This window comes from Peromyscus leucopus, unplaced genomic scaffold, assembly GCF_004664715.2.
Source record: "Peromyscus leucopus breed LL Stock unplaced genomic scaffold, UCI_PerLeu_2.1 scaffold_805, whole genome shotgun sequence".
In the NCBI taxonomy this organism is placed as follows: domain Eukaryota; kingdom Metazoa; phylum Chordata; class Mammalia; order Rodentia; family Cricetidae; genus Peromyscus; species Peromyscus leucopus.
Window position 1 is genome coordinate 75406 of NW_023505734.1, and position 68962 is coordinate 144367.

The 68962-nt window shown below is 40.0% G+C and overlaps 1 long non-coding RNA gene and 1 pseudogene across 1 annotated transcript; one reads left to right on the forward strand and one right to left on the reverse strand.

Annotated features, from left to right (window-relative positions):
- The first annotated feature begins 4838 nt into the window (after positions 1–4838).
- On the forward strand, positions 4839–5606 carry LOC114709923 (annotated as a pseudogene).
- Positions 5607–49369: 43763 nt separating this feature from the next.
- On the reverse strand, positions 49370–58751 carry LOC119087272. The gene is made up of 2 exons (XR_005090695.1): positions 57824–58751; positions 49370–49702 (listed from the first exon to the last, which is right to left on the reverse strand). It is a non-coding gene; the product is annotated as an uncharacterized LOC119087272 (long non-coding RNA).
- Positions 58752–68962: the final 10211 nt, after the last annotated feature.

Genomic DNA, 68962 nt, shown 5'->3' on the forward strand with positions numbered 1-68962 from the left:
TGATACTTTATTAAATCTCCATGCAGCATAATTAAGCCTCACCACCCTGCTTTTAATTGAGGGGAAGAAAATCTGAACTGTACTGCCAACAGCAGCATCCACTTCCTGAAAATGTTGAGACAGTTAGCAAGGCCCAAACAGGTATAGATTACTGTTATGTAAATTGTAAATTTGTGTGTGTGTGTGTGTGTGTGAAGCACCAAACCCTGTTAGTATTTCCATCCTTGACTTGTTTACTCTTCCAGGCTATCAGCTCCTTTGACTTCAGAAATCTAGCCTTGTCTGTACTTCAAGTAACAATTTTTCCTTGTGTTTAAAGTCAAAAGGTTGCAAAACCTGATACACAAAGATAGCCCATCAGTAATAGTCACCACTAAGTGTAACCACTAGAAAGGAGGTGAGCTCCCGAAAGTCCCCCTCCCCCTTCCCCTCCAGTCTTCTCACACACTTGCTTGGGACATCCCTGTCATTCAGCTGCAGACTCACTCAAGGCTTGGTCACTGATTCCATCAGCAGAGCCTTGTCTTCAGGACCTCATCTACCTCCCAGACCTGAGGGATGCACATTTCTCCCTTTGCTTCATTTTTTCTGTCTGCCCGGACACCTGCAACCTGGCACTAAATAAATGCACCATATTAGCTACATGCTTTAATTGCTTATTTAAAGTCATTGTGTTGCTCAAACTCCAGGAAATCCCAGAAACATTGGTGCTGCCATCTCCATGTCCAGATGATTAACCATATGGTTAATATTTACCCGATATCACAGTGTACTGTGCAAAGTGAGGAGGTGTATTCACATCAGGATGGATCCCCGTCTTGTACGAGATTCAAAGGCTGATTTCTGATATTGAATTGTTTTCATATACATTTGTCTGTTTGTATGTCATCTATTTAAGTCTAGGACACCCCCCCCCCCACACTCCCACCCCCCATACAGCTTTTGAGCCACATCTTTTCCTATTGAGCCTTTGGGAACTCTTTCCAAATCCCAGATATCAGTTCCCCCTGTGAGGTTTAATTTACATAATTGTGTTCCCTAGGTAGTCTCTTTACTAGGTAATTGTTTCAGTTGCTGAAACATTTTACTGTGAGGTACACATATTTTTTACTTTTCCTTTGTTTTTTTCTGTGCCTTTGGAATTTACACACACACACACACACACACACACACACACACACACACGAAATCTTTGCCCCATCCCATGTCTTGAAGCATTTCCCCTATGTTTTATTCTGGCAGTTTTTTAATTTTAGATCTTACATTTAAGTATTAATTCATATTGAGTTTATTTTTTTATTTATATGACAAGAAGAGGATTTCTATTTTCACTTTTCTGAATGTATATCCATCTTTCCCACAGCAGTCATGGAGAAGACCTCTCTTCCTCTAGTACATGGTTTCAGTGCCTTCTCTGAAGATCAGGTGGCTGTAAATACATGGACTTACTTCCTGCTCCTCTGCTCAGTTACTTCAGTCTATGCATCTTGTTTCTATGCTTATGCCATGCTGTTTTTGGTTACTACAGCTTTGTAGTATATTTAGAAATCAGCAGTATAATTCTTAGTTTGTTCTCCTACTTAAATGATGTTAATTATTTGGTTTTGATTTTATGATTCCATATAAATTTAATTTTTTTTAGTTCTTTGAAGAATTTCAGTAATATTTGATAAATTATTCAATTGCATTGAACCTTGATTCTTTTGACTAATGTGGATATTTTAGTAGTTTTTATTCTTCTGATTTCCATGAATATTAGATGTCTTTTCATTTATGGTGTCTTCTTCAAATTCTTTTTATCAATATTTTATGACTTCACTAGAGACATATTTCATATTTTTGTTTACTTTAGCCCTGTGCCTTTTACTTTTGGAATTACTGTAAGTAGGGCTGCTCTCTTGTCTCGTATTTCAGTTCCTTAATGGCCCATAACAATGCTGCTGATAATTGTGTATTGACTTTACATCTAACAACTTGACTGAATTCGCACATTCTGAATTTTTTTGGTAGACTATTATTTTAAAAAAATTACTATGTGAAGATAATGTCATCTTCAAATTAATGACAATTTTGCCTTTTTGTCCAATTTGGATGCCCTGAATTCCTTTCTCTTTTTTTGTTTGCTCTGTAGTGCTAACAAGACAATGCTAGTTGTCTGTTACAAGCTCCTTTAACTCTGTTGATGCACATTGCTTCTCTACTTAATTTCACCATCATTTTTATTAGAAAGCAATGTTGACTAACAAAACGTCTTTTCTGAATCTGTTGAGACGATCCTGCCATTCTTGTGCTTCAATCTATTGATGTGATGTCACTGTCTTATGGTTTCTTCTAGTGCTGTGAAGAGATACCATGACCATGGCAACTCTTTTTTTTTTTTTTTTTTTTTTTTGGTTTTTCGAGACAGGGTTTTTCTGTGTAGCTGTGGGCCTTTCCTGGAACTCGCTTTGGAGACCAGGCTGGCCTCCAACTCACAGAGATCCACCTGGCTCTGCCTCCCGAGTGCTGGGATTAAAGGCGGTACCAACACCGCCCGGCTTCCACGGCAACTCTTACAAGGAAACATTTAATTGGGGGTGGCTTACAGTTACACTTACAGTTCAGCGGTTCAGTCCATTATCATGATGGGGAACATGGTGGCATGCAGGCAGATGTAGTGCAGGACGTTGACTGAGGGAAAGTTGAGTAAAAGAGACCCTAAAGCCTGCCCCAACAGTAACACACTTCTTTCCAACAAGGCCATTCCTCCTAATAGTGCCACTCCCTTTGGGGGGCATTTTCTTTCAAATCATCAGTCACCTTTATTGATTTGCATATATTGAAGCATCTTTACATCCTTGAAATGAATTAATCAATCATCAGGAAAATGCAGACATAATCTATAGTAAGATATCTTCTTACTTTGGGAAGAATATCATAACACTGACTAAAGGTAAACATTAGGACAATGATGTGGACAAAGGGAACCATTTATAGCAATGGTTGGACTTAAAATTAGGATAATCATTGCAGAGAATTGTATGGAGTCTTTAAAAAAAATAGAAATACCATTTGATCCAGATATCACACTACTAGGAACATATCCAAAGAAAATGAAATCAGAAACATCAAAGAAACATCTGCACTCCTGTGTTACTGCTGCACTATTCACAAAGGCCAAGAAATAGAACCAGTGTAGTATCTATTAATGAACATGGGGTTTTAATACACAGTGAAATACTATTCAGCCATTAAAAGAAAAATTTTTGTTATTTGTGATTACATGGATGGAATTGGAGATTACATTTGTGAAATAAACTAAGTGTGAAAGACAAATATCACACAATATCTCTCCTGTGTAGAGTCTAGAAGTTAATAGCATGGATATTCAGCATGGAATGGTGCTTGCCAGATCCTGGAGAGAACATGGGACTGACTGGGATGGGGACAGTTCAATGTGGCTTTCACTTGACAAAACAAACAAGTAACAAAATTTGTAGGGTGTTTACTCAAAGATGGGCTGATGTTCCTTTGTAGCCAGTTTGAAGGTGTGCTGGGTCCTTCTTATCCCTGTGACCACCAAATAATTTCTTTCCCAGAGAGCTAGTGTACTGGGTCTAGATATCTGAGTCCTTCTTTCTTTTCTTCCTCCCTTCCTTCCCTTCCTCTCCCCTTCCTCTCTCCCTTCCTTCCTTTTCTTATTAAACTAATGTTCTAATGTTAGGTTCTGTGCTCAGAAAACATATGCCTCATAGCATCTAAAGTTTTCTCTCTCTCATGGATTAGCTAGGTCTCTAGTGCTATCAACATATTGTGCAAAGTTGTTCTTCAGTTGGTGAAACAAATGAAATGATTACTATTTATTGATATACAATTTATTAAAATTGAAATTTTAATTGAGATGCATATAGATGCACATGTAGTTGTAAGAAATAATTTTGGAGAAATCACTTTGTGCCCCTTGTCAAGTTCCCTCAGCAACAGATTTTGTAAAAGCCGAGTATAAGACCACAATCAGAATATTGACAACAATACAATCTAAAATTCTTATATAGATCTCCTGTTTTACATATCTGTTTGCATGTATATCGTTTTTATTCATTTTGTCACTTATATTGGCTTGTATATCCACCACAATCACCAAGATATTGACAAGTTCTAACCCAACAAGATCCCTGTTATAACTGTATCCAAATCTTTCTTTCTATCTCCTGACCTATCCCTTGCTGTGGAATAATCCTCTTGTAACAAATGTAAAGATTTGTCCTTAAACTGGTTTAATAAAATGTTGATTGGCTGGTAGCTGGGCAGGAAGTTAGGTGGGAAAACCAAACTGAGAATTATGGGAAAAAAGTAGGGCAGTGTGAGGAGTCGCCAGCCAGATACTGAGGAAGCAAGATGAGAATATCATACTGAGAAAAGATAATAAGCCAGGTGGCTAAACATAGATAAGAATTATGGGTTAATTTAAGTGTAAGAGCTAGTTAGTAAGAAGCCTAAGCTACTGTCTGAGTATTTATAAGTAATATTAAGTCAATTATTTGGGAAGTGGCTGCTGGGTATTTGGGAGTTGCTGGTGGGACAGAAACCTCTGTTTACATAAGGCACCCAAACATGGGCTAAGAATTTCCACATAAAACCTGAGAAAGCTTTAAAAAAGGGATTCTAAGTACATATAAAAAAAAAAAAAAAAAAAAAAAAAAAAAAACAGAGTCAAGCATGCTTCTTGTAGGAGCATTTTCTTGTGGGCTCTGTTTGCTGGCGGTGAGCAGAGACACAGCTCCTTTAAGAGATGGCTTCCAAGTTAGCGTCTCCTGGGTGAAGCGGCTTGGGCTGCGAGGCAGGGCTGGCCCAGGTTTCATCCCCCTGTAGCCATGGGACGAAGGAAGTCTAAACAGAAGCCACCTTCCAAGAAGAAGATGACAGGTACCCCTGGAGACCCAGTTCACTTGCCCCTTCTGCAACCATGAGAAGTCCTGTGACGTGAAAATGGACCGAGCTCGCAACACTGGCGTGATCTCCTGTACCGTGTACCTAGAGGAATTCCAGACGCCCATCACATATCTGTCAGAGCCAGTGGATGTGTACAGCGATTGGATAGATGCTGCGAGGCAGCCAATCAGTAGCAATATCAAGGACCTGCCCCCTCAGCAGTCCCCGACTTGGGTACCAATCCAGAGACATTCCAGGGCTCCAGGGTGTAGGTCCAGGACTGTGACAGCCCTCCCTCTGTGTGTGGAGTGGATGTGAATGAGGAGACGTGCGTGTGGCTGCAGACGTGGCTGTAATGGTGGCTGTGACTGCTTGTAGGTTGGGCGGAGGTGAGGGGTTGCTGGTCTCACCATGCTGCCCAGGGTGGCCTCAAACTTGAGAACCTGTGCCTCAAATGACTCCGAAAGCCTTTGAGTTGCCCTTCTTCAGCCCACACCCCGGCCCCAAGCTTTAGGTTCCTGGCTCCTCTGGTGACAGTTTCCTGACATCTCAGGCAAGGAATAGCTGTGGGACCTCCAGTCTCCTCAGCCACCTCACCAGCGCCTTGCCCAGGGGAACTGGACTTCTTCCCATCCTTCCCAGCCTGTGGCCTGGGAGTCAAGGCTACAGACCAACCAGGTCCTGCGGCTGGTCTTTGCCGGGAGCCCGTTTTCCTGCTCATTTGCTCTTGTAGAAAAGGTAGGGGCTGGTTCGGGACAGCTGTCACTCACAAGCCTGTCAATAAAGCAGCTGGTGTGGAAAAAAAAAAAAAAAAAGAGAGAGAGATGGCTTCCTGGTTTATGCTGGCAACATGGATGGCTCTTTTGGGAGGTCCTGCTACTGAGCAGTTAAATGGAGTTTATGAGCAGCTAGTGGGGCTCTACTTGGTGACAGCAGGTCCAAAATCTCCCCAAAGTTGAGGTGGTAAGCGTGGCTCTCACCAGTAATTGTGTCATGAAGCTAAGCTCTCACAGACCAAGGAACTGGGTGGAACCAGCCACCAAAGCCTCAGCTTTGGTTCTAGTCACATCACTTAGCAGTTTAAATGCTAATGTGGTCAAAAAAGACAGAGATATACAGTAAAAACAGATTCAGACCAAAAAAAAAAAAAAAAAAAAAAAAAAAAGACTTCTATGCAGGCTACAGTGTGTTTAAAAATATACGTAGGCTTGGAGAGAAGAAAGAAAAAGGGTAGGGAAAGTCTCTTTTTAAAAAAAGAAATAGAGTAATGAAAAAATATAGTAAGTCATATAAAGGTGGAAAATACACAGAGAATCGGATACTGTATGCTATTGTGTTGTCTTTAAATTTTTTGATGGCTAATGAACAAATGATAACTGCTGAGAGACATTTGATTATGAAAGCTGCTAGATTAGACCAACCTAATATAGTTCAAAAATATCTTGACTTCAAAATTTAAGTCAAAAGATATTTTACTTTGGGAAAGAGGTTCTTTTATTTCCTTAGGAAATGAGAGGTTCTGGATTCATTCTGGGTTAAGAAAAATCATGTTTGATCAAGGAAGACTGCTCTGAAAAACTTCCAATGGCAATGGATGGCCCAGATGACCCAACATTTCATAGCACTTCTGTTGCAGTATCCTCAGAGTTCTGCATTCAGAACAAGCTTCAAGATTACTGGCTGAGATGATACAGCCTCAAAGTATACTACAGTCAGGACTTGACTACAGTTCTAAATTTTCTCATGTCCATCAAAGATTACCAGCACCAACAGGAAGTAGTCTAGAGAACTTCACCCACATTCCCAAAACTAAATTATGAATGTTTGTCATCGTTTGTGAGGTTGGTTACAAGTTGTTATGGATTATAGTCAGGAAAAAGCTGAACAAAGGAGATTAGATTCAGGGACCTTGTTCTGAAAAAGAAAAGGGGTGATATAGAAATGATATGATAAAAGGGTAGATTATTAAATCTACTTTAATCCAAAAAAAAACAACTATTAATCTTATATGTTTTATATTAGTAATAGGTTTTGGTTTATTGATACAAGTTTAAAGTTAATTTTGTTATACTATATATATATTTCTTCTCTTTGTTTTAAGGTATTGTGGTTTTGTAGCTAATTTAAAAATGCAATGTATAATTAAGAAATACAGATTAATAGTCGTCTATAAGAGTTAAATTTATACTCATGTTAGTTAGGTTTTCTAGGTATACAAAAACATATTTCAGATAGACAGACAATTTTCAAACACTTCAAAGATCTACAGAATATGGCATTTAAGATGTTTTAAAAATATACTATAAGGTTCTTTTTTTTAATGACAATGAGACATATGTGCTCCTGGCAGCCCCAATCTACTTCAGAGAAGATAATTGGCATTGAAGAAACACCAACGTGAAATTTACTTTATTCATGTTCAAGTTAGCCACTGGGCAAACTGTCCTTGCCTAGACTACTGGCATATGTTGTCCAAATTGGACAAGCAGGACAGAAAAGAAAGTGACTGCCGAACTTTGCCAAGAAAAGATGGGACAGTTCTTCAAAAATCCTGGCTTCACAGATAACTCTGTCATATATGCTAGGCCTGTAGGCTGAAGATGGATGCCCTTCAGTTGAATGCAATGCCAATACTGGAAAGGAACCTTGGATGATTGTCCAGACAGCCAGCTGTTTCTGTCATTCCTTAATTTTTGGAAGCTGTTTGCCTTGCCCTTCCTGTTACTCAGCATTATATTATATTCTTCTTAGGTCTCTGATGGAGTTGATGACTAAATAGTTATAATTATACTTTTACTTAGTTATAATAAAAAGTAAATTAGACACAAATTTTAGACTTGCCAAGACAAGATAAACAATTCTTTCTCTAATTTTACCAAATGTAAATGGATTAGATAGTGTTACTATAATTCTTATTTAATAATTGTTTTTTGTTGTATATAATCTTACTATGTTAAAGTTAAAACCTTCCTTTTCAATTAGACAAAAAAAAAAAGGAAATGCTATGGAATTAATCCTCTTGTACACTGTAAAGATTTGTCACTTGAATTTGTTTAATAAAATGCTGATTGGCTGATAGGTGGGCAGGAAGTTAGGTGGGAAAGCCAAACTGAGAATGATGGAAAAAAGGAGGGAAGAGTCAGAAGTTGACAGCCAGATGTAGAGGAAGCAAGATGAGAACATTATACTGAGAAAAGATACCAAGCCAGTTGGCTAACATAGAGAAGAATTATAGGTTAAATATAAGACCTTGTTAGTAATAAGCCTGAGCTACTGGCTGAGCATTTATAAGTAATATTAAGCTTACAAGTAAATTATTTGAGAAATGGCTGCTGGGTATTTGGAAGTTGCTGATGGGACAGAAACCTCCATTTACAATCCTGTCTTCTATTCATAAAGTTTCCCATTTCAAAAGCAGAATGTTACCTTTGGGGGCCTACCTACTCCTCTTTTTGGCCCTCTACTTAGATTCGTCTATGTTGCTGTGTGTCAAGAATTCTATCCTCTATTTTTTCAACAGTATCCCATAGCTTGCTTCTACAACAATTTGTTTTACTATTAACTTTTTAAGGGACTATCTGAGATTATTGTCTATTGGGCTATTAAATAAAGTTGCCATAAAATACATGAAAATTTTCTGGGAACCTGTTTTTCTCAGGGAATAAAAGTCCAGTAGGGATCTGGAGAGATGGCGCAGCAGGTGAGATCCCTTTCTGTGCTTCCAGAAAGGATTGGGTTTATTTCCTAGCACCCATTTCAGGTGGCTCACAACCACCTATAACTCCAGTTTGGCCTCTGCATGCACACCCCACACATTGGCATACATTCACAAAAACACATAGACACAAAACTAAATAAAAATAAACCTTTAAAAAAACAGCAAAAGGCTATTTGTAAGGTCAATGTGCATTTATTTTTCATGGGCAGTGCCAAGCTGCTTCCTACAGAGTGTTAACAGTTATGTTAGCAGCAGCATGAAAAGGATCCACTTCTGGTCTCTCCATAGCTTTATCTGCATTTGGTTTTGGCTGACTACTTGTTATTTCAGCTATTCTGACAGCTATATAGTGATATCTCACTGCAGTATTCATCTGGCTTTCCAAGGGAGTCATGATTCTGATGTTTTTTCCTATGATGGATTGCTATCCATGCCCTTGACAGCAGAAGTCTGTTTGTGACCTTTACCCATTTTCTGATTGGATTGCTCATAGTTTTACTGTTGAGTTGTGAGGCTTTTTTTATATGTCCCAGATGCTAGTCATTTGTCAAATAAATTGTCTTCAAATATTTTCTTCTAGTCTGTCTTTCCTTCCCAAGTGGTCTCTTATGGGGAAAATTATTTGACTTTCTGGACAATATTGTGATATTGCCACTAGTGAGGACCAAGAGGAAACATTTGTGTCTGTTGTTTAAAGGTGATCATCACCGGGCGATGGTGGCGCACGCCTTTAATCCCAGCACTCGGGAGGCAGAGCCAGGCGGATCTCTGCGAGTTCAAGGCCAGCCTGGGCTACCAAGTGAGCTCCAGGAAAGGCACAAAGCTACACAGAGAAATCCTGTCTCAAAAACAAACAAACAAACCAAAAAAACAAAAAATAAAAATAAAGATGATCATCAATTTGATTTTACACATGCATTAAATATGTGCTAAGTCACCATTACCTATCTACAAATATGTACAAATACTGTGTGTTAATAAAAACTCAGAAAATTTAAATTATATGGGATAAACTTGAGATCCTGTCATTTTTTGTTTTATTTTGTGTGTGCACATGTGTGTACATGTATGTTTGTGCACATGTATACATAACCATGTGGATGCCAGGGGTCAATGTCAAATGTATTCCTCAATTGCTTTCCATCTTATTGTTATTATTTTGGAGACAATTTGTTCCTGAACCAGAGTTCACAGAGTCAGCTAGACTATGTGGCCAACAAACCTTCATTACCCCCCCTCTACCCCACCCCAGTGCTAGGATTGGGGTCACATACTTCCATGCCTCATTTTTGTGTGGGTACTAAAGATCATGGCTGAAATGGTCATGCATGTGCAGCAAGCATGTTCTCGGTCACAAATTAAAAGGGCTTATTAGCCTTTTTAATAATGTAAGTATTATTGAAGTGCTTAAGTTGAAAATTAAAGCTGTAAATAATAAGTTTGGAACTTTAACATCATCATGCCTCACACTAATGGCTTCAAATATTAATACTGGATTGGATGGAAATTATTGATTTTATCTGGTTCCTAGTTGCCATGCTTTTTCATTGCCAAATAGAATTCTATAATATGATTTCTGTCATAACTGGCTTGTCTATTTTCCTATAGATTATTTTGAGTTGTTTCTGGTTTTTTTTGCCTATTACAAACAAAGCTTGTTTAATACCTAAGAAAACGGTGGAATTAAGCTGTGAATCCTATAGATAGTTTAGTCGGTAAGTTTAGGTTTGTGTATAGATGATAACACAAGTAATAACAGCTGGTGGCAAAGGAAGATATTTGTACGCATACTATCATAAATGTCCTTTATGAATATCATTATTCTCCAATGAACAACTATTGAGTGACTTCTCTGTCAGACCCTGAACCTATGACACAGTGATGATTTAAAGCAGAAGAATTTGTAATTAATGTAATAAATGTAACTAATGTAATAAACTCTGTTGAGATGCAAAGATGGAGGAAAGGAGAGGTTACAGGGCGGCTGTGGGCTCACAGGAGACTGTGCTTTCCAGGTGAATGTGAATGGCTTTCTGTGGAAGACTTTTCAACAATGCATACGGAGACAGTAAGGTCGAAATTTGGACTACATTTGTGGATGGTAGAGTCTGGTGGAATTGGGGCATCTAGCAATAGGAATGCCAAAGACAGCTTCTTCTGTGAGAAAGCTAGGCTGTGTTGAGGCTGAGCCAAAGGCTCCCACTCCACTATTGAGTTGAAATACCCTCTGTTCTGATGAATTTGTGGAAGATCCCTTCAGTCATGCTTAAGCCATTTTCAGATCTAGGATCACTGATAGATAAGAAGTGGTACATCAGGGTCCACATGTCCTGAGTACTTCTCAGCCTTGGGTATAAGAAAGGTAATATAGTAAAAATGGGGAACAAAGATGAGAAATCGGAAGAAAGTCAGAGGAAAGAGGTGGTATAAAGTCTCTGACCAGTAGAAATGAAGAAAGAAGGTGTGTGGGGCAGGGCATGCGATCCTTCCTCAGTAATGATCTCATGGTGGAGGAAGTCTGCAAGTAAACAGCTCCCATCATGAGCGAAAACATGGCTGCTATCTAACGGCAGAGCCCAGCAGCTGAGAGAGCAAAGCCAGAGGCCTGTACGGAGGAGCCTCAGAAGCAAGTTACTCGGGATGCTTATCATCCAGGCCACTGGAGGATCACGTAGGAGTGAGGACCGACACATTGTGTGTGAACTTCCTTCACACACCGTCAGCAAGGATGGAACTCTAAATTCCAAATCAGGGTTTGAGTCTGTCTGAAACGTTGTGTTCAGTGCAATGGTTGCAGATCGCAACCTCTTCTCTGTGTGTTCCTTAAAGCCTTTGAAGACAGAAAGAAAACAGTTCTGAATCTTTTGATGGCCATTAGGTTTTACAAAATCTGTTCGCATCATGCAAATGTAAATAATGCCAGTAATTAAAAAAAATAAGTAGAATTTCTCAAAAAATTTAAACAAGTGGGGCTAAAAAAAAAAAGCAAATGTGTGAGGAGCGTAAACATGGTTTTGATCAGATGTTTCAAAATTTCCAATTACTATCCAGAAGGTCCTGAGTCAGGACTGAAGAGAGAAATGAAATCGGATTTGCTTTTGATACATATTAATAAACAGGCATCGGAGAGAACACCTCAGTTGCAGCATTCTCAGACATGGGCTTGCTCTCCTTCAACAGAACAGGCTGCCGATTGGGCAGGCTTCGGAGAATCACTTGTGATGATGGACATCAGGAAATTGACTATTCCTGCTGTTGTGTTCAGATCCTTGCTCTAGCATGTAGGAAGAACGACAGGGAATTTGCGCCCTGGGGCAGTAGATGCAACTTACCAAGAAACAATGTGGAATGCTCATCTAAGACATCATTGTGATGGGTTGGAAATGGCTCAGCCCTGAAGAGAACTTGTTGCAGAGTACTTGGGTTCTTTCCTGCAGATCTAGGCTCAGTTGCAGGCGCCATTGTCGGGCAGCTCATCACTGATTGTGGCTCCAGTTTCAGCAGAGTTCACAGTCTTCAGACCTACTCAAACACTGAACACATGTGGAGCATTTAAATATACTTGCATTTAAATACACACACACACACATACACACACACGTGAACACATGCACATAAAGAATAATAAGTCTTTTTTTAAAAAGCTCTTGTGGCCATAAAAGCCTGCCTGAGACAGTATCCAGGTTTGCTCTGTTAGCCTGAGTCCTTTCTTAGGCTTGGAAATTCAGGAAGGTGCTTACTTTCCATCTGGCCTTATTTTACAAAACTCCCCCTTTGCACACAATAAGGCAGAACTTGTCAAAAATCTAGGCCTCACAAGTTGTCATGGACTGGTGTTGGCTGAGTGATGATATACACACTATATTTGTATTGATACATATCTATATCTATATCACATCTACGTCTACATTGTATCTGTATCTACGTAGACATCTGTATCTGGCTGGAGACTCCACCCCTTCTTTGTCTAGTCTTACTTCTTTTACTCTCCCAGGCATATCACTTCAGGCTTCGTACATGTAAATTTCTACCCCTCCTAAGTCACCTTCCCAGGACATGGATCAACCTTTCTCAAACTAAAAGAACTATGGTTCTTTCCTTCCTCAAAATAAAAGAACTATAGGATTTGTTTAGCAAAATATACTTTAGATAGGTCAACTCATGCAAGACTTAAAAAAAAAAAATCTAAAGATTGCCTTGACTTGGTGAAAGTGGTTAAGAAATAAATGAATGAGATCATTCTTTTTGTCTGTTCTCAGCTTGGCCCCTGCCAGAGTCAACATCAGAAGGTCCAAGGGATGCAGGTACACTCAATTGGAGAAGCATTGTATGCCTGAGTTGCATTGCTGGTCACTTCAGATCTTCCTTAAGCTTCACACCAAGCAGAAAGAAGCTTGCTTGTTTTTTCCATGACATAGCTCTATTCAAATCCCTAACTATTGAATGAATGACTTTTCCTCCTTCTCTACAGTAATTTTAAATATTTATTCTTGTGCTATTGTATCAGGACCTTCCTCACACCTTATTTTGTTATTTTTGAAAAGGACTTTTGTTTTAAATTTGAGGCTTGAAGTTGGCTTTTATTCCTTCCTTTTAGAAGTTACCCCGTTTCCTTTCTGTTTCTTTGATAAAACTCTCTGACCAAGAGCAGCTTAGAAGAGGAAAAAGTTTATTTGTTTCATACTTCCAATTCACAGTCCATTACTGTGGAAGTCAGGACAGTAATTCAAGGAATGTAAAACAGGAACCATGAAAGAATGCTGCTAGCTTACTAGTAGGCTTGCTTAGCTGGCTTTCTTGTACATACTAGGGCCACCTGCCTAGGGATTATTCTAACCACAGGACCCTCCATCAATTAACGATAAAGTCAATCCAGTTCAGACATGCTCATGAAAGGCTGATCTAAGTTCATTGAGAGTCGCTTCTCAAGTGAGTCTAGGCTGGATTTTAGAATCTCTGTTTTGGGTACAAAACACAGATAAATAGGAAAAGACTTTACTGGGAAACCTCCATTTCACTTGGCTAATCCATATGTGTTATTTTATTTACTCTTTAGAAAATTATGAATTTTTATTATTCCTTCCTTGCACAAAAATTTTGGAGGTAAAAATGACTAAATCACACTGCAAATAAGCTTGTTCATTATGATGAAGGCCATTTTGTTGAACGGTATAAAGTGTTGTGAATCAGAAACTGTTGTGTTCATTCTAGACTGTGATTTTGCAGAGAATTAGACTCTGTAGATGTAACCAACTGTCTTATTAAATAAGAAACACAGAACAACGTAAAAGAGAAAGCCAAGAGGTCAGAGCTCAGAGCTAAAATCTCACCCTTCCTCCTGCTGTCCCAGCTTCGCGAAAAGAGACTACTTCCTGTCGGTTCATTTTTTTATAGTGTGTTGTTCTGCCTTCTCATTGGTTGTAAACCCAAACACATGACTGCCTCGTCACTGTCTGAATGTACAGCCCCCTAGGTCTTAAAGGTATATGTCTCTCAATGCTGACTGTATCCCTGAACACACAGAGATCTTATGGGATTAAAGGCGTGTGCCACCACCGCCACACTGTCTATGGCTCTAATAGCTCTGACCCCCGGACAACTTTATTTATTAACATACAATCAAAATAATAATTCTGTACAATTAGATTACCACCACAAGACTCTTTTGAACTTATATTTCATTTCTCAAAATTGATTGACATTTGTGGGGTGGTCTAGAAGCAGTAGATTGTCTGAATGATCAGCCTCTAATGAGGGTCTTTTTTCTGTCTTTAAAATTTTTTCTCGGATTTTACTTGTTTTTATTTGATGTATGAGTGTTTGCTTGAATGTATGTCTGTACCATGAGTATGCAGTACCCACAGAGACCATAAAAGGAGTGGGTCCCCTGGGGCTGAAGTTACGGATTGAGAGCCACCATATGGGTACTGGGATTGATCCCAAGTCTTCCTTAAGAGCAGAGAGTGCTGTTAACCATTGACATAGCTCTCCAGAACTGAAGTTCACTTTCACTATTTGCTTTGTATTTGCAAAAGTATTCTCATTTGTATAGAGTGAGAATTTGCTTTTAAAATGTAATTTGTGTGTGTATGTGTGTGCACGTGCATGCATTCATATGTTTAATATGAACGGCATCCATTATTGCCTCCTGACACTTCCATTAATAGACCATTAGAGTGATTTGGAAATATCTAATGTGTTTGGAAGTGGTTCTCTGCCTACCTCTCCTTGTAAAGGACACAAAGCAAACGTATAGTTTCCCTAAATAGATGTGAATCCCACAGGTTATAAGACAAAGACAGTGCGGGTCAAGGGCAGCATCATCTGCTTCCTCTGCTTTTCTATGTGCTGGTTGTAGCTGATGGCCAGGTGAGCAGCAACTAGAATAACTTTAAGATATAAACCCTTTAGTCTTATCACTTCAGTTAAAAGAATCTTTTCTTGTAGAAGAAATTAATTGCACACTTCCTGCAGTAGAAAATAATAGCAGACAGTAGAGGTTTTCTTTTCTTTTTGAGACAAGGTCTTGCTATGGGGCTCTGACTGATATCAAATTCATAATCCTTCTGCTTCCATGTCCCAAGAGCTGAGCTTCTTACAATCATAGCCAGCAGGAACATTTTTTTTAATAAAATAAATACCTGGAAGGAGATTAGTAATTCTAGAAAGTACACAAAAGGCAATTGTCTAAACACATTGTGAAAGTCAAGCTCAGGATTTTGCAAGCAATGTAATTTTGGTTTTCTTTTCACTCTAGGGGATAACATAGAGCACAACACGTGTCCACATCCATAAATACAAAGCAACTCTAATTGGTTAGTTGGCTGGTGCAATTACACTGTTGTCCATCACATCTCATTGTAATGATCTTTAGTATGCACAGTCAACGTGTGCTTATGTATGATACAAGCATGAGATGCACTGTGTATATGTATGCAGAGGCCAGAGCAGGATGTCAGGTGTTTAACTTTATCACTCTTGCACACCTAGATTCATCTCCTACTTCCCTCTTTCTTCCTGTAAGTCCTGCCTATATCTCCCGCCTAGCTATTTGGTCGTTCCACTTCTTATTACACCAATCATAGCAATACATTTTCACACAGCGTACAAATATCCCACATCTATCTCTGAACCAGAAGCTTACTGTTTCAGCTAGACTGATTGATCAGTCAACTCTGAGGATATGCTCGTCTCCTTATGCAATATTGCAGTTACAGGTATGCACAATAGTGCCCAGATTTTTACATGGGTAGTGGGGATACGAACTCAGGTTCCAGTGGTTAAAAATCAAGGCTCTTATCCCACTGAGCAATCTCTCCAGCCCCAGTGTGTTTTTATGTGGTAAAATTCTGGGCTTTGAGTAGAGTCTATTTTGAGGAAAGGTTAGGAAGTAGAGAAAAGTAGAGTTAAGCGCTGATCCTAAAAGTTAACACAAGAGTCTGACTTGGTGCCCTAACAATGGTTAATCTTGCATAACATGGCAAGAGCTCTGTAAGTGCACAACCTTTGTTTGGTTCAGTTAGTACAGTAAGCACTGTGTATTTTATCTGAGAGCCTGATCTCCTACAGTTAAACTATTGATGTGATAAGAATTCATTCTTGTGTGTTTACTTTCTAATTTCTAAAGTGTTCTGTTCATTCACTGTCTTGAATATTTAATATGACTAATTGCTTCTTGCTCTGGAAATGAGTATGTTCTTTGATAAATTGTTCAAGTGTGCAGGCATATAAATTGAAAAGATTTAGATTCCTGACTCTATGTGCAGCACAAAAGTTGATGAAGGGGATCTCAATGTCACACGTCAAACAGATTCTTCAACGCTGCTTGTTTGTGTAGTAAAAATTGGTGAAAATTAGTACAGACTTTGTAAGGCTAATCTCTTCTAATTTCAAGGTTTGTTGAAAGGTTGTTTGCTGGAAACATTTGAGCCATCATTGAATAGATGAAAGACATCATAAAGAATACATTTCCACATGCACACACAGGCAAATAACTTTTGAATCATATAAGTCTTCTGAAACACTCACAGAAATGAATAGAAAATATTGACATGACCCTAGATGATGGTGGGGGTGTGTGTATGACAGAGTAATACTGCTACCAATTATCCATAGCAGCCAGATCACCAATTATTTAATTCATAGGGATATATAGATATATCTCTACAGATTATCTTGGTTTATCTATAGAGACAGATGTTATCATTTGAGTCGAAGCAAGTACATCATACATTCATAAAAGCCAGATGGATGACACTGCTTTGGGGGAAGTTTAGTGCCTGTCTATAAAGACCAGATGGGTGCCGCTCTCAGAAAGGTTTATAGTGGCTAGCTATGACTATGCTGCCGAGTGTAATGAAATGTTCTCAGTTCTCCAGAGAATTTCTCCATTCTTTATCTGCAGTTGTAATTATCTGCAGAAACTTTCAGGCTAGACTTCCCATTGGCCTTTCAATAGCTTTCCCTATCTGACATCTAAAGATAATGTTTTGTGGTGATATGTAATGAAGATAAGTCAAAGAAATAAATGAGCCAGCTTTTATGGTGACTTCACAATGTCCTTTTCACTCTGTTAGAAACAGTTTTATGCCCTTTAGATTTAGCTAAAAACAGGTCAAAATGTATAAGAATCTTCTTTGATGAAAAGCACCCAAATCTATTTTCCTATGTTAACATGTAAGATTCTAAAACCTTATGGTAAGAAGAAACAAGCCAATGTTAGTGGAGACTGAATTTATATTCCATCTCTATGTGATTCCTCACAAAATATTTATGTTTGTAACTTGTTCTTTGCTCAATAAATTGGTTATGCTTGGTCTTTTGTTTTTGGGCTCATAAATAGTCTGCTTGTGGTATAATATTATGATTATTACAACATTTTAGAATCACAACTGAGTTTTTAAATTCAAGAATAAGACAGCTCAAGCCTTTGAAAATATTCAAAGTCATGATCATCGTGTGAAACCAACTCAGTCACCATGAAATTCAGGTGTTAGGATCCACAGCTTTCTTCCAGTCCCTCACATTTTTTTAAGTTCACCTTGCAGTACTTGCAACCTCTTTTCTTTGGAGGACTGATTTTTTGTTCCAGAGGAAAACAAAATATGTCTTTCCTCAAAAGCTTATTTACTGTGTAGAAAGGAGAGAATACTAGATCCAAGTTCAACTTCCATGCTAAGGTCAAAGGTTTCAAGCATGGGATGTGACCACTACATCCTCCTTCAAGATCATCTACTAATGAAACCACAAACTCTCAGAGGACATCATTGTGTCTAATTTAACACACCTTCACATGATAAATTATTTCTGCTTTTGCAGTTCCCTAGGTTTTTCTTCTAGATAAACAGAGAAAAGGAGCCTTTTTGTTAGTCAGAGCAAAGGCATGGGTATTACCTCATCGTTGATTCATGATTTCCCTCACTTTCTTTAGATATTTCAGTATGGTTTCTTTCCCACTAGAGTTATAGCCAGACTCTTGCAGGGGCCCCAGTTCAGTTCCTAGTACCTGTATTGAATGGCTTACAATGGCCTGTTACTCCAGATTTGGAGGGATTAAACATATCTGTCTTTCGAGGATACCTGCACTCATGTGTATTTATCCACATTCACACAGAATTAAAAATAAAATTAAATTAAAAATATATAGCTTCTATTTACTCCAAGTTTGAAAAACTCTGAGCTAAACAACCATTCAAAATCCCATGAGATGTCATGACTCTAGGGATACAACTTCAAAGGGGATACCATCTGAATTGTTCAATGAGAAAGAACAATGAAAAGACAAGCGATGGACAACAAAATCACACTGTTCATTGACCAAGAAACAAAAGGCTAGTTGACTTTGTCCAGTTCTTGGCTCTTCTACTTTTCAGGGAAGGTCTCTATGAAGGTTGAAATGCAGGGTATAAGTGTTGCTGAGACTTGAACATGGCTCTATTGCTATGCCTCAAGGAAACAAATTTTGGGCCATAGTTACACTGTGTCAATATTCCTGAAATATTGGGATAGAGTATAAATGATACAAGACTTGAGTTCCAAAATTGCCTTACTGACAAGACATGAAGAATATCACTGTGCTTACAAATAAACAGGTATACTCTGATCTTACAATTATGGGAAACTGGTCCCTCCTAAGGTCTTTAACAGAAAATGAAACATTGAGGAAGATTAGAAATTTCTATGGTCTTGTTAATAGGGACTTCTTCTCCATTATAAGAGTCAGATTGTAGATAAGTAATAGTTTTTAAGATCTCTTGGCAAGTGTTTATAATAGTGCATCTATAGTTATTATAATCTTCTTGTTTGGGTAAATTTTGTGCTAATAGCAATCTTTAATTATGATGACAGATTTTTTCCTGTTGCATGTGATGCTGATTTTAATGAGTGTATTATTTATCAAGCTTACAACAGAGTTGGTATATGTGAATTATGAAATATGCAAGGAAGGAGTATACTTCTTCCACTAGGAGGAAGTATAATGATTTTTGTATGTTTTGTTTTAGTTTGGCTAGGTAAGTCTGTGATTGTATTAATACTCATTGTTCAGATAACTAGGAAAAGTTGACTTTGCTTCACAACTACCAGTATATTTTGTCTGAAATAATTTAGATACTAGGTCCTGAAGTAGATCTCTAGAAGATAATTCTTCAGTTCAAGACATAGAGGGTAATATTGTATACACAAGGTTAAGACAGGCTTGGTTTTTATTGCTTGATTGCAGGGTTTTTATTTGTGTATCCTGACATTAACAGAGGAAAGACATTTTTCTCCACATCTTAGTTGACTTTCCTAAATTTTAATCATACAGTCAGAGAAATTTAATCACATTTTAAGGTTACATTTGGCTCCAAGTGCATTGCACATTTCAGAGTTTATTTTGAGACTATAAGTAATTATTGGTAGTTTTTCTTTTGTAACCGGGCAGATGAATACATTGCATGTTTTAATTTATTAAGATGTTTATGACTTCTTTAAGGCCAATGCTCAATGAAAGCCAAGGCTGATCTGTGAAGTAGTTACTGTTAGTAAAGGTAGAGTTCTGTCACTATTTAATCAGTATTTAACTGAAAGAGAAAAATTCTCAGGCTAAGTCAAAAGACTATAACATATTTGTGAGGGTTAGATTTCTTTTCCTTTTCTAAAGTTGCAAATGGATGTCTATGCACTCGAAGGAGGAAGACAACAAGGCAAAGGACCATGTCATGGTTTGCTTGACATGGGCACAGTTCATCTAATTCTGTTTCTAAGACTGATCATCATTTTTTGTGGTCATCTACAACTAAAACCATTGGACACTTAACAAGAAATGCTTCTCAAAGAGCTGGATGGCAGATAATTCATATTGATTCAAGAGACTCATGGGTAACTTGAGAAAACAAGGGTGGGTCTTTTTTCCTCACAGTTTTGTTCCAAAAAGATATATGAAGACTGAATTGTCTGAGAAGCCCATGTTATTTTTGGCACATTGTAAGATGGATGATGGGCCTGAAAAGGTCAATCGCGTCAACACTCATTCCTGACAAGATCTGATTGCCTTAATCAGAGGTACATGGAGGAGATGAAAGAAGCCAGGTTGACTTCTCTGGTATACTTAAAGGGATTTCTTTCCCTTGATTTGATTTTCAGGACTCTGAAAGCCTAACCAAATAAAAATGGGTGTTAACTTTGGATATTCTTCCACAAGAGATGTTCTAGTAAATCAGGGAGTCGAGAAGACTTACAATGTGATTCTTATGTTCTCCTTGCTCTAGTAGGCAGCACCTTCCACTCAGCCATATCCCATTCTACATATATTTATAAAAGGCCTTGGATATTCTTGCTTTCTGTAGTGCCTGTTTCTTACTAGTCTCAATGCTAATGTTTTTCTTTAGATTGAAAACGAAGAGTTTTCTTCTAAGAATATAGGTTATATTCTTTACAACTAGCAGGAGGAATCTAATAGATAAGAACAAAGGAGTTTGTAAAGTGATTAGATTGGTTTATTTAGGAACAAATATAAAAAAGACAAGATGACTTTGTACTATGAAATGTGAAAGTTGTGTCAGTAATGTTCACATGGAAAACAAGTCATTCCAATTTTGTGCTACCAAGGACAATGGTGCTTTAATTAGGAGGAATTAGATGGAAAAATCACTCCTAGTGATACAAAGATAGCGTTATGAAGGAAGAGTTGCTGTGGATATTTAAACAAGACTGGACTAACAGAGTAAACTGGTCTGAATTTCAGGATCTTACTAGAATGCCTCTTGTTATGGTACAATGACTTTGTATGAGTTTCTGGATAATGCTATAGCACAGCATGATCCTAAACGTTTTGATTGCTTATTTACTTATGAAAAATAATACATATACAAGAACAAATGCATGATATATGTCTTAGATTTTGCAGCTGTCTTTATACTTGGTTTCTAGAAATAGAATCTGTGAAAAACTTAATTCCTCAGGCTTTGTTGGTAGACATAGTCTCAGAATAGAGGAGAGAGGCAAAGAGGAAATCCAAGGCACCAAAGATACAATACAAATACAAATGGGTTCAGAAACAAGCTGACTACAGTTTCTCAAGAAACATAGCTGACAGCTTAGTTCCACACAGTGTTTTCTGGACCAGTACAGCCTCAGAATAGTCCTTAGGGCAGGAGTTGGCAAATGCTTTCAGTTAGCTTTCAAGGAACACACAGTCTCTGTAACAATTACTCAACTCTACTCTGGTAACATAGAATCTGCCATAGACAATATGGAAATGAATGTACACACTTACATTTCAATAAAGCTTTATTTATAAAAGTAGGAAGTGAGTTATGTTGACCTTGGTGCCTTTGAACTAAAACACAGTCTGCTTGCCATTTCCTGTTTCCCCTCTCTCTACCCATAATTTACTTCATGAGGCACGATCATTTCTGGATACTCCTTCCTGCTCCCTATAACTGCAGCTGATCACTGAAGAAACTGATCCAGACAACTGAACAACTTACCATTTGAACTTGAACACTCTAGAGGTCCATTCAATTTAGTTCAATTTCCAAGGGCATTTCCAAATTCCATCATAGTAACAGAGGTTGAGATGTAGATGCTGTGGGGGAAGAAGACAGTGGTAGCAGCTTGGGATGTTCACCTGAATGAGCAACCGTAACTGGAGATTTGGACAATGGTGAACTGAGGCCATTAGAACTGCCTACCTTGCTTCAGTTCTGTATCCAATTCAAGTAAGTGCTATAACATTCCATACAGGAAATCTAAATAAAAAGAGCTGATTGAAATGTAGTTGAGTGTGCTTCCCTTTAAATCTTGTTAAATTGCAACCAGTGCAGTAATGTAAAGACTATAAAGAACATTTTCTAGAATGTTGATGAAGTCATTTTGTTCTATTTTCTTAATGCTTGATCCTTAAATGGCTACTGAGAAAACTGGGATGTCAAGACATTAAAGGAGTATGTGTGAGAAGCCCATTCTCTCCATGTATCTCGTGGGGCTGCTATAGTCAGCAGAATAGCTGGTGAGGTGGTCACAGGCAATTTGCCCTCATGTCACATAGCCATATGTCTACTGTAGCTATTGTGGCCAGAGAGCAAGGGTTCAAAGCCTGGTTTGTTCTCAAAGGATAGTGTAAGTTGGGGCAACTCACTTAATTTCCTCCTGAATCTGTTCACTTGTTTATAAGACAGAAAAACTACTCATTGTCAAGATTACCAGTTGTGCATATGGTTGATAAAGCTGCCTTCATACCTAAAGTGATTTGTTAAGAGGTGGCTTCCTATGGATAGTACACTTGACCCTCATCCTTCTTTGTGAGCCTCAGTCTTTCATCTGTCAAATGATACCATTTTACACCTTACCTGCACATAGGGCATTATTGGGAGTATGAGTGATTTGGTAAGTAAATGAAGTACCTTGAATACTAGACTTACATCAAAAGTCAATTAAGCAGTAGTTTTATAGTCAGGATATACACTATCCACAGGATTTTCTGACTGAACCCTTGACCCCAGATGATGTCACTCTTTGTGCAGGATATAGAGCCTTTGGAAACGGGGTCTAGTTGGCAGATGAATGAGCACAGGAGTGGGGCCAGTGGCTGTTTCGCATCCTCTGACCAGCCATGAGTTCTGTTATGATGGACACTCTGTCTCAGCCGCATACTACTCCACCAATGAATTCCACTCTAATTTTTGCACCATGATGGTCTGTGCCCCCCTGAAACAGACACCAAAATAAATCCTTCCTCCTTTATGCTGTTTCTGTCGGATAGATGGTCCTATAAACCTAATGAATACTGAAAATTGGTACCAAGAACGGGGCCGTTCCTGCATGAGCATGATAAAATATTTGTTTGCCGTTGGGAATGGTTTTTGAGAGGGATGAGAAAGAGTCTGAAGTAGAAGGTCAGCAAAGCCTTAAACTGCTGGAAACAAACTTTTATGGATTGTTCTGATGTAATGCAGGCAGTGGAAGTGGAGAGTTTATTGGGAATCTTGGTAAAGGCCATTTTTATTACAGTATGACAAAGACTGGCTATGGTCTGTCTTAGTGCTAAAAATCTGAGGGGGGCTCAATTATAAAGCAGTGGGATGATGTGCTTGATGGAGGAAATTTCAATATAGCATAGCATTCAGCCTGTAACATGATTGCTGCTTTGGACAAAGCTTACTGAGACAATTCTAAGCAAAAGATGTGCAAAGTGTGCGGTTTGGTAAGGAAGGAATTGTGAGTGAGTTTACAGTTGCAGGCAAGGCAGATGCAGACCAAGTGAATGTTGTTGAGATTGGCACTGTTAAAGAGAAACCTGGGATTTTGTATTGACAATGGAAGTGATGCCTTAAGAACAAGGTCCTTCCCACAAAGATTCCATGCTATTAAAATATGAATTCATTTGAAAAGGGACTGGCTATAAAGAGGGCACCTGGGAAGACAAAGCCTCCAGGTTATACTACTCAAACAGGGGAGCCTAGTAAACTGCTTGCCCAGGTTCAAGGCCACACCAAGACTAGGAAGCTGCTATAGTGATGGTTAAAGGAGGCTTGGCTGTATTTTGAGCAAGCAATAGAACTTTGTGTTGCTCATGTAGTGTTGACTTTGCAGCCATGCAGAAGGCAGGAATTATGGATTCATGGAAGCTTGTTCCAAGGCTTCAGGGAATTAAAAAAAAGAAAGACAAAAAAGAAGGAAGAAAGGAAGGAAGGAAGGAAGGGAGGGAGGGAGGGAGGAAGGGAGGAAGGAAGGAAGGAAGGGAGGGAGGAAGGAAGGAAGAAAATGAGAAGGGAGAAAGAAAACAAGAGGCTCTGAGAGATGCAGTAGATATTTTAGGATGTTGAAGATGCCAGAACCATTGGCCATCCATGAAGAAAGCTGTGCACAGCATGAAGCCAGACCCAAAGTGTTGTCATTTATGTTTATAGACAATAGGGTCAAAGAGGTGAGGCTACTAATCCCCATTGGTGGACAGATAATGCCACTGGAATCCAAAACGATGGATGTGTACCTATAGAGTTCTTGTTTGTTTGGGCAGGGGTTGGAGGGTCTGGCCCTTGTCCGGTCTTCCATTGATATCTTTTTAGTTCTCCCTCTTTAGAGTGGGGGTGTTTCTTTGTGCCCCTGTATATTGGAGGCATGGAATTTGTTTTTGTTACTTCCAGGGGCAAATGGTGAAGAAACTGTCTTGAGTCTCAAAAGAGATTTTGGAATTTGGACTTTTATGCAGTATTGGAGCTGTGAAAAACTGTGGTGAATTTGAAGTTAGATTAGATGCTCATTGCCTTATGAGATAGCCATGAGTCTGTGTGAGCCAAGATGAGAGATGTTATGATTTGAAAGTGAAATGTCCCCACAGGCTTGGGTGTTTGGGTACACATGTGCTGGTTTATGATGCTGTTTTAGGAGACTGAAGAACCTTTTAGACATGGGGTCTAGCTAGTGGTCATAGATGTATGACTGAGAACCTTCTGGACTCTAAGTCATTCTGACTTTTATTCTGACTTTTCACCACTGTGCTGTAACCATCTGCAAGATGGTGCCACTAAGGACTGAGTCTGTCTCAGCCACATATACCTGTTTCCACAAAACTACCCATATCTTCCCACTAAGAAGGACTGTGCCAACTCAAACTGTAACTACCTCATGTCTTCCACTAAAGATCGATTGTGCCAACTCAAACTGTAAACTACCCATGTCTTCCCACTAAGATGGACTGTGCCACCCTAACTGTGAGCCAAAATACCTTTTTTTTCACTATAGTGCTTCTGTGATTTACTTGGCCATTGTAGCACAAAAGTAAATAGTTACTAAATGGCACTAAATCAAATAGTTACTATTACTGCCGTTATAATTAATAATTTACATTATAGTTTAATATATTATGATATAAGGAATATATAATAAGCATAAAATAAAATCAATAATTGATAGCAATTGATAGGTGACTATATAAACATACAGTTTTTTATTTCAATGTATATTAAACATTATCAGACTGCTATCACTTTGTACTATATGATTGATTAAAAGAACAAGTTAAAATAATACAGGCCATCGTCTCTATCAGCTGTGACATTATGATGGGAAATAAAGTGAAAGAACCCCACTTTGGAGCACCAAGCAATACCTCCATCCTCGCAAGCTTGCCTTATATACAGAAATACATCAGTCCTAGGGAAGAGCTTGCTTTTCGCCATTTTTCAGTTTTCTGAAACTTAGAACATTATGCAGAGCTCCAGAATCACATCATGATTCCTGGCTTGTCTGGTATTAGAGACCTTAACTTGTAATCACTCCACACTAAGCCCCATGTGAGGACGAGTCACAGAACTGGCTTTGCCTGGGCCACACACATGGTTGGTGACACATGTTTCCCAGCCTGTTCTTATGTCTAAAATAGGGTAATTGTTTTATCTAGACATTAAGTTCATTCCAGATCTACAAATCTACCACAATATGGTAATAACGAGCAATGTGTCTGTGGGTGGAATAAAAGCATAGGAGAGGAGACAAAATGTTTTCCTCCTTCCCATCCCTGACCCTGCAGCTTATGGAATGCATGCCTTTAGTTACAGACAAACTGCTGCTGTTAAGACACGTGATAAGGCATTCTTGCAGTATCTGTTCCTACGGTCTACGTGAACAAACTTCCAAGTGTCCTGTCGCATTCCCCATCTCACGTTACCTTTTCCCTTTGACCTCACCAACCACACTGCCCTTGCTTACTCTACCATGTTTAATTCATGGCTGGTGCTTGCTGTGACACACCGGGCATATTTCTTTGTCTAGATTCTCATTGGCTTGTTCCCTCTGCCTGGATAACCTTAAGACTGAACTGCTCATCTTTGTGGAGGTCTTGGATGCAATGACACCTGTTTCCTAAGGCTTTCTCTGACCTCCGGTTTAAAATCCCAAGGCCTCTCCATGAAACTCTGTTGCATTGGCTTCATAGCAACCTCACCACCAAATCCACTAGGACTCTGACTTTGTAACTGTTATCAGCTGCATGTCTTACTTTCTGCAGAATGGTTGTCTCTATCAATAAATACTGAATCACTACCGAAATATTCTTAGAACATATTGAATGAGTATATACTTGGCCTCAGAAAAACAGATTAAAAGCAAATAGCATGGTATAATGAGTACACTGCTTATAGAAATAACATTGAGTTTTCTATTCAGTAGTTAGTTTTGTAAAACGTTATAACGTCTACCTTAACATTAGTGATCTGTTAGTAATCTCCAGTGCACATCGCACTTAGAGTGAAGACTAAGATGCAAATTAAGACATCTCTGTAGAGTTCGGGTCATCTGTCAACAGCTTTGATGGTTAATTATAATTCATGTGTTAGGAAATGTCTGAAATCTTGGGTTCTTTATTCTGTAACCATGCGACCAGTGCTTCCAAAACCGTAAGACAGCCGGGTGTGACGGCTTCTGCTTATCATCCCAGCACCCAGGAGGTTGCCGAGGCAGGAGAATTGGCATGAGTTGGAGGGAAACCTTGGCTCACAATGATATCCTGACTCACAATGATATAAGCAAAACAAAACAGAACAGAAGCATCAAGACATTTTCAAAGGTAAGTAGTATGCATTCTACTTATCCCTTAAAATATTTTATTAAAATGATCTTGATTTGGAGTTGAAACTAGTATTATGAAACTTATTTTTATGACTTCTAGCTGGAGATTTTTTTCATCAGTACTCCTCAAACTTAATGAATATTTGAATTACCAGAGCTGGCTAAAACACAGACTCTGACTCAGACATTCTTCAAACTCAAACACTACACAGTGCACTCACTCTGATCCTTCCTTATCTAGAGTGGAGACAAATTCCTGGGTTCCCACCTTTCCCAATAAAATCATCATGGTTGTAATTCAGAAGCCTTGTTAATGCATTGATATTTAGTGCACACACATTAAAAAATGCTTACTGTTGCAAATATCACCCCAACTTTAGAACTTGGTGTGGGGTCTGGTGAGGCTGATTTGCCCTCTCCCTTTTACAAAGTATTGTGAGTATCTGATATTCAAGAGATGTGGCGAGGTGTCTGAACTCTTCCTTTGTCTCCTCAATGTGCCTCAGCCTTCAACAGGATCCAAGCACTTCAACTGCAATTTTCTTATTTTTCTAGTACTAGAACACAGAGAAGGAGGAGACTGAACATTTTAATCTCTGGAATACACAATGGAATTGAGAGGTGGAGGAAGCAGCCATGACTTTGGTTCTTAACTCTCTTAACAAGCTTAGGAATTGTGCTTAAAGTTGCACAAGCTTGCCTCTTTTGCACTGCTTATTCAACGTGCTCCTGAGACATTGAGTAGAAATGACTCAAAAAGTGCCCCATTGCCGGGCGTGGTGCGCACGCCTTTAATCCCAGCACTCGGAGCAGAGGCAGGCGGATCTCTGTGAGTTCGAGGCCAGCCTGGTCTCCAAAGTGAGTTCCAGGAAAGGCGCAAAGCTACACAGAGAAACCCTGTCTCAAAAAAAAAAAAAAAAAAAAAAAAAAAAGTGCCCCATGCCTCAGGTTCAGGTGTCCAGGTGGAATGTATTTAAGGGTAGACTGACCCATTCTGTAATGGTTATCTAAGCACATCCTCCACTGGTCTGTTCCTCCCAAGGTGTTTGATTTGTTTGCAGTGAGCATGCCAACTCTTATTCAGCAATGGATAACAGCAGTGTGGAGAAATCTATGTCTAGTAGATTAGTGGAAGGTAGCAGCTGGTCCATCTAGGCCCACCCCCATTCAGTTATGACATCATCAGTAGGATGACTCATTGATGAGATTGGTGTGCTTGTTATTCAATCACCTCTCAGAACTACCAGCTGGGAAACAAGTCCCTGAGTCTTTTGAGAGACAATTCATAGTGTATTTTCCTTCTGAGCTTGTCCACATCATTTTAGTAATCATTTCTGTAGTGCTTATGATGAATCAGGCATCAGAAGGATTTTCCTGTCATAAATTCCTAAAGGAGGTCCTCACTCTCTGCATTCCTGCTGAAGAAGCCAAGGCCCAGAAAAGTTGAAGGACCAGTCCAAAGTAACCCACCCAGAAACTACTTAGTCTGGGTGTGATTGAGGCTGCCAGAACCGCAGCCCGCAGTTAGCCTCTGGGGTACTGTTAGGGCATTAAAGCAGACTCCAACACTACCGTGTCAAATGCCTGGATTGTCACTGTTTTCTTTTTTTTCTTCTTGAGTCCTATTGGGGTATTTAAATTTTATGTTTAAGTGATAACGAAGTGATGTTTCAGCCCAATTGCCTTATCCCCTCAACAAGATTAGGCTTTCTTCTTTATTTCATCTCAGATTTTTTCTCCTTCCAATTTTCAATATTTTTTATAGTGAAAATGATTCCATTTCTCACTTGCTAGCAGGTTTCATGAACATGTAAATGAAAAATCTAGTATTTGTAAAAATAAGTCTGGGGATTTATTCAGGTACATGTTATTTTTTAAAGTAGTCACGTAATACAAAATAGCTAAGATGTGAATTGAAGCAACAGCTTCACATATCTGGTGAAGCAATTTGTATATCAGAAATCTGATTTCACTTTTATGGATAGGCAAGCCTAGAATGACATAGGACTAGGTTTGTTTAGTGACTGGCCAGATCTGGCTCTAGTTCTGGTTCATAAGCTTAGCCCTGGCTGTTGCTATGTAGGTGATGAATTGTAGTAATGTCTTCAAGGGCATTAGAGTTTATTTGCAAAGAGAGTCAGGAAATATTTACCATGGAACACAAAGAAAGTAGCAAGGATTCCTGGTTCAGAAAGAGCAAGCTTTTGTTTTTTGTGTTGTGGTGTGTCTGTCCTTTAGGTCTTAATTCAGCTTTCTGACCTTTAATCCTCAACTATGAAAACTATGCAGTCAATTTTTTGTCATGAAATTAATTTTCTAAACTGCTAGACTACCAGTAAATGACAGCTCAGCTTGATTCCCATTTATAGTCTTGGCTTTCTTTTAATTCATTTGCATCAAGGTAACACAACAAATGAATGTATTTTTCAAAAAAATAGTAGTTCTTGAATTCTGTCGTGTGTGTGTGTGTGTGTGTGTGTGTGTGTGTGTGTGTGGTGTGCATTTCAAGATGGAAACTTGGCATTGTAAGTTTTACTGAGAATTTTTTTATGCCTTAGTTATAAACCTACAGAAACATAGCTTTATAATGTAGATGCTGACATAACCTTACCATATACCCAGCTATAAATTAATGTGTTATGACCATATTTGGGAAGTCAGTTGAGGAAGAACATCAAGTTAATTTTTTCTTGGAGAGAAACAGAAAAGTCAACTCATTAAATGTTCAGCTTCAATACTGAATGAAATAGAGACACTGTAGTATCTTCAGTAACGACACAAACTGTTAACTACTCATCATATAGAAGTGAAATTAACATCAGGAATATTTTTAAGTTAAAGGAAATGTTTCAGCTGCTCTCCAACACAAAATGAAATGTGGCTGCTGGGAGTTACTTCCCTGAGGAATTAGTTCAGTCTCACATGCTCTGCTGGGGATGCAGAGGCCACATTGCTTAGCAGCATTTGCGGCAGCCGGCTACAGAACCTAGAGAGGTCAGTGGCTATTGTGCCAGTAGAATTCACATTGAACACTGAATGTCACGTGTGCTCTGACACTGGCCTTCTCATCAGGTCATTTCAGGATAAGGTGCTACTGAGAAAACACAGCAGCTGACATGTTTCAGGTTTGGCTGGCATTCCAAGGTTTATCTGAGTTAATCTTCTTTCTCACTGGGCTGTGAAGCTCAGTGAAAAACTGTTCCCCCCCCCCCCCCCCCAGGGATCATTTTCACTGCTTCCTGCCTGTGCTGGTATCAGAAACAGCAAAGGAGTTTAAGAGACAGAATTTTATAGAATATTTCTCTTAGGTCAGAAAGAGGTGTCTGTGAGAAGGTACAGAGAATTCGGGTTAGAACTCAAGGTTGTTTCTTGGCAATGTACGACAATTTACTAACACTCATTTTAACTGTTGTGCTGGTGGACTTGTTCATGGGACTGTCTGGAACTCACACTCCCTACAGTAAACTCTACAGAATTCTTATTGATTGATTAGGGAGGTAAGGTACTCAGAGATGAAATCTATGATGGAATAGCATCATAAATCTGCAAACATTTGTTACATTTTTAAACACAATAGATGACAATTGAGCCATTCTACCAAATCTCAGAACCTAAGGGTTAAACAGGACATTATCAATTATATGATGATTCTCAGATTTCCATATATTATACTCCTTAGTGTTTCTTATAGAAAAAAAAAAAGGGCAAACTAAATTCTTTCTCAAGAGTAATTTACATATACTTTTAAAAGTATCACCCACAGAGAAATGGGAGGGAACGCTGGGGCACATGAGTATAAGACAGACGGTGGACAGCCCAGAGGAAGGACCTTCCCCAATACCACACACCTCTTGACTGACAATGGAGCCCTTACATAATCCACACACCAAATGACTATGCAGAACTTGCTTAAATAACTCCACAATTTGGGCATTACATACTCTCATTTTTATAGATGCTGTGACTCTGACATGAGGGTCTTATCTGGAGCCAGATCTGTGCCATAAGTTCCACTATGTGCTTGGAGGGCAAAGAACAAATCTAACCATGTACTTGATTTCCAGATATCTGAGATCATTCTCTCTCTCCACAGTACCCCATCCCATAAAACATGTAACACTGGTCCATGAAATCCAAAGGCATTCAGAAAAAGCACTTGAAATAAAAAGGGCGCTTCAGATCCTCATCCTCCTGGAAATCCTCTCTGTCACCATGTCATAGGAGGGGAGGTTCAGTCTGGAGACTATTGGGGAGTGTCAATGATGGTTAGAGCATCCATCCCAGCAGCACTGTGGGGACTATACCTTGCCTCAACCCTGTATTAGTCTCCAGCTACAAAGGCACCTGCCCACCCTGTCTCTTTTCTTTTGCCTCTGCTCTCAAAAATGAATTTCTGCACAGTCGGAAAGGCTGGTGCAGAGTTAATCCACCCAGAGCCAAGAAAATGAAGTCAGATGTCTCAGCAGCTTTCAATGCATCCTGATTCTCACCACCCCCAGAGCAACCATGAAGTAGGAGGGACCAGATGAAGACATTTAAAAATTGGTCCTGCTCCACAGTGATCTGGTGCAAGCTGGGCCTCGGCTGCTCTGAGATGGCTGTGGAAGATCCTTTCTGTCTGAGTCAGGACATGGATGTGGCAGTTCTGCTGGTCTCAGAAGCCCTCTGACACCCCAACTTTGAGAGAGGAAGGATGAAGCTAACCAAACAGCATGAATATCCAGTACAAGTTTGTAGTCAACATAGCCATGACCAACTTCTGGTCTTCAGCACAGACCTGTAACAGAGGGAAGTGTGTGGGTGTTTGTGTCGGATCTGTGCCATGCATGGGGTCTACAGAGCAATCTGTGTGTGGGGAGATTTCCACTTTCCCACATATTATAACAGAAGAAAGGAAGTGCCTTGTGTAGATGAAACAAACCCCGATACCACCCACCCCACCCCATATAAACTCTCATACAACTTAAACTGTGTGCTCAAATTACTAGGGCATTGGCTATATAAACCAGAGAACTTTCTCTGAGGTGAGTTTGAGATGACATATAATATTGCTGTGTGGCTATTTTATGTAACAAGCACTGTGGAGAATCACAACCCAGTACTTTTACACATTAAATGAACATGCATTGGAAAGAAACATGTAAGCAGTGATGATCAAGTAGATTTATAGTCTGCCCCCAGCCCGAGACTGAGTGCAGTGTGTGCCTCTGTAATCATCAGTAGAAACCTGACATCCTCCAAATTCCTTAATAACCCTGGGAATTCATCTTGAGTGTCCTGGCCTTAAGTGATGATTAATAAAATCCCAATCAGATTGAGAAACTTTGTTGGCATTTGATCTCTTAAATTGTATCTGAATGATTATATGACAGACCACTAAAATAATAAGATGTAAAAACAAAAATAAACTAAAAACAAAGATAAACACAATGAAGTATGCCTGTATTTTCAGCAGTGAGTTTATGGTGAGCTTGGGCTGCACAGAGAGAGCCTTATCTTAAAAACAGGACAAGCTTTAAAAGAGAGTAAATGTGCAATCACCATGCACCTCTGGGGCTTAACCTAGTAACTCCTGTTGGAAATGATTTTTCAGTTTTGATGAGCATCTCCAGTGTTGAAGGCTTATTGCTTTGAATGTTTCAGAGTGTGCCTTGTCCTCACACCTTGTCTAGTGCCTTCGTTTTGTGGAGAGACCTGATCGGAAAGCTCAAATGTGTTGTCCAAAGTCAGAGGCCTGAGACTAGAACCAGGGCTGCTTTCCCTATAGCCTTCTCCCTCTAGTGTTCTTAGTATTTTTCATTTTTTTGTTGGACTTCCTAGGGATGTATGGATGGGAGTGTAAGCTATTTAAAGTCTATTTTGTGGAAAAGTTGGGCTTATAATGAACTCAGTGCAGCTCCAAAACCTTGGCTGAGGTGCTGACTAAGGGCCTGAGCATCTGAAGGTGGGTCATGACCTCGAATTAGCTGTAATTGACAGATTAAGAAAATATGACCCCTGAATACAGTGTAATTGAATCATTTCCTTGGGTTCCTGTTCCTGTACTATAAGCCTTTAATCAATAGGCTTGGTTTTATAAAACCAGTTAGAGAAACTACCTTCTCTAATTACTTGGGGTTTTTTTTGTTGTTGTTGCTGTTGTTTGTTTTGGTTTTGCATGCCCCCCTTTTTTGAATTCACAATGATGGGATTGGAATGTACAAAATTGTTAGCTTAGACAATATTTCATGATTCTTTAAAATGAAAACAAGACCTGTATTTTAAGTAAGAGTTCAATTATTACTTTCTACAAAAACTGTTCCATTTTTTTACAATATTGTACACTGTCAAATTGCTACACAAATACTTTTGGGGACACAGAATCAACTCAGGCAATCAGTAGTGGCAGACCTTTTATCAGGTCCGTCAATCCTCAACTGCTCTAGAGTCCCTCAAACACAGCTCCCTCTTAAACTGCTGCTTTTCAACATCCTGAAATAATGATAATAAATACTTTGTGAATCTAGTCTGTCTCTTGCAATTAGCTTCTATTATGGTGATGTAGCTAGCCCAACAATACGAGTCATTATCTACATGCTTCTTAAAATACATAGTTGATGTCTCTTTATAAGATTTTTTTTTTCAGCGATGGGAATCAATCCTAGGGCCTTGTATGTAATGGACAAGCACTCCAGCTCTGAGCTATAGCCTTGGCCAAATGACCTTTCTGTTGACCTATGATCAAATGTTGTATTCATTTTTTTTTTTAACAATCACCATCATGTATGGAATTAGCAGGCATTGAAGCTACATAATATCTACCTTACTTTATAAACTGCTGTTTTCACCTATACATTTAATCTCATAGTAACTCTGGAGGCGTTACAAGCACAGTAAGAAAACTGAGACCCTGAGAGCTAATACACACATGACTGAAATCACAAAAAGAGGACCTACTATGCTAAGACTGAACCCCAGGTCTGTCAGTTGTTGCACTGTGTTCTTTTCTGTGTAGTATCTATGCACGTACATTGGAAATTGTGTGTGTGTGGGGGGGGACTTTGCCTTTTATAAACAGGGCTATGTGACAAGAGGGCAAGCTTTGCCAAAAGAAAGACTCTTCAGTAAGTAGCTGAGAAAGTGAGAAATGGTAACTGATCTCAAAAACTCCCAAACCTAGTCTTTGGCCTAGGATTTCCCTGAAAGACCTCTGAGGGATACATAAACATGGAGAGATGGCCTGACAGGCAGGAACACTTCACTAGTCTCTGTATCCGGCCACAGAATTCTCTGCATTTAATGGGGACCTGAGTGAGACCTTGTAGAGAATTCAGAACCCTCCTTAGGCAGCTATCCAAGTAGCCTGCCCTGTCTCCTTGTCTCTTCTGGTTCCTGCTTGGCCCTGCCATGGCTTGAATATGTCTCCTGAAATTCAGGAATGGTTAGTCCTCAGTGTGTAAGTGGTTGGTGTATTAGGAGAACATAGGCCTTTCCCTGCAAGGTGGCTTATTCTTATAAGTACACTCATCATAGTGTGAGAGTACCAAACTTCTGCTCTGTCACTTCTACACATGTCCACTCTTTACTCTTTTTCTCTGAGTTGAACAGCAGGAACCCATCACCAATGCCATGCGTTTGGACTTCCCTGATTCTAGAACCACCAGTTAATAAACTTCTGCTCTTCCAAATGATTTCAATTCTACATACTTTGTTAGAACAACAGAAAACAGACTAAAACAAACCCCAGAGGTAGAGAGAGTGCTTATTCCTAAACAGGACCAAGCCTGATCCAACTTTACCTTCCAAAGAAAAAATAAATCCAAAGAGACAGGTGTTGGGATTCTTTCCAAGAAAGAACAAGTTGTAGATATCCAAATCCACTAACCTTTATCTCTGGCTATGCTCCAATCTTAATGCCTTCCTTCAGCAATGTGAACGTGATTACCTCAGGATCAGGAAATGGTCTTGTTTATAATATATTCATGACAGATATATTTGCCACTATGGACAATGGGAAAGAGATAAGATGGTATGTTTATTAGCCTCCCTTAGATATCATGGAGCAATGTACATCAATATGATAAAAATTCAAAACTCAAGATGCTATCATTTTTCACCTTGTGCACTAATTTGACTTAACAAGCCACCATCTACTTTATTGTTAGGTGGAATTATTTCAAGAGAAGGGAAAAGAATATCTAAGAATCATATGTGACCATACCCTTTATGTGTTTTAATGTTGATGACTCAATCTTCCAGCAGTGAGGAATAGGCATGTCACTCTGTTCTGGCCAATAAAGTATAAGAGGAATTTCTCGAGGCTTCTCCCCCCAATAATAAACAATTATTATAGAGGAGAAGAATAGCTCTCTTCCACTGTCGCCTCCTTCCTTCCTGCTTGATGCTCTGAAATGATGATGTGAGTGAGTATCCTGCAGTGATAGCATAATGAACTGGAGGAGGTAAGGCTCTACAGTGTGATCGGCAGGGAGGAAGCAGAGCTGTTCTGCTGCACCAGCATAGACCCACACCTCTCCAGAGAAAGATCCACTCAGGTGAGTGAGCTTGAAGAATCAGAGAAGTGTATTACATCTAAACATACCATGATAGAAGAAGCACAAAGGACGTCAGGGAGAATGAAGGATGATAGGAAGCAATAAGTAGCAATCTCAGATTTCCAGAAGAAAGATGCAGATCAGGGGTTCTCCAGACTGAGATGGAGTGAGGAATTCCAAAGTTAAGAGCCAGCATGGAGAGGACAGTATTCAGAAAGACAGAGGAATGAGAGGACATGGCATGATTGCCGAGGACTTAGGACATGCTCTTAAAAATGTGGGCAGTACAGATGACCAGGGGAGTGATGGGAGATGAGGCCAGAGAGGAAAGAGGTATATTAACTTCAAGAAGACTTGGTATTTCATCATCATGAGCAAGAGCTGTGTTTAAGTCAGGAGATATTCTACATGAAACCTAAAGGTGCCCTTTAAAAAGTGTCACAGTCATTAAGGTCAAAGGGAAAAAGCTCTCACGTGTACAAAGAGTGTCTACGGAGATATGATGACCACAGGTAACATAGCATCCTGGATGCGATCCTAGCACAGAAACGTGACATCAGGGCACATTGAGGGAATTTGAATAAAGAATGAGCTTTAATTAACAGTAACAAATTAAAGTTTGTTCATTAATTATAAATATGTGCTGTCTTAATTTTCTATTATCTATTTCAAATAGTAGAAAGGACAAGTGACAGATATATGAAGATGTTCTATGCTATCTTTTATAACTTTTCTTCGGCAAACCCAATACTATTTTCTGTGTGTATTCCTGTGAGTGTGTATGTATGTGCACTAGGTATGGTGGCCAGATGACCACCTATATAATTCATTAGGAGCCATACACCTTGTTTTTAAAGATGAGGTTGACTTAGAATTCACCACAGAGTCTAGACTGCCTGGCCAATGAAATCCACGGATCCTCCTGTCCCTGCCTCCCCAACACTGAGAATGCAGGAGCACTCTGTCCAGCCTTTCACAAAGGTTCTGAGAACTGGATTCAGTTCCTTGTGAGGCAAGGCAAGTGCTAAGCCTCAGCCCCACCCCTCATTCTCCTTTTGGAGAAAAGTTCCTATGTAGTTTGGGCTAGCCTTGAGTTTTTTGTGCAGCTGAAGATGACCTGATGCTCCTAATTCTCCCCAACTCCTAAGTGCTGAGATCACAGATATGCCACCGTCCCTCATTAAAATGGCTCTTTTATCAGAAGCCTTTGGGTATTATCATAATCTACTGGAGAAGTAAAGAAGATAAAATAAACTTGAAGGTAAAAGATTTTGAATAGTTTACCCCGAGATAAGTTTCTTCAAAGGAATGCAGAATTCTACCTCATCTTCCTGGATGTGCTTGTCTCTTGTCTCTTGTCTCTTTCTCAATCTCTGTGCCTCTCTGTTTCTCTCTGTATGGCTCTCTGCCTCTGCTGCAAGACCTGAGAATGGTCAGAGAGACTAAGGAGCCCTATGGGTCTGTAGTTACACACGTGCAAGCTGCTCCCATCTGAAACAATGTTCCTACGACTTCCCACACGGCAGGCCCAGCAGTGTCATGATCACAGCTATAGCTGCTGTTACTGACGAGGAGACACAAATGTGGATATTAAAATAATAATGATGAGAACATGTCTAAATAGAACAAATCTTTTCTGGCATGAGGAAAATTTCCCAAAATGCTTAGTGAGTCAGTCTGCTTATTTTGGGCTTACTGAAGGCTAGTGGGTCAGATGAGTAGAGCCACTTGATTCTAATAAGTGTTTGATAACTAACATTAGCAAGCACATTCTATGTTTGTAATTTCAGTGTTAACAGGAATATTGATGAACTCAGTTACATACCATTCTTTAGAATAGTGATGGTTTTGCATGGTTAGAGGAACTGACATATCTCAGAGGATTCTGTTGTTACCCTGAAGCACACCACTTCCTCCATGTGGTTAGAGGGCAAAGTGACCTTTAACTCATTTTCTGTGGACTTTAGGGTTCAGCCTGGTTCATGAAGTTTGAGGGAGAAGGTTTTGTGGGATGCATGAGGCCGAAAGGAAACAAAACAACCCATAAAAATGAATTGCACCTAAGAAATTATAGTTTGCCATTCAAAAAAATTCTGATTTTTGAAAATTTGAAAAGTATAATAGGCTGAGCTTCAGGGAAATGAAGTAGTTTCATGAAACTTCCAAAGTCTGCAATGATAAGTTGCAATTGATTGGTTCAAATCAATTCACTTATAGGTAAGGTAAACTAAACGTAATCTCTCTCTCTCTCTCTCTCTCTCTCTCTCTCTCTCACACACACACACACACACACACACACACACACACACACACACACACACACACACTGTGTGTTTCCTTTTGTTTTTATTTTTGTTTTTTTGAGACAGCATTTCTCTGTATAGCCCTGGCTGTCCTGGAACTTGCTCTGCAGACTAGGCTGGCCTCAAACTCAGAGATACTCCTGCCTTTGTCTCCTGAGTGCTGGGAATAAAGGCATAAGCACCACCACCTGCCATGCTTTAGTTTTAATAATGTATTTCCTTGATAATTCCTCTTGTGCAGCTGTGCTTTGAAATCAACAGCTTTGCATTATCGCAGAACAATCCCATTGCTTTCCACATGGTGGGAACTCAAGCCCCTTCCCTGCCTCAACTCTGTAGGCTTCACAGGTTTGCACTAGTTAGAACTCCTTAACAATGAATTCTTGAAAAATGAGCAGTGCTTCCCTCATAGACAGCAAAGGTCCATGGTCATGTCCTTTTCCCATTGTTTCAAGCTTGTACACACACCTGGAGATACATTACTTTGACTGTTTTTCAGTGGAACTCTGAAGATACAGTTGATAGATTTGGAAATCAGTGAGGTTTAGTCATAAACTGTTGCCTGGAGGATCAATAATAACATCATTCTGTTTCTCAGATAAAACTGTTTTTTCCTCAACAGGTGTAAAAAGACTAAAATTAGGGAGAAGATTAATATGTGCTTACTTATCCAAGGGAAATTGAATATGGCCACTATAAACAACATCAAAAGAAGGAAGAGAAGGAGGGGAGGAGGGGGAGAAGGGAAAGAGGAGGAGGAGGAAGAGAAAGGGGAGGGGAGGAAGAGATGGTGTTAGTGTTGGCCAGGTAGTTACAGCAGGTAAAGGTGCTTCCTTCAAGCTTAAGAAACCAAGTTCAATCCCTGGACTCACATGAAGGAAGGAAAGAATTTACTTCCAAGTGGTTATCTAGCCTCCACATGGCATGCAGTAGCAAACATACATACATTCACATACAAACGCAAACACACATCACACTAAATGAAATAGTTGAAGAGGCTGGCAGGGGAGGGAAAGAGAAAGAAGTGAGGGGAAAGAGAGAGAGAGAGAGAGGAGAGAGAGAGAGAGAGAGAGAGAGAGAGAGAGAGAGAGAAAGAAAGTGGGACTGGTTTTTTAATTGTCTTGCACAAAATACAATATATCAAGATAGTCCCGTGAACAAGTGAATCATTATTTCTTGAAGAGCCTGAAGTCAATATCACTCTTTAGGATCAGGAGACAGTAGATGAAATCCAGTAAGTGATGCCTGCATCATATGGCTGGGAATCTAATACCAAACCATCTTGTTTTGGCATCTGAAATTAAAATGTATTTTCCCTACTTGTAATAGTGTTTTCTCTCCCATGCTGCCTCTATGCTTTGAATGAATGAGGGTGCTCACAGCTGAACCAATTGCCATGCTTACAGTCAATCTGAGTATTATATCTCCTGGAAGCAAAAAAAGGGTTGTTTAAGGTAAACATTACCTTTCCTTTATAGAGAACAATTGCTTCACAACACCCTGCTCCTGCTCCTGTTGGAAGCCTAAAATGTGTTGAGGCCCAGGTTCTAGGCCTACTGCAGCTGTCTACCTTTGATGTGTCCTGTGATTTTTCATCTCAAGAAGCCCAGTAAACTTGCTTTTCAGAGTTTGTAAGCTTGAAGCAGGTCCAGGGTTGCAGGCTCAAAGAAATCTGTGAGACCGTAAAGTTATATTTATTATTCTAACGTATCTGGTAAGCACAGTATTGTCATTGGCACCATGCAGTTGAGCCTTGATATTTTTGATGTTGCAATATACCAGTGCCATGCCCTTCTTTGGCTAGGGCCTGAAGGGGAGTTAAGTTTTTAAACTCTGGGTAAAGCGCTGGCCTACATTCTTCCTTCACTTCTCAAATATGCATCATGAGTTTATGGTGTGCAAATACCTTATTGGATTCTAGAAACACAGAACAAACCAGACCTTTTTCTGCTGGATGACTTGGATCAGACAACTATTTCCTTTTCGAGAATGAAAGAGTATGCTGTGAAGAAGACTTCTTTAAACTTTTATTTAGATATTCTAAAAAAGTTGACTGTGGCACAAAAGCACTGTTTCTTCTTGATAAGAGAAAGATTGAAGCTATGACATTATATTATAGACAATGGATATTTCACTAATCCTGGGGATTGGCATGATTCATTTCTCTCTACATTTTCAGTTCAATTTCATATTCCTGTGTCTCCTTTTAGTTCCTCTTCTCATGTACTTTTGCATTCGATAATATATGGATAGATGATTTTTAGCCTTCACTTTTCTCTTTCTTTCTCATTGTACAAGATTGTCTTGGTAATCTCAATTCTATTGAAATTGGAAGAGGAATGGGGAAGTTGAAGTTGGAATTCACTACCAACGAGTTCATTCTTTTCTGTGTATAAGACAGGCAGCAATGATCTAAGCTGATGGCTTTGCACCTTGGAAAGAAGAGCTTTTCTCTCTTGCTTACAAAACTCACCTTTTGTATGAAGCATGTTTCAAGCCATGGTCTGTTGCTGTCCACTGAGGGGCACCCATTTGCACTCATCCCCTTCTCGTGTGTCTCAGAGTGGTTCAGGCAGACTTCTAGAAAGATGTCTTCAGACTTGACTATGGGCAAAAACATCTTCCTATCCTGATGGTGAAAGAGACTGAAACATTGAGACTGAGACATATGGTGATATTTTATTTGTACTGAAAAATGATTTTAATTGTATGTTAATAAACAAAGTTGCCCGGGGTCAGAGCTATTAGAGCCATAGCAAAAGCTGGGCATTGGTAGTGCATGCCATTAATCCCAGCACTTGGTAGGCAGAGCTAGGTAGCCCTCTGTGTGTTCAAGGATACAGCCAGCATTGGAGATATATGCCTTTAATCTCAATACCAACCATAGAAGACTTGGAGGTCTGTTCAGACAGGCAGTGATGAGGCAGTCATGTGGTTGGGTTTACAACCAATGAGAAGCAGAACAGAAAGTCTATATAAAGACAAACAGACAGGAAGTAGCTCTCTTTCAAAGAGGTCTCTTGGCTGAAGAGGCTAGCTGCAGCAGGCAGATAAGGCTCTTAGCTCTGATCTCTTGGCTTTCTTCTTTGCATTGGCTCTGTGTTTCTTATTTAATAAGACAGTTGGTTACATCTACAGAGACACATGTGCCAAACATTTAGCTTCTGTTTCAGATGTCAGACATCTTTAAGGCACTATCTGGGGAGAGTTTAATGGTGATGTGATCATTTCCAACAATTCCATATCTGCATGCCAGCTGCTTCCTTTTGCCAAAGTGGGAGAAGATGTTTTTCCCTGTAATAAATTGTTCAGTGCTTTGGGTGTTTAGGTGAATTTGCCTCTTTGATTTCCGAAGGGTCTTTCGGCCTTCTCTTTTCATCTTGATATGATTGGCTAACTAGCTCCTTTTTACAAAGATAGCAAAAGAGGAAGTGCAGTGTCATGTTGGGTCTGCCATGTTTGCCCTTTCTGGCCTTAGCAGAAAGACTGTGTTTACTTGTGACAGTAGAACACCCGAGAATTGAAGAGTGAACTGAGCCAGAGAATGAAAGAGGCATACCTGCTCAGAGGATAGAGAAAATCTCTGAAGAATGACATTTTGGACTGAATTATTAGAAGTTTATTTCTGCAAAACTGTACTTTCAAACGTTGGGGATGACAGCCCGTAATGACATTTACTTTTGCAGACCACAGGGCTAAAAGCAATCCATGACACTTTATGAAGATGTTTGTTCTGCTAGAGTAAATAAATTGGGGGCGGGGCAGTGTGTAGAAACAATTGAGGATTATGAGTGGTGACGAGGACACTCAACAGGAGTGGGAGGAGAGGAGAAGTCTAAGGTAAAGTGGATAATAATGAGCCATCTGCCGACACTGAAACTCCATATCAGAGAAATGTACATAAAGAATGACCCCGAGTAATGCATACCAGAGAAATGTACATAAAGAATGACCCTGAGTAATGCATAACGGCTTCCCCATATGAACTCTTGAGCTGGATCCTAGTTGTATTTTAAGACTGAAACAGAAATAATGAATTTCCCCTTCATCACCCAGGGCCCCAGGTGCCTTTCTTCAGCTCCATGTTTCCAGTGCTCTGACTAATGAAGGGAAGGAGATTGTGGACTGGGTGTGCTTGCAGGTTAACTGGCTGTATCCTCTAATGCTGTTTCAAAGACCTTCTTGTTTCTCTTTGGAGCTTTTATTTCTGACTTTCAGTTTTCAATGTGGACATTGGCTTCTTACCCTAAGATTCAGTGTGGGTAACTGAAATCTTCCCAACCAGGCAAAACTGAAGAGTTCTGAGCTCTTCTGTTTGTTGGTGGGAAAGGGATTGTTTTGATTCTCTTCTGCCAAACACTCTCCACCCTCATTCCTCATTTTGTACCCAAGGGTAACTATAAAGGATAACTATGGTGTCTTTATTAGTTTTAGAATTTTCTCTTTAAACTCAGTGAGACACTTCTGCACCTAGGCTTTCTTTTCATCCTAGATCACTGTACTTCTTCACTGTCTCTGTCTTGGCTTGCCACCTGCCTTTGTGATCACATATAAAACCAGAATCTGAGTTAATTATTAATAGTACCACTTTGACAAAAGAATAGCCATGCTTTTCACACAATACATGTGTAGAACAGCAAGCAAAGCTAAAGTTTTGAAGTAGTGACATTCATGAATATGATGCGATTGAAATAATACAGATGAGCCTGTAGATATAAATTCTAGAGTGATGAATCCACACAAAGATGGTGACAAGGAGGCAGCACCTTCTAAGTCTTCATTTCCTCATTTTGGCAAACACATATGTTATGGGATGCACCCCTTTCTTTTAGTCCTAATATTTTGTGGTTAGAATATGAATGATCCACAGATGTTGATTATAGTAATTAAAATCCCCTACACCAAACACAGTGCTATCTTTATATTAACCAAGATGTCAGAAGCATACCTTTATGAATGGCATATTCTTAACTCAGTAAAATTAGGCTGGCAAAATGTTGCATCTAATATTTCATGTTGAAAAAAAACTTCCTATGTAATCCTAAGGCTTCTTTGGAAGGCCTGTCATGGGTAGGATTTGGAATTTGTGGACATCTGGAATGCTGCCTCTTCCACATATTCATTGATCTTCTTCCATTCCCAGGAATTCCAAAGGTAGTATGGTCTCGAACTTCAATTTTCTGCATTGTAAATGGGTATTAAAGTTAGTATACCCTTAAATTCGCATGGTCAGAAGAAGTAGTATTTGTAGTAAAAATGCCCTATATTAAAAGTATTATTTTAATAAAGAACTGTAACTTTCAAAAAAAGAATAGAGATGTCTAAGATGAAATGATATTAGAGGTCAAAGATGAAACTTAGAGTGTAAATCATTTACCTAGGATACACAAGACCTGAGTCTAATTCTCACTACCACAAGATAAAAATTTTATAATAGAAAAAATTTAAACAAATGTTGACAAAGAACCTGTAAGGGACAGTCCTGAAAGAAATAATCTATATTTTCTGAGATAAAATCTCCCCCTTATATTTGGAAATTTTTTAATTTAAAAGTTCACATTCAAAGAAAAAGTAAAACAACCAAAAAAAAAAAAAAAAAAAAAACCAAACCAAAAAAAAACATTGACTTGGTTAGCTAGGCTTGGTGGCATAAACAAGTAGTCCTAGCCACCAGGAGACTGAAGCAGGGGTCTGTGGGATCAAGGCTAACCTGCCTTGACCTGGAAGCTGCCTGTTCTAGGCCCTGGCAGATGCCTTTGTTTAGATTACATTTATTCTTCACAGTGGTACAAGTTATTTCAGATATTGGGAGTCAGTGTTAGTAACACTTGCTCAGTGACTTAGAACTAAGTCTTGACTCTGAGTGTCAAGGAAAACCATCTTTCAAATCCTTCAAGAAGTTACTTAATTTCTTGTAACTTAATTGCTAACTTAATTTCTTGTTAGCTTAATTGCTAACAGCACTCTAACCAAATAGTGTCTCAGAAGAGCCTTACCTAAGGAGACCGTAGTTTGGAAGTCATGGGTCAAACACCTTGTTAATTGTGAAGGTTAATCTTCATTGTCAGCCCGGCTGGGTTTGGGGTCATGAAAACACAGCTCTGGGGTGTATCTATTAGGTTGTTTCCACAAAGGTTAAATTGAGGAGAGAAGAGGCACTACTAATGTAGGAAATGGAAAAAAAAAATCCCCTGAGCTGGGGTCCTCAACTGGGGGAGAGGAGAAAGCAAGCTGGGTACCAGCATTTTGCACTCTTTCATGGATGCAGAGGGAACAGCTCCCCCATGCCTTCTCTGCCATGATGAATGTGCTTTCATACTGTGAGCCAAATACACCCTACTTTCCTCAGGTTGCTTCTTTTCAAGTATTTTGTCACAGAAGAAAAGGTGACAAAGCTGTGTGCAGGAATTATATTATCTGTAGATATGCAGATTGCTTCAGTACTCTCCTTGTGAGGTGGCTCATGAGATGATGTTTGGTCTACCCAGCCTTTTCTCAAACTTATTTGCCTTCCAATGAGGATGCTGCTCTAGAGTGAGTTCTAGCCAATGAAGAAGACCAGGTTTTCTCTTTAACTTTGCTGACTGTAGCCTGGGTTGAAGTGAGAGTTATCCATTGTGTGAAACATCTGCCTGATGCTCACAGGTATGAGCTGATCCTCCACAAACACATTTCCTGGTACCCAAGGAACTGTGGCAATTAGAACATTAGAGGACTCTCTTTCTTCTATTGAATCCTTGACAGGAGAGAGATGAAAGAATGGTAAGAAGACAAGACAGACACATGCATGCCCTTAGATTTAGTCCTCCTGTTTATGTTCTGAGAAAAAACTCCCGGATCTCCTATTCCCAGGAAACACCTGCCTCTCCAGTTGATTCTTTGCGGGACAGTGGCAGTTGGGGAAGAGGAAACAGCATTTCCTGGATGCTGGATTTTTTTGTTGTTGTTAAGGCTGTATCACATTCAGGCATTATTCTTTCCTTTCCTTTGATAGAGGAAAATGCAGGATGATGAGAAAGTTCTATCTGGCGTCACCAGATTACTTTTGCATTATAAGCCACTCTAGTGGTCACTGGGACTTCAATGTGCCTTAGGCTCAGAGAAGATAATTGGAGTTTTTCTTGAGGTCCCATTTTCTTTGGAAGGGTCACAGAATTGGAGCTAATATATACAGAATGTCTCCTCCAGACTATTACATTTAATTTGTCAGGACTGTCCATTTCTGTAATATTCATAAGAGTCTCTTGGGCCTTTTATGCATGCTTCTGATACTGCTTCAGTTGTGTTTTTTTTCCTGAAGTGGGAGCAAATAATTCTGTTATCAAATATACTTCCTTTGTCCCCCTGTACTGCCTTCTCCATTTTGGAGGAAACTTTGATCATTTTGGTTTTCTATAACCTAACCATTGATTTTTGGGGAATACTACTTATAACTATTTTTTAATATGGTAAAACCTTAATGATGTTTTCAGAAATACTCTTAAGAAAACTTAAGAGTGAAATGTCTAACTAGGACTTTCCTCTCATGTCTTCCCACTACTTTCCACAGATCCGAAGGTCTCAGGGTTGGGTGATGAACAAATTCCTGAGACTTGATCTCTGATTGCTCCATCTGCTATGAATTTTGTGTTCATGCTGATTTCAGAGCCAGGAATGAGGACTTTTTCACAACATGAAGTCTGAACTTGAAGATATGCCAAGTACATGAAAAATCACAAGTGACTATTTACAGTATGAATAGTATGGTTAAGAAGTTTTTAGAAACTAGTTAAAATAACTTATTTATCAAATTAATACCAAATGGGCAAAAGAGACAAAATGGAATCGAACAGGGTCTTTCAATATGCCTTTTCTGACAATTCCAAGCCCACCTTCGTCTGTGAAGATGAACATTCATCCCACATGTTCATAGCATTTGGATGCAAAGTTGATCAGATCCTTAAAGCCATTGTTCACTGAGACACAAACTGTGAAGTCCTGTTTGTAAGAGTACATCAGTGTGGTGAGGAAAACAGACACACATTGACTTAAAATGTAATTTTCAGGGACTTTTCCAAATGCTGATCATTGTCACCTTTTAAAAGCCATGTTTCTGCTGGAGCCTCTTTTATTAGCTCTGCTAATTCAGCTTTTAAGAAGCTCTGTGTCAACGGCGGATCATTACTTTTCAAACAGCAGATCCAGTGCTCAGCAAACATCTTGCCCACTCCATCTTTATTCCCCAGGTGTTACAGAAAACTACTGTCACCACAGTCAGGATGTGTTTTATAATTTCCATATTACTAATAAGCATTGATTTTACACTTTGGTGAGGGTGCAGTGTGACATTTTTATGTGCATTAGTGTACAGTGATCAAACCCAGTCCCCTCTTTCCACCCTGCTCCTTTCTCAATTTCTAGAAATCATTACTCTACTTTTCTTGATAGTATATTCCATATATGAGAGAGTGTGACATCTGCCTTCCTATGTCTGGCTCATTCCACTTAACTATAATGTCTTTCAGTTTCTCTGCTGCATATGAAAGGATTTTATTATTCTTTATGGTTGAAAAATACCCACACTTTCCATGTGATGAGCAGCTAGGAAGACTCCATATCTTAGATATTCAGAGCAGTTCCTCAGTAAACATTATCATGCAGGTATCTTTTTGATTTGCTAATTTCATTTCATTTGGATAGGTACCCAGAAGGGTGATAGTGACATGGACTGGATTATTTGGCAGGAATCTATTTACCTACCTACCTACCTACCTACCTATCTATCTATCTATCTATCTATCTATCTATCTAATCATCTATCACACACACACACACACACACACACACACACACACACACACACACACCCCTTTGTAGTGCTAGGAATTGGGCGCAGGGCCTGTACATTCTTCTCAGTGGCTTACCATGGAGCTACAGCCTCAGCTTGGGAGATCTAACTTTAGTTCTTTGAGGAACCTTCATACTGTTCATTGCAGTGACTGTACCAGTTTTCACGGCCACCAACAGGATATGAAAGTTCATTTTTCTCCACATCTTTGCTAGAATTTTTAAAGAGCCAACCTATGAGGATGCTAGTTACTGTGCTTTAGCCTTGGTTTGCAGTTCCATCATGGCTAATGATATTGAATATTTTCCATTTTTTTGTTGGTCCCTTGAATTACTTCTTTTGGGGTATCTATTCAAAGGGTTTCCCCTTCTAAATACTGGATTACTTGTTTGTTGTGAAAATGCTCCAGTTCCTTTTATGTTCTGGATGGTAACCTCTGTGAGAGGAACAGTTGGCAATTCCTTTCTCCTTTATGGAGGCCATCCCTTCTCTCTTATAGATCGTCGCCTTCATGGAGGCTACCCCTTCACTCCGTTGATTGTTTTATTTGATGGAGAAGCTTACTACTTTATCTCTTAAGAATATCTTAATTATTATATTTAATTATATATATAAATACAATATTTAATTACTATATCAAACCGCTGCATTGATAAAGCCATTCCATGCATGCACATAATATAATTTGGGCATGTTGCCTCCACAATAATTTACCCTTTCTTTTACCAACCCCCTCCTATTAATTTCCTTTGTTCTTTTACACAGTTTGCTACTATTTTTTATGACATATACATATACATTTTATCTATCTACATAAAACCTAGGATCCACAAGCAGAGAAAGAATGTGGTAACGAGCTTTATGAAGTTGACTAAATTTGCTTAATATGATTAATGTTCAGTTGCATAAACTTTCTTGAAAATGACACAACCGTAGGGAAGTTCCATTGTATTTATACTAACATACCATCTCCTTATCCATTTCCCTACTGATGGGCAATCCAGCTATTATGAAAAGTGTAGCTATCCACATGGCTGTGCATGTATCTCTGGGATGCTGACTCAGAATCTTTTAGATAAATATCCAGGAGTGATTGTAGCTGGATCCAATGGTGGATCACTTTTAACGTTTCCAGGGAGCTCCCTGCTGCTTTCCACAGCGGTTGAGTTCCTTCACATCCCCATCAGCAGTGTGATGTCTAAGGACCCCTTTTGTCTGTATCCTGGACAGCATTTGTTACTTGTTTTCTTAATGACTGCCATTCCGATGGGGCTGAGAGGAGACCTCACATCATTTCTCAGATGGCCAATGATACTTGACATTTTCATATCCACTGACCATTTATACTACACACTTTGAGAAACATCTGTGAATCATTAGCTTTTACTGATTGCATTTTGGTTTGTTATTCCATTTTTGGTTCTTTATATACACCACATACTAATCTTGTGCCGGGTACACAGTTAGCAAAGGTTTTCTGTGTGTCCATTCTGTAGGCGACTCTTCACTTGGTTGCCTTCTGTGCTGCACAGAAGCTCTTGAACATCATGGAATCCCATTTGCCAATGGCTGGAGTCATTTATGCAGTGATCGGAGTCCCTTTCAGAAAGTTTTTGTCTACGCTTCTATTTTGCCTTCCCACTTTGTATTTCTAACTTGTTAATTTGATCCATTTGGAAATGATGATTGACAGGGTGAGAGATTGGGATCTAGTTTCATTATTCTACATGTGAATATCTAGTTTCCCCAACACAATTTATTGAAGAGGCTGTCTTTTCTCCTATGTATATTTTTGGTGTCTTTGTCAAAACTCAGGTGACTGAGTGTGTTTACATTGGGGTCCTCTGTAGTATTCCATTGAGTCAGGTGTCATGTTATTTTTGTGACGTTAGCTCTGTGGGATAAATTGTAGGCACAGTAAGACCTCCATTATGGTTCTTTTTATCAGTACTGGTTTGGTTACGCTGGGATTTTTATGCTTCCCCATGAATGTTGAGATTGTTGTGTGGTTATTCTGTCTCTGTGAAGAATGACTGGGATTGTGAAGAGGACTGCATGGAACCTGCAGGTTCCTTTTAGTGTGTGTTCACTTTCTCAGTGCTAATTATTCCAGTTCATGAGTAGCTTCCAATGTTGTTGTGGAATATTATTTTAAGATATGTTACATTTGTTTATGCTGTGGAACATTTGTTTAATGATGCAAAGATGTGTTGCATTCTTTTATGTTACATTTGTTTAACTCTGTGAATCTGTGTTACTTTGCCTGTCTAAAACACCTGATGGTCTAATAAAGAGCTGAATGGCTAATAGTAAGGAAGGAGAAAAGATAGGTAGGGCTGGCAGGCAGAGAGAATATATAGAAGGAGAAATTGGGGGGGGGGGAGGGAGAGAAAGACCGAGAGAGAAGGAGAGGAAGACACAAGGGGCTAGCCACCCAGCCGCACAGCCAGCCACATGGTTAGAGTGAAAGTAAGATATACAGAAATAGAGAAAGGAAAAAGCCTGAGGCAAAAGTAGATGGGATAATTTAAAGTTAAGAAAAGCTTGCAAGAAACAAGCCAAGCTAAGGCTGGGAATTTATAATTAAGAATAAGTCTCCATGTGTGATTTATTTGGAGCTGGGTGGTGGGCCCCTCAAAGAGCAAAAAGAGCAAAGAGCAAAAACTCTGGGAGCCCATAGCAGTTTCCTAGTGAGACCTGAGCTTGCTTTACCAGCAGGGATGCATGAGAGGATGATGGGACCACGGGTCTGGGTACCAGGTGTTTGGAAGGATCTACACTTGGCTGTGTCTAGCAAGGGGGAGGTCTTTTGCTGCTCCCCTTGGCATTGTTATAAAAAGCCTTTTTGAATAAAGTTCTGGGCTGGTGGATAAGGATGCAGGCCCTCCAGAGGGCCTGTGTTTCTATCTGTTTCTCTTCCCTCTATATTTCTATCTATATCTCTCATCCTTCACTCTTCAAGAGTACCCTGGGGGAAAAAGGTGGCGGCTGGTCACCCACAAAAAACAAATGAAAACACAATGTCTTTTTCAATTTCTTCATTCAGTGTTTCAAAGTTTTCATTGCAGAGGTCTTTCACTTCTTTGGTTGGGTTTATTCCAAGGCATCAACTCTGAATGAAACTGTTTTCCTGGTTTCTTTCTCAGCATGTTCTGTATCGGTACATACAGCCATAGATTTTTCTGTGTTCCTTTTGCATCCTGCTACTCTCCTTAAGTGTTTATCAGTCCTAAGGGCGTTGTGAAATCTCCAAGGTCTCATATTCTGCATCACACCGACTGCAAACTTCGACTTCTTCCTTTCCCATTTGTACCCATTTTACTGCATTCTCTTATTGCTGTAGTTAAGATTTCAAGCACTATATTGAATAAGAGTGAAGAAAGTCAACACTTGTTAGATTTTAGCAGAAATGACTCAAGTTTTCCCCATTAGCACAAGGGTGGCTGTGGGTTCATCATTATCACATTGTGTTACGTTTTCCTAGTTTCTTCAGCGCTTGTGTCATGTAAACATGTTAAAGTCTGTTAAAAGCCTCTTCTGCACCTATTGAGATGACTGTGATTTCTGACCTTGACCCCATTTATGAAACATAATTATTCACTTTGTATGTTGAACCATCCCTGCATCTCTGGAATAGTGCCAACTTGATCATAATGAACGATGTTGTATTCTTAAATTCATACTCTATACATGTCTCTTATAAGTTTTATGTCTATATTCACCAGTTAGACTGACACACAATTTTCTTGTGTGTGTGTGTGTGTGTGTGTGTGTGTGTGTGTGTGTGTGTGTGTGTCCTTGTTTGCTGGGATAGGGCAGTACTGGCTGCATTTAGAGTTGTTAGATTCCATCCCTCCCACCTTCTGGGATTGTTTGAGAAGTCTTGCTGTTATCTTTGGGTCTCTGAGGACTAAGCAGTGAGCCCACTTGTCCTGGACACTGGAGTTAGGAGATCTTCTCATTTCGTCTTATATTTTTACATGACTGTTGGTCTCATTGCTTGTTATAAACCTGCCTAAGCTGTCTCACTCATGTCAGCCTCATTTTGCCAAGTCCTATCAACCTAGAAATTCATCCATTTTTTTCAGACTTTCTAATTTAGTGGAATATAAATTTTTTAAAGTATATCCTGATGGTTTTTCTGAATTTCCTTGATATCTTTTGTAATATCTCCACCTTGGTTAGGCTTTCTATTGCTGTGATGAAACACCATGACCAAAAAGCAAACTGGGGAGGAAAGGGTTGATTTGGCTTATGCTTCTACATTAGTCCATCACTGAAGGCAGTCAGGACAGGAACTCAAACAGGGCAGAAGCCTGGAGGCAGGAGCTGATGCAGAGGCCATGGAGGGGAGCTGCTTACTGGCTTGCTCCTCATGGCTTGCTCAGCTTTCTTTTTAATAGACTCCAGGACCACCAGTCCAGGGATGGCACCACTCAGCATGGGCTGGGTGCTCCCCCATCAATCACTAATTAAGAAAATGCTCTACAAACTTGCCTGTAGCCAGATCTTATGAAGGCATTTTCTTAATTGAGGTTCCTCCTCTCAGATGACTTTTGCTTGTGTCAAGTTGACATAAAACTGTCCAGTACAGTCTCATTAAAAACAAAACCTCCAAACTCTATTATAAAAACCTTATTTTAAGCATTATTATAAAAAAATTTATAAATAAAAAAATTGAATGTGAAATTTACCGATCCAAAGCCCCTCTGCACTGTGACACGGCGCCCCTCTCTACGGTTGGAGCAGCCATTCAAAACAGAAGCTGTACAGCTTCACACTGGGTTTTATACTTTCCCTAATGGTTATACTTTTATGCCCTTAACTGCTGAGCTATCTCTACAGCCATGGTTCCTGTTTTTTTTCAAACTAACTATATTGAAAACTTTTTAATTCCAAAACAAGGCCATTGTTGGTTTTGTTCCATGAGACATAAAATTATTAATTTTGTCAACTGCTTATAACAAATGGATTCATTTTTAAATGTATGAATAAATTAAAACAAGTGGATAAAAATTAGAGTATTAGAAACTTTTCTGTAATTTGCTGATGTCTACAATGAAGCATGTCTATTATACTCTGATTGCTACCTCATAGTTCCTTTCTAAGAACTGGGTCCAATCCTTCCTGTCCTCGACAGCCATGCTTTACTGAAGAGCCTGGCATGAGGCCACAGTGGCTTGGGGAAGGAATAAGCAGGAAAGTCAAGGGAGTCAGTTCTGTCCATCAGTGTACCTGGAGACTCAGCCCGCATGGAAGCTCTGTGCTGGACAATGATCCGCCATTGCTCTGAACCTTCTCTCGATGGCTCTGAATACAAGATCTCAGGAGACGGACAGAGAAAAGGCATGGAATATGGAGGCACAGTGAAAATCACAAGCAGGAGGAATCAGGTAAGAGGAAAGAAACAAGGGGGTAGGGGAAGGGTGTGAAGTACAAGGACAATCCAACAAAGCCAAAGCCTGCGGCGTTTTTAATGGTGTCCCTGTGCTTCACAGCAGCGAGTTCTCACAGGGGAACACTTCATCTGAGAAAGTGGTCAAGGGGTGGAGCCATGAGCAGCACAAAGGACCCCACCCACTGTCCTAGCCGAGCAGGACACAGGCATAGCACCGAAACAGCAGTGCATGTGCGCAAACTCAAGCAAGTCGGGGCTGGGAGACCTGTGTCTGTGTCTGCTGGGCAGGGCTCTTAAGACCAAGGGCAAGGGACAAGTGTCTGGAAACACTAAACTCTTGGGTTGGGATGGAAGAGTGGGAGGACAGACGTGAGGACTGACTACAAATGGAAAAGTCCAGGAAAAGGGTAAACTGAGCCTATCTGTATATCCAAGCAGGATCTCCCTGCATACCTGGGTTTTACATTTTCAAAGACCTGAGAAAAGTCTTCTGGTCTGGCCTGCTCACCAAGGCAAGAGTACAAATGTACAAATGTGTGCCCTTCTGCGGCAGAATAAACATTCTCACTTAATGTCAGATGTCACCACCCATCAAACAAGAATTCAAATTAACCGAAGATCTGAGGGAAATGGATGCAAATTTAATGTATGTATTAGTTACAAATTATAACCACAAAAGTGTGTAAAAGAAAAACAAGTATGAAAATTGAAAGGCCAGAGAAAATCTCATACGTTCTATGTGGGACCAATCCTGACAACAGACTACACCTTTCCTTCATGAGTGTCTGAAGGGTAAAAACACCAACTGGTAATTCAACACATACATTGTTACATCAGTTTACATGAAAGCCCCCCAACAGAAACAGGTGTCATTTCCCTCTCAATTTTACTGTGTGGAAGTCATGGAGTGGAAGTCATGTTTCCATGGAGTGGAAAGGAAAAAGAAACCCAAGGAAGGGCATCTTTTCACAATACTCAGGGCAGACTGGCTTTCTTAGGTTCTGTGGTGACTGGACAGCCCGCCTCCGGAGACACCTACAGGCACCAACACACTTTTCTTGATGGGATTTCAGATCTGCGGCTTCACATCCACCCTGCAGCTTCTCTCCCCACAGCTACATTGCTTGGGCTTTGTGGGCAACTACACCAACTGGCTGTGGAAAGCTGCCGGCAGAGAGAGCCATCTTTTCTCGCAAAACCTCTTCCTGCCCCCTGCTCCTCCCTTCCTTCTGCGCAGCGGTTTTCTGCAGTTCTCTCATTCTCTCATCTTTTGTTTTCCATCACCTTCCATTTTAGTTTCAGGGGGTTTCCCAGCAGGGGGAGGATGTCTTAGTTACTCTCTCTCCTCCTTCCTTGGAGTAACAAGGTAACTCCTTGGAGTGTCTAGTTCAATGTCATTAGTCTTAAGCATCCATTCTTGGCTCAAAATTGTGAATACCTTATTTTCTTTAAAACATTAATATTACGTTAATAAACAGGGAAAGAATGGATAATCATGTATCCATTATCCCACGTCACTGACATCTTTTCCTAGCTTCTTGACTTATCAGCCTCTGCACATACGTGAAGCTGTAATCACAGAATAAAAAAAGCCTAAACAACCTTGCCGAGTTTTAGTACTTTTTCCATGTTAGTCATGTTTTCACAGAAAAGATTTAATGGAGTTCTACACATCCACAGTCATAATTCTCTTGGGCAAATTACTGCAGCATGAGCCTGATTTCAGGTGTTCCCGCAGCTTCGGCTCCACCCTCCTCAGGAGGGCACCGAGCGTCATTCTGTGTGCATTCCCAGCCTTGCGTCCTCTCGAGTTGCCGCCTTGCTACCGTCCATATCCAAAGCAATCATGACACCTTCTGTGCCCTGTCCGTGCCCCTGTGTCCTTGTGTCCGATCTGTCCTCTCCCAAGAGAACAATTCCTGTGAAGGAACGCTTTGCATGATGGAAGTAACACACCAGAATAAGGAGCCGGACTCAGAGACACACTGTGGCCCACAAGATCCACTTTATTCCTATTCATTCGTTGAGTCTGTATTCTTATTTTACAGGAAAATGGGGTTTAAATATTCCAGAATCTCCATTAAAGGAATGTGAAAACTTTCTTGTGCACCTTGTGGAGTGTGAAAGAAATAAGGTGGGGTGTGGCTGAGAAGAGTGAAGAAGATAATTAGGACCCTGGATTGCATTTTTAAATTTTGTACTGATAGGATCTTGGACTCCAGGTTCCATATCTATAAAATGGGTGGAAGAGAACAGAAAGACCTGCTCTATGGGCAGGGCACAGTTCAGCCAGGAACGCTGGGGAGGATTTCTGGGTCTGAGGGCCATTTAGCTGCAGTTCTGTGCTCTGTATATTTTAGAGAAGTATTTTACAGCTTTAACATTAAGCAAGCCTGTCTGCCCACCTTCCTTCCTTCCTTCCTTCCTTCCTTCCTTCCTTCCCACCTTCCTTCCTTCCTTCCCACCTTCCTTCCTTCCTGACTGCCCACCTCCTGCCTACCTTCCTTCTCCCTCGCTCCTTCCCCCTCCCTCCCTCGCTCCTTCCTTCCTTCTAAGCAGAGGTGACTTCAGGAGTATGGTCAGGAGTGCCTGTAAATCAACTGTCAGTATTAGGGGGAAAAAAAAAAAAGAAAGGATTCCAAAGTAACTTGGACCTGTGAATATGTGTTGCTCTCATTGGTTGATAAAGTTGTTTGGCCAATGATGAGGCAGAATAAGGTTAGGTGGTACAGTCAAACTGAAGATGGAGATGAAGATGGGTGGAGTCAGGAGAGATGCCAGCCTAACGCCCAAGGAGCAACAAGATGCCAGCAGACTGGTAATGCCATGGCCACATGGTAACATATAGATTAATAGAAATGGGTTAAGTTAAAATGAAAGAGCTAGCTAGCAAGAAGCCTGAGCCATAGGCCATACAGTTTATAATTAATATAAGCCTTAGTGTGACTATTTTATAAGCAGCTGCGAGAACTTGGGTGGAGAGATTCGTCTGGACTGTGGGGCTGGGTAGGACTGAGAAACTCCCCTACACTGGAGAGCACAGCGTGTGAAGCTGGCACATGTCTGAAAAGGTTTGAACTTAATTCACATTTTTAATTATAGCAATTGCTCCACATTAAAGGCGAAACACCCTATCATCTTCTTGTAACATGATAAAACCATTTGTGTTTTCTGTTCCAAACTGAAACCAAAAGCAAGGCTTGGTAAGAAATTACGAGGAAAGAATAAGAAGAAGGAAAAAGAAGAGAAGGAGGAAGAAGGAGAAGGAGGAAGAGGAAGGAGGAAGAGGAGGAGCAGGAGGAGGAGGAAGGTTATTCCACCTGAACAAACAAAGCTGAGCATCAGTCCGCAGAAGTCCTTGAGCTCTACATGAACTGAAGGAAACAACCCTCCCGAATGTCAGTTTCCATCACCTGCTCTCTACTGTCAGCGGCACCAGGAGTCAAAAAAGTTCTTCCTATGTGCACTGAACCCAACCAGTCACGACTTCTGTGTCTGTCATGTCCCGTGCCACACTTGGCTTACTGGGGATCAAGCAGACACAAGGAAGACACCTGTGTGCCACAGTGCTATTCCTAGATAACTTGAGTCAACCTGAACCACAGCACTCCACTCTGTATGGCAGAGTAATGCTAGGCATGGCCTTGGCTCCAGGAGCAGAGATCTGAGTGGCTGCAGCCACTCCCCGGGGTGTGTGCCAGCTCTTGGGTTTGTCAAGGCATCCATTAACCCATTGTAAAATGGACACATTAATAGCAATGCCATGAGGTTTAGCCTGGAGGGCAGACAGAAGAGAGCTTGTACAGTGCTGTTTGGGCTCAGAAAGTGAAGCCCGGATGTTGTGGAATATTATTTTAACTATGTAAAGATGTCTTATATTTGTTTATGCTATAGAATATTTAACTGTATGGTGGTGTGTTACATTTGTTTATGCTGCATTTGTTTAACAATATAAGGATGTGTTACATTTTTTTTTCACCTTTCCTGCCTAAGGTCCCTGATTGGTCTAATAAAAAGCTGAATTGCCAATAGCTAGGCAGGAGAGGGATAGGCAGGGTTGGCAGACAGAGAGATGAGTAGAAGAGAAGAGAACAAGAGAAGAAAGAGGTGGCCATGCCCAGGGGCAGAAACCAGGCAGCTGCCAGCCAGACACTAGAGGAAGCAAGAAAGTAAGACATACAGAAAGAAAGAGAGAAAGAGAGAAAGAAAGAAAGAAAGAAAGAAAGAAAGAAAGAAAGAAAGAAAGAAAGAAAGAAAGAAAGAAAGAAAGAAAGAAAGAAAGAAAGAAAGAAAGAAAGAAAAAAGCCCAGAGGCAAAACACAGATGGAGAGAAACAGATTAAACTAAAAGAGCTAGCAAGAAACAAGCCTAAGCTAAGGCCGAACATTCATAACTAATAAGAAGTCTCTGTGTCACGATTTGGGAGCTGGTTGGTAGACCAAAAGAAAAAGCCTGGTACACCCTGAAGTGTGCCAGTTGGATATACTGAGGCCTTTGGACTGAGAACCAAGGTGTTTTGGACCTTCTCCCAATACTGTTTCTTGTCCCTTCTTATGGCACAAAATGCTGAGAGGGTTTTTTTCTGAAACTCTCCTATCTACTTAGAGCATGGATCAATCAAAAAGAAACACAGTTGCCCTTTACTGTTTCCCTGACAATTCATCCATGGATGAACAAGTTCACAGCTCAGAAGAAATTCAAAGTCCAACATCATACCAGTATGCGGACAGCTGTCCCTGGCCTATTCATCCCCTCTATTTATTTACTCTCCCTATAAAGATACCCATATGACCCTCCCCATATGATTTAAATTGTTTAATATATGGGGTGTGGGAGAATTCTTTTCATCTTTACAATGCACAGAAGTCATTGGAAATGGAAGTCAGTCATTCATATTCATCATGGGCCTATGGAATACTAGTATGCCACTGTGGACAAAGGACTTAAAAATATACAGAAACAAAATCATCCTTTGGTGGAATTTAAAAATAATACTAAACATTTAAATCGTGCTTGCCAGGAGTTGTTGTTATTGCTGCTAAGCCATGGGTCTTCTAAGAAGCAGCTCTGAATTGGAGTCTCTACATCATTATTTGGGGGTTGACGGTTCAAGGAAGTCTGAGGAGAAAGACTCCCACTGTTCAACACAGGCAGATGATAAGGGCACTAGGCATAGGCTAGAGGTAACATGCCTGAAGCTATATGACCATGGGGGACAGGACAGAGGTTTCTGTCCATCTCTCACCATAGGGGCCATTCTTTGAGCGCCTGGTAAAACCCTCTGACATGCTCTCATTGTCACCATCTTCCCTGACCAACTTCACCCCCCTCTTGACGCCTAAGAGTTTCTGTCACATAGGCAGCCATGCCACACTAGCCAAGAGTGAATTCATTCACCAAGACAAAAGGAGAATGAAGTTGTTCTTTATTACATTTTCTAATATTTTATTTCTTTTAGGTATGTAATGTGCACACCGTACAGAGTTCTGATGTTACAAGATCCTAAGGTGCACAGGGATGTGTGGTAGCAATCAGTTCTTCTTCCTGTACAGTCTACTGCTTTTCTAAAATAGATATACAATCCACAGTATGGAAATACCCTATTTTGCAACCTTAATTTGTTTTTGCTGAGCAACATCATGCAGATAAGTCTGTATTAACCTCACTTGGCTTTCTTAATGGTGGAAAAGTGTTGGTTCTAAGTCCTTTATTCTTTCCACATCTTTTGGTGAACCATTTTGCAGTATTTTCTCTTATATATTTTACTCTTGGCATTAAGAATACATTGCTATATGTCACATGCTATCACCTAAAGAGACAGAGATGGTAATCATCATCTATAATTTTATGCAAAACAGTAATCTTTTTTGTTTGGGTTTTGGCTAAAGACCCAATTCTTGAAACTTAGCAAACTATAGCTGTCTCCTTTAACTCCCCGTGGAAACACATCACCATGATAACAGAACTTTGTTTTATGGATCTTTAGAAATTTTGTTTCACATTAGTCCCACCCTTGCTTTTGGCAGTAAGCAGACTCTACTGATGTTAACATGCATATCAAGCTAAGCTCACCACACTTACCTCCTAAGTTCATACCAGCTTGGAGACATTTCTGGAGTCTGCAGGCAGGGCAGTTCTTCCGCCGAATCTTATCAATGATGCAATCGTTCCTTCCAGCACATAAATAGTTGTGTTGCCCTGATTTAATAATAAAAAATGTTAAAATAGCAACTACCAGACTAGAATAAAATACTAACAAGTATAATCAGAATTGGGCTCTTGCTCCTTTCTTCTGTGGACATTTCTTTTTCAACATCATAGAGGCAAGCAGGGTTTATGGATAACAGAGGCAAGAGGCTGCCGACTTAAGACTTTACTTCCCTGTGGTGCCACTCCTGAGCTGGTGGTCCTGGGTTCTATAAGAAAGGGGCCTGAGCAACCCTAACTAAGACACCTGGTTACCACTGACACATACGATTTCACTACAAAGACTTTCAAAGTCACATTAGGTCTTGGGCATGGTAAGTCACATGCCTCCAAGTAAAGGAGTTGGCAGTTGGACATCTAGGTATGGAGTGAGGAAGAGGTCTGGGCTTGCCATGTTGTCAGCTGGGGCTGTTATGTAAGTCATGAAACAGGGTGAGAGCATATGGTGGGTGAGCACAGACTACAGAGAGGTCTGAGGGTGGCTCACGTACATAGGCGAATACAAGAGGGTCTCACTAATACTCTAACCCAGTGAACAGGCTAGGTTAAACTCCTTTCTTCAGCCCTTTACTATCATGTCCCCTTCATCGATAACCTCTGATTATAATAAGTATCCAACAAAACAACATGTATCACTTAATACAATAAATCACTTAAAATAATACTGGAGCCTTAGGACACGGCTACTTCAAACGCCAGGCAGTTGTCTCTACGGCGGTTCTCCAGAAGGAGGAACTCCAGCTTGAATCGGTAAAGTGACAAAATGGAGCATCATACACACAATTCAAAAGGGCCGGTGGTACTGGTCTTCCTGAGGCCGCACGGCTTTCGAAAGAGCTGTTGGCAATATAATTTGCTGGTGGTCTAACAGCATGTGGAAAGCGCTCTTTGGAAATGATAAACAATGGAATGTTCTTTGAGTAAAGCACACTTATTTTACTCGGCAGAATTTCCACTGGCAATTGGCATCATGTGCTTTTTACATCGTATGAGAGTGAATGCCCAACCACAGGTTTCATCTGTAACTCACAATGAATTGAGTCAACTTTAAAGTCTAAAGAAATAATGAACTGTAATTTTAATTTATTTCAATTCACCAAGGATTTATGGCCACAAGACATTTGCATAAGGCATTGGTCTCATGGGGTGTAAATTTATTTTCATTTCTATAGATTGGTGATAAATGTGAACAAGTCTCATTGGTATATAAGAATGAGGTAGAAATGCTCTCCATCTTCCATGACCATGGAAGATTTTCTCTGGTTGTTTCTTAGAATGAGTGCTTTCAAAGGCCAGGATGAATTTATGATCAGCATCCTTTAAAGATATAGGCTCCTATAACAACTGCAGAATGGTTTCCTTCCTGGGCTGTGTTCCATCTGTCACACAGGACAGGAGAACTGCAGGAGACTACTGCAGACATCTTATAATAGATGCCAGACAATTCTGTTACATACCTTTCAGGTGTGCAAACCTTAAAGATCTGTAAAGTTCAATTACAATTTTAGAAAATGTCTATGGGTTTTGCCTGACTATCTTTTGGTGCTCCTCTGTCTGGTCTGGGCTCCTCTGTCTGGGCTACTTTGTCTGTGCTCCATTCATGTCCATGGTACCTGGAGAGGCCAGAAGAAGGTACTGGATCTTTTGTAACTGGAATTACGGTTGTTTGTGGAGCATGATGTGGGTGTTAAGAATCAAACCTGGGTCCTCTGGAGAATCAACCAGTGCTCTCAACCACTGAGCCATCTCTCTAGCCACAGCATTAAAAATCTAAATTGCACTTATATAAATGTGTGATTTGTGTCTCATCAACAAAAACAAACTGAATAAAAAATGAGAATGGAGCTGGGTACCTTCAATCCTGTTCATTTCCCTTTTAAAGCCTGTGCTCTTGTGCGAAGGCAGCTAATCCAGAAGAAGCCACATTGTAGGCTATGTGGAATAATTTTGACAGAAATACTAACATCACAGACAATGAGAATCCTGACTAGACAGTGGTGGCCAGAAATGACAGCCAAGGGACTCAGCAGTCACTTAGCAGGCCCCGTGATGCTACTGTTGATTCCTGCTTACAGACTGTCAAGTCCAGATCCATGCTTCAGAAAGATAAATCTGAGGTTATGTGACAGATCAGTAGAGAGGAAGTAGGGGCCACTCTTACAGGTCTCCATGAAAGTTCAGAAATGCCTATATGAAAGTACATAGCTGTACACTAGTCAGCATATAGAGAACCAGAGGAGTAATTCTGGGTTAAAAAGAAAACTAAGTAGCTAAGGAAAATAAACTTGATTTCGTATTGAGTTACTTATCAACTGTGAGGTAATTCTTTATCTCAGCAATGACATAACAGTCTACAGCAGGTAAGTCTCCGGCACATACTTAGGAACTTTCCAGCAAACGGTTGGATAAAAAATGTAAAGTTGCCTAGGAGTGAGCAAATGCAGGGAGACACTGGAGGCAAACTGACCACTGAAAAGAGAGTCCCTCTCGGCAAGGTCCTGTGGTTGACTAGTCCCCACCCCGCCCCCACCCCGCCCCCACCCAGCCTTGTGATCCATGTCATACAAGATGACTAGAAACAAACCAAGCAAAAACCCCTTAATCTTACAAGGGCGAAAAGACAGGTTTCGGGACTGTCCTGAAAGATGGAGATTGAAGGAGGAAGTACCCGGAAGTAGGTGTGTGAGGGCTGTGTAAGAGACTCCAGGAATGATCATGAGATATCAAAGCATTCAGGATAAAGCACAATTTAAGGCTGAAATAGGTGAGCAGGCATCTCAGGAGCTGCCTGCCAGAGGAGAACAGAGCTTGAATGCCACAAAACTAAGGAGACAAAAAGACTTCTGACATTCCTTTGAAATCCTAAAAGGTTCATGCCCTACAAAGAGATACTGTACCCCACAATTAGGGCAAAATAGATTCCCCAAAAGTGAAAAGTGAATAAAACAAAGGCTCTACAAGTTCAAGGTGACTGCCAGTGATTTAGCTGACTACTAGATTAAAATTTATCATCTTTCAGGGAACTGTAACAAAACGCAGAATCTTCAGAATAGGTAGACTACAATAACAATAGGAACATACAAACAGAAAATATGAGCCAGAGTCAACAGAAGAAAGTCAGTCAGTGAAAGAGCTTCATAGATAACCTAAAGGCTGGAATTAGAAGCACCTGTGAGTTAGAGTATGTAAAAAGATGACCACAAGGAGTGAAGAATGAGGGCCAGCGACAGAGCCTGCAAAAGGTACAGACAGACAGACAAGCAAAAACAGATAGAAAATTAAGAAGTGAAATGTGTAGCATGTAAGAGCTACTGCTTAGAATGATCAAGATACTGGGTGTTCAACAAGAACGCATCAATGAAATTAAATAAATAAAACCAGAAATAGTTCTAACTAAAACACAAGGAGAAAATAATTTAAAAGTAAGTGAATAAAACATCAGTAGTATGTGGGACAGAACAAACTATTTAATATATGTGTAATTAGAGTCCCAGAAGAAAAGAAAGAATAGATCAGAACATATATGTGAAGATATTCTAATTTAAATTTTAATGCCAAAAGATAAATAGAAACAAAATAACGGAAGCATGACACAGCCAAATGTCTGAAATACAAAGACAAAATTCATAAAAGCAGTTGGATATGGTGGGGAAGCTACATTGCACAAGAGGAGCAAGGCTGAGGAGTAATTGTTGATGAAAATCAGTAAGGCCAGAGCTTCTGACGATTGATAACTGCTGGAGAGGGAGGGAGGCTGGAGAGGGAGGCTGGAGAGGGAGGCTGGAGAGGGAGGCTCGGTTTTCTTCAGGGTGGCCCCTGGGAAGTTAGCACTGCAGTGGACGGCCACATACCCAAGGGTGTGCAGCCAGCATGAAATGGTTTTGTTTTTTTAAATGAGGACACAAAGTTGGGTTGTGTGATATGGGTGGGGGGCAGACCTGGGAGGAGGTGAAGCAGGGGTTAATAATCAAACTACAATGTATGTAATTCTCCAAGAACTAATTCAAATATGCTTTAAAAACTCCTGAGGCCTAAAAGAGGCCATGTTGTATCTTTAGAGAATGTTAATCTTGAATTTTAAAAGCAGTTCTCCAAATCAAGGAGAAATGAATACCCCCCCCCTTGGATAAACAGGAGCTAAGAAAATTTGTCAGTGGCAGAATTACATTGTAAAGAATAAAAAACAAAGTTCTTCATGCTTAAGAAAACTAATGCAAATGGAAATTTGGGCATACAGAAAAAGTGAGAATCAAAAATAGTAAATACAGGGGAAGACTTTTAGAAAAATAATAAAAACACACTATGAGACTTTCAAATATACACATATACAAAATACCTGTCAACACAGTCCTAAGAATAGGATATAAAATGGGATATGAAAGAAAATTCCACTACTGCAAGTTTTGGGTGTTATATTTGAAATAGTATAGATGAATTCTAGGTAGTCTACGGTAAGAAGAATAGATACGCATATATTGTTATCTTTAGCAATGGTCTCAAGCTATGGTATCTGGTATATAAGCATCACCTAAGAACTTACCAGGAATTTTTATTCACTGTCCATTTTTTCAGAGCGCTAAGATGGGGTATTGAAATTTGTGTTTCATGTAACCATAAATCTGATGTACACTGAGCAACAATAGTATACAATATACTACACCACACTATAAAAACAAGGAATATGGTTTAAGAGAATACTGAAAAAAATCAAACCAAAGAAAGACATAAAAGGAAAATGTGGTGAACAATTAATGTAGGAAGCAAAAAAAGAAAACAAAACAAAACAAAACAAAAAACAACAACAACAACAACAACAACAAAGATAAAACCCAAGCATAAAACCCATTAAGTGTAAATGGTCTAAATATTTGAAAGTCAAAAAAGATGGCAGACTAGTTTAAAAAGCAAGATGCAGTATGTACTAAGGTGTATTTTAAACATAAAAACACAGAGATTACAGATTAAAGGGTGGAAAGATTGATACACCATGCAAACAGTAAGCATAAGAATGCTGATGTGATTATATTAAAATCAGACAAGGAAGACATTAAAAAAGAGAGCACTGCTAAAGATATGGAATATAGTTTTATACTGATCAAAATGGAATTAAAACAACCCCAAATACATAGATACATAATAGTATATATATTCAGTCAAATAAAATTGAAAGCAAAAAGATCTACTCATAACTGGAAATATAAAAAACTATCAGCACCCAGGAAAGCAGCTACTATCTAGATAGTCAGGGAGGGCTCACTGGATTAGAACACTATTATTTAAATACTTTCACCTATCCCCATTTGGGTGACCCAACTGCACAATATACATATTTTGTTTCAAGCACACGTAGGAAATTCTGAGATAGAACTGTGAAAGGACTGAAGTTATGTAGGTAATATAAAGGCATTTCTCAAAATATAAGAGGCCCATGTCACTGAAAATAAGGCAACATAATTATAAGTATGTGTCAAGGAAGAAATCCCATGGTAAACAATTGATATTTTAAATTCAGTAACAATGAATGCTCAACAAGAACTCGTGGGATCCAACTAAAGCTGTACTTAGTGAGAATATTTTTAGCTTTAAATGCTTATATTAGAAAAGTACAAAAAGTAAAGATCTAAGAGTCTACCTGTAGAAACTAGAAGAAAAGAGAAACTGAACCCCAAATAAAGAATTCATGAGATAATAAAGGACATGTAAGAGACAAGCAACCTAGGAAAATCCAAACCAGTTTTTCTCTGTTGATTCATGTCAGGAGCTAAAAATGGGTTATTTCTTCTCCTGACACCACAAAGCACCTTGTGAGTTTCAAGGTGAGTATAGATTCTGACTCAGGAAGTCTAGATCAGCCATTGCTCCATGCAGTGATCACATCTCATCTCAAGCAGGACAGAAACTGGAAGTAAAGACTGGGAAACACATACAGGGTGCGCTGGGATATAGGGGCAGGTGAGTTGAGTCCTCAGTAAGCAGGAAACACATACAGGGTGGGCAGGGGATGTGGGGATGTAGGGTGGAGTTCCTCAGTGACCAGGAAACACACACAGGGTAGACAGGGGATGTGGGGGTGGGTGGGGGATGTGAGGGTGGGGGTCCCCAGTGACTGGGAAACACACACAGGGTGGGTGGTGGGGGAGGGCAGTCCTCAGTGATGTGGTAGGGAAGAGAAGGCATGAGATCCAGTCTCTGGAACAGAAGCAGTGAACATTCCAGCTTACTGATTTTATTCTTGCCAAGTTAAGTCGAGGGCTATTTACACAGTGAGTTTTTTTTATTGTTTAAAAAAATTTTTTTTAACTATTACTAAAAGTAACCAGTGGGTAAAATGGTTGAGGGAGACCTAAAGATCAGTGGGTTATTTCAATAAATAATGTAACCCATGATTTCCAACTACATTTGTAATACTACCAAACCTGTTCCATCAGTATCAATACACTAGTACACCTGAACACTCAAGAATATCTACAATTACAAGACAAATAATTAAAAAAATTATAGTGGAATGCAAATCCTGTAGTTTTCTAATAGATTCTATTTAGCTGTCATAAAAATGAGGAAATTCTGTTTAGCTAGCTCATAGTAGATAGTGTAAAAGACATTTCAAAAAACACATATTTCTATTCATGGAGGGAAAAAAGTTGCTATATATATATATGTATGTATGTATACACACACACATGCACATATGTATATATACATATACAAAGTGTTCCCTTATAGACTTTTGTACAAAATCTATAGTACAGTACTCTGCTAAACACTATAGAAAATGGTCCCTAAGCTAACGAAGAGAGTAGAGATGCACAGATAGCACATTGCTGGGGTACTGACGCTGCACAGATTCTGGAAGAACTAATCAATGTACAAATACTGCATTATTAGGCTAATGTGTGCACACAGAACAAGGGACTTGCAAGTTAATGCAGTGTGCTGTGTAGACACAGAGCCATAGTAAAGAATGCTCGCCCAAAACTAAGGAACTGGCTTACACATGACCCACAGACACAAACACGTTTTGTTCCCTTCCCAGTGTTCTACCTCTGAGCTCCTCTTCACACTGTGTCCAATAATAAAACGATCTCCAAGGAGGTATGGACGCTCATGCTAGTGTTTGGGAGGTAGAGACAGGGATCAGAAACTCAAGGACAGTCTCCTCTTTATGGCAAGTCTGAGGTCAACCTAGGTAATAGGAAACTGTCTAAAATTCTTTCTTTGTTTGTTTAAAGGAAGGAGGGGGAGGAAGGAGGGAGGAGGAGGAGGAAGGAGAGAGGGAGAGAGGGAGGAAGGAAGAAAGGAGACAAGTTCTGAGGATTTTCAACGAAGTCAGTGAGGCAGGAGTAGCTGAGTGTTAAGGAGACTGCTGACCTCTCAGGAGACGCTGCTCAGCCTGTGCTGCCTGAGGAGGCTGGGGCAGAGTTTGGGAGGAAAGGCAGTCTGTGTTCCAGAGGCTTGCAAGGTGAGGGGCAAGCTGGATGGAACTCCAAGGTGCTGACATCAGGAAGCATGGACAACACAAATTCCAAGGCTGACTGGAAACCTAGCATTCACGAGGGCTCAAAAAAGAAACCAAAGCAAATTACAAAGCTCAGTTCAAAAACAACAGAATACAAGCTTTTGTTATTTCTGTACTGTTTCAAACTATAAAATTGCTTTTAACTGTAGGATAATTTGGGAAATGTTTAAAAAGTAAACATTGTTTCAAAATTTCCTGAAAGCAACAAAAGTTATTTTTGGCATTTTTTTTTTTTTTAAATACAAAAATCAAGAACCAACTTTATGCTATTCTTGACCTGGTGCCAAATGAAAAGGCAGGTTAAGGGATGTGAGGGTCCTAGACTCGCTAGCACAAGAACAGAGAAGGCAGAAGAAAGAGAGGAGAGCAGGAAGGCTTGACAGAAGCCTGTGGGCTCAGGGCTGATGCTTTACGATTTGGAGTCGTGATCCCCTAACTAGGAAATGGAGAGACCAATGCCAACCGGTGAATGGCCAATGGGGCCAAACAAAATGCAGCAATAAGAAGTACCAAACCTGGCCTGCAGTAAAGACTCAAAAGTTAAAAATTTAATTAATTTAAATAATGGCAGTGGTGTTGCCATTCATCACCGCTTTGCTTTGTCCACTCCTTTTTTTTTTTCTCTTAGTAAAGTGAGAAAATGCAAACAACAGCCAGCTCTCAGATTGAAGTGAGTAGAACATGGACTGACGGTGGCCTTAAGGTAAAAAGATCCCACTTGACACCAACACTACTTATTTCTGATCCCATCTTCAAGTTTTCCCTTCTTCCAAAAGCCAACAAGGAAGTGAGGATGTTAAACTATATCCTAAAAGTAAACGGAAGACAAACATCAAACTTGCCCATCTGTCTGAAGCTTGGCTAAGAATGAGATTGGGCCTGGGACCTGGAGGGTCTAGAAAGCACTAGCTTCCTTATCCTTCTGCTCTTGATATCAGCCTTCTGTTTTCTAGTATTACTCAATTCTTTTCAAAGTAAGAGAGTGTGTACAGTCAGATCCTGAATCCTTGAGGCCCAGCAACTGAATGGAGCAAAGCGGATGTTCACAAGGGCTCTAGGAATACAGTCCTCAGAAAGAGGAGGTTCTGGGATTCAAACCTCATCTTCAGCCATGATTTAATACTAGTCAGCAAACTGTGTGTGTGTGTGTGTGTGTGTGTGTGTGTGTGTGTGTGTGTGTGTGTGTGTTCAGACATGTGCCCATGCCCACAGATGTATATACGTGTGCATGTGCGTCACTAGGGATCCAACCCAGGGGTCTCATGTTATCTAGTCAAGCACTCTACCAGTGAGCCATATCCCCAGCCCAAAGATTTTCAAGGCAGGGTTGAGAGGGTTAAAATGCTGCCCATCCATCACCTCCAAGACTTTACATTCTAGAGGGTCAGGAGTTTGGAGAAGTTGAAAGGAATCAATCATATGATATTGATATGATGTGACTTTATAGAGATGATTATATGAGGGTGGAGAGGGAAGCCATTTATGAAGAGGGGACCAGTCAGGAAGGGGGTAGGGTACAAGTGTGAATACTAGTAAAGTACAATGGACGGTATATTTGAAAATGTCACCGTGGAATCTATTATGTGCATGCTAATTCAAAAAAGGAAAAAAAGCAAACACCTGAGTCAAGCCCCAGAGAGTGCTTAGAACTGGAAACAGAGAGAACAGGTACATGAGAGGCTGGGACAGGTAAGTGCATGGAGACAACTGCCCAGGCAGGATGGTGGGCAGAAGCCCTGAGCAGCAATGTGCACCTGAGATAACTGGAGGATTAGGGCCTGACAGGAAGCTCTCTCTGCAGTAGGACCTGGAGCATCCCTCCCTCCAGGCTGGGTCTCCAGCTCATACATTCTTGGGAGGTGGTAAAACCTTTGAGAGATGGAACCTTGTGAAAGGAAGCTAGGTCACTGAAACCTGAATTTGAAGTGGGATATTGGAATCCCAGTCTTTTTCTCCTCCTCCTCTTCTCTCTCCCTCTCTCTTTCTCCCCCTCACCCTGCATCTTCTTGTTGCCACGAGGTAAAAGAATTCCTCCACCATGCTTTCCACACCATGATATTCTCCTTTGCCACAAGCCCAAAACAAGCCATAGGTTGATGTTTCTCAAAACATGAGTCTAAAATCAACCTTTCCTCTCTTACGGTAATTTATCTTGGGTATTTTGTCACAGTCATGGAAAGCAGACTTACATTCTCCTGGATCTCAAACTCACGCATGTAACTCTATTCAATGTCTCCAAAACTCACTCCACTGTGCTCACAAACCAAAATAATGTCCCTATCTGGTAGGAAGTCCTCCTCAAACTTTTGAATTTCCCTTTATAGGTCTTTACAATTTTAAAGCTACAGTTAGTTACATGGGAACCCTTAGACTCATCTTTGCCTTGTATTTTTCTTCCTCTGCACCATTTTCTGTCTTTGGTAAAAATGCCCACCCGGGTCCTTCCCGGACATTTCCCTGGGTCATGCCGTCCCCACTGATACTTTCTCCCATTAGTTCAGGTTTTCTCGGGTTAACTTCTAAGGTGCAGACTTTGCTCATAAACTGACTTCAGAGAAGTTATTTTGCATCTCTATTTCCTGATCTGCTGCATGGACTATGGACAGGCTACCTGGTGACCTGTCCTGAGACCAGAATGCCTCAGAAGCCATTTGACCCAGTGGGTGACACACAGACTGGTTTAATGACCGGGCGTCACAGTTACTGCTGCTGTCATCATTCCAGCTATTATCTTTAAAAACACTATGATTTTAAATTTATTTTTTAAAAATGTTCATACAATACAATTAATTTCATACAATATCTTTTGTTTATATTCTTTCTCCTCCCCCAACTCCTCCCAGATACTTCCCCTGCATGCATTTAATTTCATGCCTTTTTTTTTCTGTCTCCTAAAAAGAAATTTAAAGGGGGAAAAACTGCATCAAGCAGAACAAGAAAAGCACATGCAAAGGGAGACTTTTGTGTTGGCCAACTGCTTCTGGGGACAGACCTGCCCTGGAGTATGGCTGATAGACCCAGAGTCACTCCATTCAAGAAAACAGCCGCTCCCTCTCCTAACAGGCGCCAATTGCAAACAGCTTGGTTGGGGTGGGACTTTGGGTCCACTTCCTCGCTCTGTGCTGGCATTTTGTCTGACTGGAACTTGTACAAGTTGTGTGCACGACATCACAGTTCCCGTCAGTTCCCATGTGCATCAGTCCTGGGTGTCCCCTCCAACTATTTTCATTCCAGACATTGTCATTTAGTATTGCTTATTACCATGACTCTGCTAAGAACTAGACCACCTGTCTCTGTGATGTGCCGCTTTTACACCAAATGTTTCCTAAGCTTAAAAACAATAACAACAGCTTAGCTGGGCATGCTGGCACAGCTTTAATCTCAGCACTTGAGAGGCAAGGGCAGGTAGACCTCTTTGAGTTTCAGGTTAGCCTGGTCTACATAGTGAGTTCCAGGACAGCCAAGTCTGCAGAAAGACCCTGTCTCAAAAGCAAACA